Source organism: Pan paniscus, chromosome 12 (assembly GCF_029289425.2).
Source record: "Pan paniscus chromosome 12, NHGRI_mPanPan1-v2.0_pri, whole genome shotgun sequence".
Taxonomy (NCBI): domain Eukaryota; kingdom Metazoa; phylum Chordata; class Mammalia; order Primates; family Hominidae; genus Pan; species Pan paniscus.
The window spans coordinates 16,782,789-16,854,877 of NC_073261.2; the positions used below are offsets into that span (position 1 = coordinate 16,782,789).

Here is a 72,089-nt window from a genome sequence, read left to right on the forward strand (position 1 = left end):
GGAATACATTTCAGGGCTATCCCAATTCTTTTTAATTAGTATTGTACATTTCAACTTCTTTCATTTCCAGCTGCTTCTCCCTGCAAAATAAAGGTATCATGTCTTTAAAGCTCTCCGTCCATGACAACATTTTGTTCTTATACTAGAAAATGCCATTCCCTTCCCAAGGCACATCTCTTTTAATTGGGTTTAATTTGAGATGCCTCTTGCCTGCTAAAAACATTGGTGACTTGCCCCAGCAAGGAGGTGACAGGGCCACTTGTCCATGTTGGCCCCCTCCAGTGGGACTGAGTGGCCACCACCCCCAGTGGCTGCCTTTCACAGGAAGAGAACTGCCTTCTTCACCGCCGGGCATCGGCCTGTGGAAATCTGTGCCCAGACAGCTCAGGTGGCAGCTTATCCAAGTCCCCAGCACTCTGCTTTGTCTGCCCCAGGACAATTGCCCCATTGTCTTCAGGCTAATGAAGTTTCTGGTCAAAACACAATGATTTCAAACATCTCTTGAGCCTCTCTGCCCTCCATCTGGAACAGATGAGTACATCAATCCCTTCAAACCTGCCTCCTCCAAGTGCATTCTGCAGAGTTAGTGTGTGGGGGTGCATTTTAATCAACCACGTTGGCCAATGCTGCCTACCTGGAGTGACCCCAACCCCCAACTAAACTGTGAGCTGTGGAAATGAACAAAAGCCAGCCAAATGAGGAGCAAAGGCTATTTATTCAGAGCTTGTGCTAGCGAGGGAGTCAGCCACCATCCCTTGTGTTTTGGCAGAAACTCAGAGGCAGGTAGGGGAGTGGAAAAGCCTCAAAGAAGAAAGAAAGGAAGCTTTCGGGTTGCCCTGAGTGGAGGGTGTTGGCCTGGGGAAAATGAAGGTGGCTATAAGAAATGAGACTCCCATGTGATTGGTTAGGGAGCATGTTTGGCTTTCTTTCATTGGTCCTAAGTTGGAAGTGGGGACAAAAACCTAGGGAATCAGGCTGGGCATGGTGGCTCATGCTTGTAATCCCAGCACTTTAGGAGGCTGAAGTGGGCAGATCACTGGAGGTCAGGAGTTTGAGACCAGCCTGGCCAACATGTTGAAACCCCCTCTCTACTAAATATACAAAAAATTAGCTGGGCATGGTGGTGTGCACCTGTAATCCCAGCTACTCAGGATACTGAGGTGGCAGAATCGCTCGAACCCGGGAGGCGGAGGTTGCAGTGAGCTGAGATCATGCTGCTGCACTCCAGCCTGGGGGACAGAGCAAGACTCCATCTCAAAACAAAAACAAAACAAAACAAAAAAACCTAGGGAATCAGTCAGTTATTAATCGAGTCCTAGAATTTTGGGGCTGATTGCTATAGGAGCTGTTGTTTGGCTTCTGGGCTGATTGCTGCAGATTGTGGGTCACAGTCCTGTCTTTCTATATGGTCTTGACATTGTCTGTATATTGACTCTCTCAGTGTGTACAGGCTGTCTTCTCCCAGCCTGCTTAAAATTAATGAGAGTTTGAACAGACGAGTATGTGGAGGGCACATCATCATTAGTACAAATAGCCACAGATGGAAATTCTGCATGCCTTTGAGAGAACTGAGTTTGAGAGGCTCTACCTCAACAGCTTCCTCGGCCCAGCTGAAGTCTCTCTCCCTGAAGGCCCATGCACCTTTCTCAGCCATTGCTGGGAATTCAGGATTGTGTGTTGGAGGCCAACATTGGGTACCATGAGTGGAAACCATGAACTGGGGCAAGTCCTCCTGGTACACACACACACAGCTACTTTTTCCTTCCTCTTCTGCCCTATCCCAGGGAACCCTCTTTGCACCATCCCACCCACTGGCCAAACTTCAGGGTCTTGTCTTCGTACTTACTGCTTTTTACTAAGGGAAAAGTTATTGAGAAGGCAGTCAAGGTTCATTTATTTTTAACCTGGAGACAGTGCCCCCAAACAAGAACTGAGTCCCTAGTTATGGAATGTCAGACACCTCGCAGCAGGTGGTGGTTCTGAAACACCCAGATCCAGATGGCAGCCAACTCCACCCACATGTCAGGCGGGCGACAGCATTTCCAGACATATTCCTTGTTTAGATGAGGAGATTCTGCCCCCAGTAACATTCCTTCAAGCAGCAAAATGATGCTAGATCTTTCCAGAGGTCACAGACTGAAGGCTTGGGGGCTACGGTCTGGAATGTGTTTTGCTTGGCACACATGCATTTTAAGTTGTTTAATGACCTATCAAGATTTAAAGATGAGGAGCTGACCTTTCATGTTAAAAAGAAAATCTATATTTTCCAACTTGTCTTGGAAAATGGGATGCTCTGGCAACACTTGGCCATCTTCCCACCTGCAGATGCTCAGCAGAATGGCAGCTGCCCTGTGGAGAGGAAGCACCTGTTCCCTTCCTTGCCACTCTCCCTGGCTGGCCTGCAGTTTTCTCCTGTGTGTCACAGTTATGGACTGACTGCTTGTGTCCTGCCAAATTCATATGTTGAAATCCTAACCCCCAAGGTGATCATATTAGGAGATGAGGCCTTTGGGAAGTGATGAGGTCACGAGGGTGGAGCCCTCATGAATGGGATTAGCGCCCTTATGAAAGAGACCCCAGAGAGCTCTCTCACTCTCTTTCCACCATGCAAGAAAATGAGATGTTGAAGTCTTCAACCTGGAAGAGGGTCCCTGCCAGAATCCGGCCATGCTGGGACCTGATCTTGGACTTTTGAGAACTGTGAGAAGTAATTTTCAGTTGTTTACAAGTTATCCCATCAATGGTATTCCACTATGGCAGTCCAAACTGACTAGGCGACTCACCTTCTTGGCCCAGTGGGCATTTGATCCAGAATAACTCATTACTGTCTGAGGAAATTCCCACTGTCTCTTTTCCCAGAAGTTTTTGTTTCTGGTGGCTTCTTGGGGGATTCCAGGCACAGTAGGGCCAAGCAATGGGTATAGAGTGACCCTACACCTTTGACTTGGCCTCCCGTGGACTTAGATGGATGAGTGTGTTTCCTAGGAGCCCTCTTTCCTGTCCTCAACCCTTTTCCCATGAGAAATGCCTCTTCTTGCCTCAGAAACAAACGAAGGGGTCAGTGTCTGCCAATGTCTGCTCAGCCCAGAGTGAATGTCTGAGAGATTCAGTGTGAATGTGCTGGTTGCCTGCTACAGATCAGGCTTGGCAGGTGGTGGTAGGTGGTTAAGGTTCCAGTTTCAGCATCAAGTATGAGTTGTTACTGCTCAGAGTCTCAGTTTTCTCATCTGTAAAATGGGAAGATTCCTAGCTCTCAAATTTATAAGGCTCCACTGGCCGTGTGTAAAATGTGGCAATTAGGGAATACTGTTGGCTGTTAACTATATCCACCAGGACAGGCTGGTTATGCTCTGGTAAAAAATAAACCCAAACTCAATGTCTGCACCCAGCACACATTTATCTCTTGTGCATGCTATATGGCCATCTTGACTCAGCAGGGTTCTATTCTCTGTCACCTTTACTTAGGAGTGTTGGTTGGAAGAATCCCCCACAGTAGTGCCATCAGTCTCTATGGCAGGGGAAAGGGGACATGGTGTATCAAGCCTTGGGCTTGAAGGTCTATTCCCAGAAGAGACGTCATTACCGCAACTCACGTTTCATTGGCCAAAGTGAGTCACAAGCCAAGTTTAACTTCAAGGAGCATGCCCCCAAGCCTCTGATTCTAAGTGCTACCGTCTTAACACATTTGAGCTCCTGTAACAAAATGCCATAAGCTGGGTGACTTATAAACAAGAGAAATTATTTCTCCCAGTTCTGGAGGCTGGAAAGTCCAAGACCAAGGCACTGGCAGATTTGGTGTCTAATGAGAACCTATTTCCTGGTTTATAGATGGTGCCTTCTTGCTGTATCATTACACGGTGGAAGGGGCAGACAAACTCTCTGGGGCCTCTTTTATAAGGGCACTGATCCCATTAATGACAGCTCTGCCTTTATGACCTAATCACCTTCCAGAGCCCCCACCTCCTAATGCCCTCACTGGGGGTTAGGTTTCTCCATATGAATTCTGGGGGGACACAAACATTCAGACCATGGCAGCGCTCTCTTCCCTCACAGCGTGGCTGGCTCTCCAACTACAACACCATGCCCCATGGCTGACTTCCAAGGAGACTTTCTGGAGAGGTTTGTCCTAAGAGACAGAAGAATGCATCCTGCCTCAAGTTTTAGCTCCATAGGTTCACCCTACAGTGAGGTAATAGTTACACATTCTTAATGAAAAGACCCAAAAGCCCAGTACATCCTGTTCTGCAGCATATAAAGCATCTTCTTCAGACCTGGTCCAAGACTACTCTGGGATTTTTGAGTCAGAAGAGAGCCAGAGCCTATTCAGTATGCTGTTTGACTCTGATCACAGCAGCCACCGCCATGTTAACAGGATGAGCAGGGCTTCCTTCAACTCAGGGTTCCTGTGAAATTAAAAAGAATTCTCATCTTGACTCAGGATTGTTGAACACTATTGATACTTCTTCCAAGGTCTCACAAGAGTTTGCCTCCTCTCATTGCCATGTGAAGACCTCTCTGGGGGAACAATGCATGGGTTCTTGGGGTATTATAGGGGACTACAGAGAAGTGTCACCTCCACCCAACAGCCTGATTCAGTCTACTCCTCAGGAGGAACACAAAGTGGTCTCTCTAGTGCCATGAAACCCCAAAAGGTGTCAACCAGTATTAAAGGCCTGCCTGATATACAACCCTCGAATGCAACACAGTGTCCTTCTGAGGCCACTCTAAAGGCCAGGAAAGGTTTGCTAAGGGATCTGTGCTGTTAAAAACAGAAGAAAAAGACCCTTATCCCATTGCTCTGTGTCTGGTGGCTATAGGGACAGTATTTCATAAAAAAAGAAAGGCAAAAATAATTTTCAAAAATGATTCAAGAAATGCTGTCAAAGATAGCAAAGAACAGAGTCCTCAAAGAACAGGGCCCAGGACAGGATAAGCACTCAATAACATATAACACTGTGTAGTGCTGTTGAGTGCTGGCTGTTGTTGAGTGCTTGTTGTTGAGTGCTAGCTGCTGAGTGCTAGCTGTTGTTGAGTGCTTGTTGTTGAGTGCTAGCTGTTGTTGAGTGCTTGTTGTTGAGTGCTAGCTGTTGTTGAGTGCTTGTTGTTGAGTGCTAGCTGTTGTTGAGTGCTTGTTGTTGAGTGCTAGCTGTTGTTGAGTGCCTGTTGTTGAGTGCTAGCTATTGTTGAGTGATTGTTGTTGAGTGCTAGCTGTTGTTGAGTGCTAGCTGTTGTTGAGTGCTTGTTGTTGAGTGCTAGCTGTTGTTGAGTGCTTGTCCTGCCTGGGCCCTGTTTTTAGCCTTTGATGTACATTTCTCCATTTAACTTCCACAATAGCCCTATTAGGCAGCTAGTATTATTATTTCTGTTTTACAGATAAAGATTGGTTTTAGCTCAGAGTAGTTCTGAATCTTATAAAAAGAAAAAAATATCCCCAGGAACTGAATCGGCTCCAAAATAGCCCCATCTTGGGCTAAATATGGGATGTGACAAAGCCACCATGAAGCTAGGCCCCCCTGTCCTGACAGCTTTCCACCCCTTCCCTGCCCCTCTCACCCTGCTTTCCAGGGGCAATGCACCTCCCCACTTCTCCTGGGAGGGGTGGGCATCCTCTCAGTCCCATAATCTGTGCCAGGCCCACATATGAGGACTTGACAGGATTCAGCAGAGATGCAGGCCTCTGCTCTGCTCATCTCTTTGCATATAGTAATTTAATGAGGACAAAAACTGCATAGAGCTAGTAATGGCACGACCAAGCAGCAGCTTAAGCTTTGAGCCGCTAAACCATGCTGCCTCCTGTTGTAATACGATTGTATTATAACACAAGTTCAAGAGACCACCCACTGCTTTCTTTATTGGATCTTCCAATGAAGTGGCCATGCTAGTAGCACAATTCCCCACGGAAATAGAAAATGACTATTCTAAAATAAATCCGAGGACACACCCAGCCACAAAGTGGGAGGTGTATTACACAAATGCAACCAGGGCCTCTGGATCTGGCATTTAGACCCACAGCAACAGCTTGTGTTTGCTCAGGGCTAAGAATGCAGGACTCAGACACCGAGAGCCTCTGAGCTGCTGCAAACTCATCAACCCCTATTAAAGGCCATTCTGACTACCCTTGGTGTTGGGTTTTCCTCGAAGAGCAGCTGAGAGCTAAGGTAGGGTAGGGAGCCAAGAGGAGGCAGGGAGAGCCAGAGGTGGCAGCCGGCAACAGGACACAGAAAGAAAAGGGACTTCAAAGGCAGATCTAAGAACTCACAGGGCTTTTTGGTGCAGAGTCTGGAGATAATGCACAGAAATGACACCTTGAAAGGGGAAGGAAAAGAAGGAAGAACACATCATCAGCCCCGGACTTCAGGTGGCTGAAGGAGAGAATGTATTTGGCATCTACCATATCTTTGCATCCTTCAATGACACATTTGTCCATGTCACTGATCTTTCTGGCAAAAAAAAAAAAAAAAAAAAAATGTGCTGTGTGACTGGTGGGATGAAGGTAAAGGGTGGCCAGATGAATCCTCTCAACGTGCTGCCACGCTGGCCACCCAGGATGTGGCCTAGAGGTGCAAGGAGCCAGACACCACTGGCCTACATCAAACTCCAGGCCACAGATGGAAATAGGACTGAGATCCCTGGACCTGGGGCCTGCTCAGGTATGAAGATCAGGTGGATTGAGTATGTCACTGCCATCCCCTCCAAAAGCACCTGCAGGAAGGGGGTTGCCATGGTCACCATCTGTGAACAGGACTCCTCAAAATGTTTTCTGTTAATAAATTGCCTTCAAGTAAACTGAAAAAAAAAAAAAAAAAAGAGGGAGAGAATTCACACAAAATGATGCCCAGTCTTGGTCTGCATGGTGAAGGGCCCAGGACTGATGGGCGGGGGCTCATTTGCATACCACAACACCAGGGAGAGTCCTGTCACCTGCCCTCCTGAGTCCTGAAGAAAACCCTTCACTCCAATTCCCTGTACACTGCTTCTAAAGGCAGGAAATGTGTACAGTTCTAGAATTACAGTCACATAAAATGCTAGAAGAATAACGTGATTTATTTAAGTGCTTAGAGGTACCCCCTTGAAGTTTGTGTTACCTGGAAGTTGGCCTCGGGGAAACACCTCATTGACCTTCTCTCAAGGATAAATGAGATGCAGGGACAGGGAAGGGAGAAAGGTTATTTTAACATTTCATTCACAGTCCCTGGGATTCTTTGGAGAGCACCTTAGGAATGTTCTTAACCTGAGTCCTCTTACTAAGTATTATCACATAGTCTGCCAGGCTGGCATTATTAACCCTACTTTGCAGCTGAGGCAACTACAAGAGATGACCCTATCGGGCTAGTGAAGTGGAATTCGCCATGTACTGCATGCAGTCATGTACTGCAGTGACCAATCCGGGTCCAATTTCTTTGATGATATCATTGACGGGGTAGCAGGGGAGAGGCAAGTGCAGGAGAAGAAACGGGGTGAAACCCACTGCAGGGAAGCTTGGGCTGGGGCAGGATCGGGGAGCCAGGGTATGGGGCATGGTTGGGACTGAAACCCTTGTTAACACTGGCTTTAGCAAAAGAAATGGGCACCACAATCCCAGAGGACTTCCAGAAGCTTCCTCCCTCCCCCGCACCTGGGCACAGAGACTTACCTCCCCTGCACCCTGGCCCTGTCTCTCTATTTGGCAAGACTCCCATGTCATCTGCTCCTCTTTACTTCGGGTCCCTCTTGGCACTGGGAATACTAAGTGAACCCAGCAGTTGCACAGGATTCTAGGAATTTCTCCTTTCCAACTTCCTGAACTGGTTTTCTAATTCACCTCAGAGGTACCTTAACAAATCATGTTCCAAGGCCGGGCACAGTGGCTCACGCCTGTAATCCCAGCACTTTGGGAGGTCAAGGCAGGAGGACCTCCTGAGCCCAGGAGTTCAAGACCAGCCTGGGCAACATAGTGAGACCGTGTCTCTACAAAAAATAAAAGAATTATCCTGGTGTGGTGGTGTGTGCCACTGCACTCCAGCCTGGATGAAAGTGAGAGATCTCTTTCGAAAAACTCACGCTCCACACAATCAGGAGGTCTGCCATCCACAGACTCCAGACAGATGGTTCCATCAGCCAGCAGGAGCGGCATGGGCAACGTCAGTAGCATGCACATCAGATTAGCTTCTCTGAGGTCACAAAGTTGCCTGGAAGTGGGGAATCCATGAGGGCCAGGCCCTCCACAGGAGGGGGACTTCCCTCTCCAGTCACCGGCCTCCCTGATGTGGTTCCCTCCTCTCAGCCCACATGCTCCTGCCGAGGTAACATGTCCCCCCACTCCATGTTAGAAAACCATAAAGCCCCCAAGAGACATTTCTACCAATCATCTAAATATTGAGTTTCACCTTATAAAATTTATAAAACGTAAAGAACACTTGGAACAGCCCAGTTTTAATGCCTCCAACTTTTGTTTTCCAAAGAACAATTGGTAGACTTGGCCCCGAGGGGAGCAGAGCCCGGCTCTCAGACAACGAGCCTCACCAGCAATTCTGTATCTTCGAGGCGGCAGAGGTTTTTGTGATCTTGTGTCATTTCTAAACACGACGGTGTAGATGGGATCCTCTTCATTTTGCAAATGAGAAAATGGAAAAACCCGAGGGACAAAGGGCCTCTCTCAAGGTGCCATGGTGAGAAGGAGGCAGAAGGAAGAGGACCTCGCCCCTGCCTTGATTCCACTGACTGCTGTTTATCACACCATGGGTGTCTTCAGGGAGCAGTCGTTCTCCCGCTGGAATGTTTACATGAGGAGCAAATGTGATGCCATCACATAATTCCAGTGAGGGCCGGTCATCCCCTGCAAGGCTGAAATGACCCTCTCTGTTTTAATGCTAAGGAAGCAGCAGCTTTTCTCCCACTCCCACACAGGATGTGTGCAGCATCTTCAAGTCTCTGCCTCGCGTTTCTAGATCTGTAGTGAGCTCTCCATGGTCAGGGAGTGGATCTTCCAGTTAGGTATTTTTCTGAAGCAACTGTCATTCTTTGCTTTTTGTAGCAAGACATGTTTTTAAAATCCTCTGAGAGAGAAAGAGGGTTGGCCAGAAAAGGAATGAAGAGTGGGAGAAAGGTGCATTGTGGACCTGTCTGAGCGTTGGAGTATGTCCCAATAACGAAGACACTGCAGAGAAGCATCCCCTGTCCCCCTCCGTGTTCTAAATGTATGAAACCTAACAAGGTAATTGCATGGGAATAACACACTGTGAATGTTATGTGGGATTTGAAATTGTCATCCCAAGAGTGACCAGGTGGAGAGAGGAAGGGTGAACTCTTTCAGTCTAAAAGCTATGTTTTAAAAGGCAGGGTTAGACTATGTTTGTTTCTGCAGTGTATTTTCTCTGCATAAAGGGATTTTTTTTCCTACTTTTTCTGCTGGTGGACGTTTCCCTTGGGGACGCCTGGCCAATGAAAGGTCACACAGAGACCAGTCACTCTCAGGAACACCAGCAGAGCCGGGCAGACACATGTCCTAATTTTCCCGGGAGCAGACTGATTGAACCATAGGAGGGTCTGTCTGATGTTTATCTTGGCAGAATTCTCAAATGAGTTAGCAAATAGTGGCTGGAGATAAACTGAAACTTTGAGCAACCTCTGGACTGACTCTGATTACCCTCCACACCCTACCTGCGCAGGGAGGAGAGACCACAAAGCCAGCAGCAAACAGTAAACTTTTCCAAGAATCAGAGAGGAAGGAGTTCCTGACACCCTGCAGCAAAAACAACCTCAAAATTCCCCTGAAGACAGACCCATGGGAGCTGGGGTCAAGGTGGCCTTGCGCTTCACCGAGGAGGTGTCATTACCAAACGTGCTGGACATTGGCTACCTACGGAAGAAAGATTAAGGACTGAAAGAAAATAGTGGAGAACATGCTTATGACCTGGGGGTAGGACAGGGAAGGCCTTGAGCAAGACACAAATCACAAAAGCAAATAGAGAAAGAGTGATGTCTACCTTCAACGAAATGTGAAACTTCTGATTCAAAATCAGAAACCTCTATAAGCTGAGATAAAAGACAAGCAACAGAGTTGGAGAAGATATTTCTAACATATTTGTATGTGTGCAAATGTATGTGTGTAATGTGCTTATACATATACATATAGATAAATGCGTGCATATACACATGAATTCTGGATTGTTATCTAGGCTCTATGAAGCACTCCTATCTGTTAATAAGAAAAAAGACCGAGATCAACAACCTCATAGACAAGTGGATAAAGAAGATGACCAGCTAGTCCACAGAAAAGAAAATGCAAATGGAAGTGGGAGGGCCCAGAGGAACTCTTGCTTTATCTAAATTGTGTTGATTACGAGAGCATATGTTTATATTAATTTTATAAGTAAAAAAACAGAAAAAGTACCTGAAGATTAAACCCAAGCAATGCGATGTGTCAGTTTTGCCAACACACAGGAAGGGGCTCTCAGCCTGTAAAATAGGAGCCCTTTTGTGTGAAGCTGACCAGATGCGGAGAAGTTTCAACAGTCCTAGAGAAGAGGACCGCAGGGGACAGAGAGCCAGGGAACAGGGCAGGGAGGATCTAGGAGGGCACCCGGCCAAGCGGCTCACTGCAGCTGGTGCAGGGCTCAGCTATACCCTGGGGCTGGGCGCTTAGCACAGTGTGGTCAGATGAAGGCAAGCAAGCAGTGGCAGGGACTCTCCATTTGAGTCAAAGTAACAAGCAGTGCCCCCAGTCCCTGGGAAGGATGAAATCCAAATATAATTCCCTTATGAACAACATTCTACAATCTATGCTTCATTTAGGTATCTGTAAGCCTAAAAGAGCTGAAAAATCATTTTATTTCCCCTTCCAATGTACAATTTCTAAGACATTTGAATTATGGATGTTGAAGTTTCATTGAGAATGAGCTGAGTGTCCTGCTTTCAGCCTGAAAACAAAGCCTCAGCCACAGTCTTCGTCTCACCCTCTTTCTCTCTGTTTATTTTCTTTTAAAAAATTTCTCCCATTTCTTTGTTCTTTAACAAAGAGTTGTGTGCATCTTCTAAGCTCCAAGTGCTGCACTGGCTTCCAGGAGACAATGGCAACCCTGGCCCCGACCTCATGACGTGACTGAAGGGAGGGTCTCGGCCAGGAATGTGAGGGACACCAGAAAGAGGACATTGGTGGGCAATGGGGGGTCTTCCTTGCAGGGGGGTTGGGGGGTGTGCTGTGCTTCCCTAGCAGTCCACGGCCGCTGGCAGGGGACACCCCAGGCAGACCAGTGGTCCAAATTTATACCAGCGAAAAGCAAATGCTGATGCCTCCCAATCACGGTTCCTTCAAAGGCTTCAGGGTTTCTTGGGAAGGGAAAAGAACATTAGTTCAGCTTCTGCGATGTGCTGGGACTGTGCTAGGAAGTTTCACAGATGCTAGTTCATTTAGATTGGATATGCCTCCTGGACCAGTGTGCTGTCCGTTATGGAAAATCAAAACAGCCATTGCATTTCCATAGTGTTCACAAGGAGCCTCATTTCTGGGCTCAGGCAGGCTGAGGAGTTCCAGGGTTGAGAATCAGACTTGGTGACTGAGCAGGAACTGTTGTCCTTTTTCTCTTTTGAGATATGAAATTTGCTTCACATCTCAGAAGAGTGTGTGCCTCCATCCCATACTTGGGACAAGCGCTGTCATTCTTTTTTTAAAACATCTGTAGAACATATTAAATGCTCTGCTTTCTTCACGGGTTAAATCATGCTGGGGCGGGAGGCTCGTGGTGTAAGAATGGTGCACTGTGCATCCGCTAGGGCTCTCCTGTCATTCCAGTTGGTCTCCTTGCCACGCCCCAGCTCGCTGCCCCCAGGCTGTCTTGGACAGACACATTTGTGTTTTGTAATAGAGCACATCATGCACTATTATATGGGGATATTTTATAAAGGAGCCCACATGACACAAGGAAACTAGGAGAAAACAATCCTAGAAATCCCCAAAGCTTGGAAGCAGGGACATGCAAGCGAGGTACAGCATATGCTATCAAGTGGCAATGTCCTTCCAGTAGGAAAGCCGCTGTTGTCATCAGTTTAGGCAGGTGCTGGGATTAAGCGCATCTACCACTCAGAAAATAATACAAATAAGAACCACGGTCCACATCCAACATGGGTCTCCCAAATTCTCTAAAATGTGGAAGTGTGCAGATCTTAGCATCTCTGTCCTTTCTCTCGCTTCGAGGAGGTTGGGCTCCTGGGCACTGCCTCATCAATCATGCCCAGTACCTGTGTACAGGTGCCTCCCCTGCTCTCTGGAGCATCGGGACTGGAAGGATTGGGAACAGAACGGAGCTTTGATTGATCCTCTTGTCCGCACTTGTGCCTTTCAACTCCCTGTGGTGGAGGGTGACAGTTTAGTCTCCCTGTCTTCTCCTGGGGTCCCACTGGCTCCTGAATCAAATCCTGCTCTTCCCCTGTGTATTCTGAGTGGCCTGCACACTCTGGGCTCTCTCTCCTTGACCCCTGGAACACCACCTCTTTGGTTCTTAGTAATCCGGAGCCTTCCTACCTGGTAGTAGCACTGACATCCTCTTCATCCACTGGAAGCTTCCAGATCCTGGCCCCCCCAACCCATTCTCTCCCCATAGAGCTTCCGCAGAAACACAACGTGTACTGTGTGCCAAATGACTGGCCCAGAGGATGAGTGAGTGGGGGACCAACGTAGGCTAGGGGAGGGGTCAGAAGAGAAAAGTTCCAAGACAGTGGGAACCCAAGGAAGGCTTCTCAGAGGAGCTGGGACACACTGGGGCCTGAAGGAAGTGGGCATTTAGACGAGCATAAAGGCTGCAGGGATGTCCAACCTTTTGGTTTCACTGGGCCACATTGGAAGAAGAAGTGTCTTGAGCCACACATAAAATACACTAACACTAATGTTAGCTGATGAAGAACAACAAAAATAATAGCAAAAAGTCTCATAATGCTTTAAGAAAATTTATGAATTTATGTTGGCCCACATTCAAAGCTGTCCTGGGCCACATGCAGCCTGCGGGCTTGGGTTGGACAGGCTTGAGCTAAAGCAAGTGTGTTCTGAGCTGGAGAGAAGGCCAGCCCCATGGTTCATCGTTTGTGGTATCACCAACCAATGATACTAGGAACAGTTGGTGGGTGCAGGCCCTGGGCAGGGCAATAATAAGAAAAAGCTTAGAAAAGAAAAGGAGGAGGAGGGGAGTTGTGGGTCATGGAGGGCCTTGAAAGTGAGACTGAGGGTTTGGACCTTACCTTTTCGGCATACTACCGAGCAGGAACCCCTGTCACTGTAATTTCTGATGATTCTGTCTTCCATCTTTGGGAACAACAACGACATAGTCAACTACTCCTCTACAAAAAGAGTCGTCAGATTCTTTAACCATGTGGGGCATCTTGTTTTGGCATCCACACTAGTTCTGTTGCAGCCAAAGCTGGGGGTGTTGGGGAATGTCGCATGCTTCAGGGGTATCTGTGTAGTGTGCATTTTACCCAGCTGAGCTCACAACTTTAATGTGTGAAGGTGATCCTCCAGTTCAGGAGGACAGAGTTGGTGCCCCTGCCTGTACCATCCTAAGAGAGGTTTCTGCTTCCTGTGTCCTGCTCTGTGGGCTCCCCAGGTACCCCTGTAGTTTTTGCCTAATACTTTGGAACCAACAATAATAACTTATGAAATCTTTATTTCAAACACAGCTTGAATTTCATCCATTTTCATCTTACCCAAAGAGATAGATTCTCTAGTCCTCAATCTGGATGGTCAGAACGGAGAAATCCCCTTACCTGCAAACACAGGTCTTTTATTTTGTAACCACTGTCTGTCTGGTTTTCTGTTTTGGAGTCTCCCAGGGTGATGGTGCCGCCAGATAAAAGTTGTAATGAGAGAGGGAGGGTGGGAGGGAGGGTCCGGTGACTAGGCAGGGCGGAAGGTAAGCGGAGACCTTCTCCAATCAGAAGTCTAGAAGGCAGGGCACGCAGTAGGTCTGCAGAATGACTCAGAACCCGCGTATGAATGCTGTCTATTCATGGGTCCAGGCTTTTGTTAAAGTCTGGGCCTGCATTTTAAAGAGGGAGTCGGGGAACTGGCTGGACTGGTCTGACAACTAAGGAGTGGTGAACACTTCCCCCAGGCTAGTACTCAGGTGGATGAAGTCATCAATATTTTCTGGGCAGTCCTAATCTGTGATTAACTTTTATCTCTGCTGTGAAATAACAGCCTCCTTTTCAGCCTGCTAACAATAAGTTAACCTGGCTGCCCGGCTGGGGGATATTTTATGCTGGGCTCCAGCAGAGGCACAATTGAGAAGCCATGTGGGACTCCTGCCCTGGAGAGAGCCCAGAGTGGAGGGAGGGGTCTGTATGGTGGTGGGAGTCCTCTTAGCAATGGTCCTTGTGATTCCGGTATACGCTGATGTCCTGACTTCAAACTCAGCTTACCCAAAGCAAATGTCCACTTTCTTCCGTACTCCTTTCTTGTTTAAAGCCTCACCACTGACCAGGAAGTCTTGATAGAGCCATCTAGTAATTCTTAAGTCCTACCTCATCCAACCTTGTTTTGACTCCTGCAGTGAGCACAGCTGCCCTCACCCTCCCCTCTCTATGCCCTCACCTTTGCAGGAGACTCTTAATTTCTCAGTCCACATCAGCTCTCAGACCACCAAAGCAAGGGTTATTTTTCTAAAAGACATTTGTTCCCATTGCTCCTCTGACTAAAGTTCCTACTATGGGACATTTGCCCTTGGCACTCAAGGACCTTGCAATCAGGCTGAGAACCTCAGGTTCTCAAACTCAAGACCATGGGGAATGTAATAGGTGAATCAGGCAGGTGAAGTCCAGGACTCTTTTTGGTTTATATTTTGTTTACTCAGTTTTGATGGAGACAAGCATACCAGAAAATTCACATTCCTCTTAACTCTAGCAGTAGACAAACAACAGAGCAAGCAGGATGTGACCATTTATACATGGCCTCACTGTTGGGGAGGCAGTAGGGAGTGTTGGAGACCAGGGTCAGGACTACGGCTAGGGCAAGGCTAGGAAGGTGCCCAGGATGCATGTTTTAAGGAAGCACTCACTCTTGGGGCTTTGCAAGTACAAGGCTAGCACTGGGAGATGAGTGCCTCCTTAAAGTTGGCTTCTTGGGCCTTGTTTGCCTAACCTAGTCTGGCCTTGGTGAGGACAGTGGAGAAATGGAGCATGGACCTACCCAAAGGGATGGCTGCTGATCAGCTTCACCTAGCTGTTGCCAAAGGCAACAGTGTGGCCCCACTTTTGCCAAATCTTTTCAAACATTCTGTGGGTGCTTCCATCATAGCTATTATCACCTGCCAAGGGAGTTGTCCCCACAGGTAACCTTCTCACTAAGTGGGGGTGTCTGAGGCCAGGGAGAGCTCTACTCATTCCCCTGTGTGATCCCAGCAGTGAGCATAGAGCAGGTGCCCTGCAATGTTAAGCAAAAAAACAAAAAAAAAGACTTTGGAAATAGAGTTATGGAGCCAGGATGGGTCTTGAGTTAGCCTCATTCTTTATTTCTTTATTCAAGGAATGGTTGTTCAGGGCCAGCGGCTCAGCCCTGGGAGCACTGACTGCTTCAAGACACAGACTCCTCTGGGATGCCAGGCAGAGTCCGCTGCTGATGGCAGACTCCACTCTTCATGGGGCTCCCTCCATTACTCATTGGGTCACAGAATAATAGAAAAAGGCAGGAAAGATGAAAAACAGAGAATTTAAAAACAAAACACGTCCAGGTGTGCTGGCTCACACCCGTAATCCCAGCATTTTGGGAGGCTGAGGCAGGCAGGTCATCTGAGGTCAGGAGTTCGAGACCAGTCTGGCCAACATGAAGAAACCCTATCTCTACTAAAAATACAAAAATTAGCTGGGCGTGGTGGTGGGCACTTGTAATCCCAGCTACTAGGGAGGCTGAGGCTGGACAATCACTTAAACCCGGGAGGTGGAGGTTGCGGTGAGCTGAGATTGCACCACTGCATTCCAGCCTGGGTGACAGAGCAAGACTCTGTCTCAAAAAAACCCAAAAAAACCCCCTAAAAACCCAAAACACATGGTAGCGAAATAATAACAAATTGAAGTATGTCTGTAATGACAGCAAATGGGAACTTACCTACTCCAAGACAGAAAATGATTAGATTAGATTTCTAAAAAGTCCAGGTAGGTCTTGCTTCCAAGATACCATCTAAGATGAAATCACACAGGCTGAAAATAAAGGAATAGAAAAATATACACTATTTAAATGCTAGCAATAGCAGACAGATTATAATAGGAGAGAGACTATATAACAATCAAGGCACCAACCGACTCAGAAGCTGTCACAGGCCCAAATGTGTATGTGTCTAACATACACGCACCTCAAAATATAGTAAGCAAATTGACAGAACTACAAGTCTAAGATTAGAACCCATTTAACTTTATCAAAAGTTGATAAATCAAGCAATTTAAAAAGTACTAGGTTATAAAAGATTTGAAAAACAAAAGTAACAAGCATTATCTAATGGGTGTGTGTGTGTAAAACTTTGCGGCCAAACATAAATGGTCATCATAGATCATTTAAAAACAGTTGGTGATATACAGATTATTTAAAAATTTGACCACATACTAGGTCACAAAGAACTCAACAAATATCTAGAATCATCAAATAACACAGATCATATTCTCTAAACACAACCCAATTAAATTAGTAGTCAATACTAAAATACAGTCTCAAACTCATATATGTGGTAACTAAAAAATTCACTCCCTAGTAACTAATAGGCTAAAGAAGAAATTACAACAGAAATTTATTTGAAATACACTGAATAATAAAGTATTATGAATCAAATATGTGAATAGCAACTAAATGGATATCTAGAAGGGCCGAGTTCGTGGCTCATGCCTATAATCCCAGCACTTTGGGAGGCAGAGGCAGGCAGATCACTTGAGCCTAGGAGTTTGAGACCAGCCTGGGCAACATGCCAAAACCCTGTTTCTACAAAAAATTAGCCAGGTGTGGTGGTGAGTGCCTGTGGTCCCAGCTACTTGGGAGACTGAGTTGGGAGGATTGCTTGATCCCAGGAGGTGGAGGTTGCAGTGAGCCATTATCATGCCATTACACTCCAGCCTGGGCCACAGAGTGAGACCTTGTTGAAAAAAGAAAGAATATCTAGAGGTAAATTTATAGCCTGACATGAATTTATTTCAAAATCATGAGAGGTCTAAGCGAGCTGAGTGCTCAAAATAGCAATTGTAAGGAACTTCCTTAATGTGATAAAGGTTATCTATCAAAAGTGTATAGTAAACATTATAATTAATGGTGAAACTTTGGAAGCATGCCCATCAATATCAGTAACAAGACAAGGATGTCCATTGTCAATATGTCTATTCATCAGTATCCTGGAAGCCGTACTGAGGGCAATGAAACAAGCAAAAGAAATAGGAGAATAAGAATTTAGAATGAAGCAAGAATATTTTTATCTGCAGGAAATATGATAATCTATATAGAAAATTCAAGAGAATTTTCTAATAAACTATTCAAATGAAAATACAGTCCAACGAATATATATACACAAAATTAGGTACAATTTATATGTATTAATTATAACCAATTAGAAAATATAACAGGAGAATGAGTCTTATATTTCAACTAAAGCTATAAGATCTTTCTGCATACATTAAACAAAATATGTGCACGTTGCTTGGTTTTGATTTTTCTTGGTTCATTTGGCTGGTTTTAGAGGAAACTTGGAAATACAGCTGAGGGACATGAAAGAAAATATTAGTGGAGTGATTCACCACATTCTTAAATGGAAAAACTAGTGTTGATTTAAGAAAGATGTCAGGCCGGGCGCGGTGGCTCACGCCTGTAATCCCAGCACTTTGGGAGGCCGAGGCAGGCGGATCACAAGATCAGGAGTCCAAGACCAGCCTGGCCAACATATTGAAACCCCGTCTCTATTAAAAATAAAAAAATTAGCTTGGCTTGGTGGCGGGCACCTGTAATCCCAGCTACTCGGGAGGCTGAGGCAGGAGAATCGCTTGAACCTGGGAGGCGGAGTTTGCAGTGAGCCAAGATTGCGCCATTGCACTCCAGCCTGGGTGACAGTGTGAGACTCCATCTCAAAAAAAAAAAAAAAAAAAAAAAGGAAGGAAAGATGTCAATATCATCTCCTAATTATTCTTTAAATTCACTGCAATTCTATCCAAAATCTTGAAGGGGATTTTTTTGTGTGTGAAATTTGACAAGCTGATAATCATCAAGACTAATTATACATTTATAATACTTAACATAGTACAATATCAATATATAGAAAGTGAATAGATCAATAGAAAATTAGAGAACTCAGAAACTGACCTATGCATCTGTGGAAATTTCATATATAACGGAAGAGTCATTACAGATTAGTAAAAAGAAGGGGTGGGCTCGTTCAAGAAATAACTTAGGAAAAATAGGTTATCCATACAAGAATAATAAAATTAGATCCTTATATCAACACACATGTAAAAACAAATCCTTGGTTGATTACATACCTAAGTGTAAAAAGCAACAACTTCAAATAATTTAGAAGAAGATGTAGAAGACTATCTTTACGAACTCAGAGTAAGAAATTATTTTCTTAAACTATATACAAAAAGACCCTTAATGCAAAAATTAACAGACTATTTGGTTTAGTAAGCAGGATTGTATTTTAAAATTTTTAAATTATTCATAAAAAATGTTAAATGTCAAGCCAGAAACCAGTATTTGCAATGCAGCCATATAATTGACAAAGGCCAGAATCCAGAATACATGAACACTGGCAAGTCAATGGAAAAAATGACCAAAAGACATGAACAAGTTATGGATGAAGGCAGCTCAAAGGGCAAATGAGCATTTGACTAGATGATTACCTCTTAGTAATCAGAGAAATAAGCAAACAAAAAAGTATGCCACCTGTGTATTGGGGTTCTCCAGTGAAATAAAACAAATAGGATTTACATGTATATAGAAAGAGATTTATTTTAAGAAATTAACTTCCATGATTATGAAAGTTAATATCTCTTCCATGATTATGGAAGCTGGTAAGTCCAAAATCTGCATGCTGGGCTGGCAGGCTGGAGACCCGGAGAGAAGACAATGCTACAAGTCAAGTCAAAAGGCCATCAGGCTGAAGACCCCAGGAAGAGCTGATGTTGCAGGTGAAGTCCCAAGAACAGTTTGCTGGAGAATTTCCTCTTGTTCAGGGAGCTCAGCCTTTTACTCTATTCAGGCCTTCAACTGACTGGACGAAGCCTGCCCAGGCTCTGGAAGGCAATCTGCTTTACTGAAAGCCCACCAATTTCAATGTAAATCCCCATCAGAAACACCCTCACAGAAACATTCCGGCCAAGTTGACACTCAAAATCAACTACAGAACCTCCAACACATCAGACTGGCCAAAACATTTGTCTGCCACTACCAAGTGTTGACACAAAAGGCAAACATAAGAAACTCATACTGGGCTGGTGTGTAGAGCATGGATCCCGACTGGAGAACCTCTCACACATGTGCACAAATATTCACTGCATCATTATCTGTAGTGAAAAATTGAAAAGGAACTGAAAAACAATCAGCAGAAAATAGACAAATTAATTCTGATAAGGTTCATATGACCGAGTATTATACAGCAGTTAAAGGAGTTAGAGCAACAGGTATCTGCATGGATAAATCTAAAAACAATCATGAGTTTCAGGAAGATAGATACAACAGGACAGATTTCCATAAAATGGAAAACTTACAAACCAATACTTTATATTACTTAGGAATGAATACTGTAGGAAAATCTAAAAAACAGGCTTGAGATTAATACACAGTAAATTTAAGGTTGTGGCATCTCTGAGGACTAGGGAAAGGGAATGAGATCAAGGAGGCCTTCATCTGTGTCTGTAATGTTTTATGTGTTTTTTTCTAAAGGCTTGAAACAAATATGGCAAAATATTAAGATCTGATAAAGCCATGTGGGCGTATGACATTTGTTATATTTCTCTCTATCCTTATTCATGTGTTTAAATAATTCTCCGAAAGCAGTTTACTGAGAGTTCAGCATGTCTCCTGAGACATTCTAGGAAGTTATGTGCAGGAGTGGAGAATATGATTCATTGGAAGAGTTAAGTGCCCTAAATGCCAGCCAGGCTGTGACTCCAGGACAGAAGTAGGGTGGGGGGGCCTTCTTGCTTGCTAGTGACAATCTACACCAACCAGCACCACAGGAGCCCCAGGATGACAAGGAAGGACAAAACACAGGGGGTGACAGATGCAATGAACCCCTATGTGGTACATTGAGTGGTGGAGACCGGGTGTAAAACACACGATCGGTGCAGGGAGACCAGCTATGGAGGCTTTGGGGACCATGATAATGACCATCCAGTGTGGCTGTACTTTTCTCTAGAAGAGGGTTGGCCTACATCCACTCCAGTGGATCCACATTCTCTCCCAAGGGACTGATAAGAGAGTGAAAGATTTAAGTTACCTGTGTGGGTGGCCCTCAAGACCCCTGCAATGAAAACCCAAAGGGGTATCACAGTGTTTTCTGGCAAGAATTGGCCATTGCTTAATTTTCTTGTCTGATTTTTCCTAGCAACCTTGTATTTGACCTCGCCTGGCATCCTGTGTGGTCATGAGCCACAGAGGTGGAAAAGGCAACATGGTAGAGGCAGGAGGAGGCAGGAGGTGGAAAAGAAGGGTTATCAGGTGATGAGTTCAGCCATCTCTTGCCCTGAGTTTAGTTGTGCTTTGTTTATAAAAAGTGCTTTTCTACAAAAAGTATTTCACGGTACAAAATATTATCAATATGGCTTAGATGGGTTTGAGAAGTAAGAAAAGGATCGTGGTGGTAGCAGGAAATAAGACAGAAATTTTCAATGGGGGCTCCAGGTCTGAGGGCACTGGCAGGTACTGCAGGGTGCCTCAAGCAGGTGTCACTTGATAGGGTCAAAAATCAGTAATGTCTATGCTCATCTCCAACCTCTGCAGATAGAGGAGGAAATGTTGTGAAGTATTTAGATGCATTTTCTTAGGTGCATTGTTTTTGTTGAATTAGGACATGAAGCCAGCCACAGCCAGCTGTCTCTCCCCTTCGGTGAGAAGGGGACGACGTGAAGCACCCAAGATGTGAACCAGGACTCAATTCACATTTGGGGAACCTGATAGCCTCCTCAGATGCCCCCACAGAAATCCAGATTGACCCCTGAGGCTGAGCTTTACCCTCTGCAGGGATGACTTCCATCCAGCCTGGGATGGGCAGGGGAAACCGCTGCTCGCCCGAAGTGTATTTAAGGGGTCCCAACAGCAACTTATCAACATTTTTTGTTGTAAAGCACACAGAGAGCAGTGAATTCTGTCCATTTTGTGAGCAGCACATCTGGATAAGGCGGGTGCCCCACTGCATTCACAGCAGCTCTGGGAATGAGGAAGGAAGAGACAACAAAAGGAACAGGAGCCTTCCAGTAAGCCCAGACATTAGACCCGAGACTTGTCCCTGTCATAGGCTAGTCATTATTGATTAAAAGGTGGACATCAGATAAACCCAAGAGGGACAGCCCCGCCAACGTCCAGAGCAATGAGGCCCTCACTCTGCCCTCACCTCTACCAGTGTAAATTCTGGGGAATTCCTGAAACACCGTGAATACAGAGGTGTGACTCAGCGGGAATCACAGGAATGTCAGAGGACAAAGCAGTTGGTATTAATAAATTGCTTTGAGTCTGGAAACAAAGAAGTGGCCTTCTTTGTTTCCAGGCTGAAGTACAGTGCTGTGATCGTAGCTCACTGTAACCTCGAACTCCTGGCCTAAAATGATCCTCCTGCCTCAGCCTCCCAAAGCACTGGGAATACAGGCATGAGACACCATGCCTGGCCTGGCCTTCAGTTTCTCTGCTCTAACTCTGCGTTGCCCTAGAAATCCTTTTCTGAATTTCTCAGGTATTAGACATTCACCCATGACATCTGCATCTTTCTCATCTTCACCAGAATCACCCTGTCTTAATTCCTTAACTCTTCCTGCTTCTTGCCAGGCTAAGAAGCTGTATTAGTTATCTATTGCTGTGTAACATGTCACCCTAAAACGTGGCAGCTTAAAACAAATGTGTGTTATCTCACACTTTCTGTGAGTCAGGAATATGGACACGGCTTAGCTGAATGCTTGTAACTCAAGGCTGCTCATGAGGCTGCAGTCAAGCTGTCACCTGAGGCTTTGGTCTTATCTGAAGGTTGACTGGCATGGGGGCATCTGTTTCCAAGCTCACTCATGTGGTTCTGTCCCTCCCCACCTAGGCATCTCCACAGGCTGCCTTGTGACATGTGGCTGTTACCCTGGGGTCGTGTGACTCTAGAGAGAGTAAGACAGAGGACCCAAAATGGAAGCTACAGTGCTTTTTATAACCTATGAAGATGTGACATCTCATTACTTCTGCCCTATTCTAGTCATAGAAGCAAGTTACTTAGACTGGTCCACACCGACAGGGAAAGGATGACATGAGGGTGAGGATACAGGGAGAGTGGGGGTCATTGGGGCCCATCTTAGAGGCTGCCTACCACAGAATCCCTAATTATTTCTCTGAAAATAAAAGGAGGAGAAAGAAACACCATATTCTACATTTCTGCTCACCTCTGTGGTGGGGCTGATGTGCGTGGTTTTCATGGCTTAAAAGCACACTCCATCTCACTGGGGGTTTCCCAAATGGTCATATGAAGAGAGGAATTGCTCCCCAGAACCGCTGAGGCACCTCATTTCGTTGATGCTTTTTCTTCCTCTCCACGGAGATGCTCTGGGTAGAAGCAATGAAGCCTTCAAGGTGGACCCTGGAGGGCTCTCCCAGAGGCTTCTGTCTGAACCAGTGGGCTTAAAAATGAGCAAGGGAGAACCTTCATGAAAATCACTGTCAAGTACTGTCTCAGTTTGCTCCAGCTGCTGTAACAGAATACCATAGACTGGGTGGCTTGTGAGCAATAGAGATTAATTTCTTGCAGTTCTGGAGTCTGGGAAGTCCAAATTGAGGTGCTGGCAGATTCTGTGTCTGGTGAGGGCCCACTTCCTGGTTCATAGACAGCCTACTCCTCGCTGTGTCCTCACCTGAAGGAAGGGGCAAGGCAGCTCTTTAGTGTCTCTTTTATGATAGTACTAATCTTATTTGTGAGGGCTCCACTGTCATGACCCGAGCACCTCCCAAAGGTCCCACCTCCAGGTATCATCCCACTGGGGATCAGGCTTCAACACATGAACTTGAAGGGGAACATTTGGTCTATAGCAAACACCCACCATATACCAAGCCCCGTGCTTCTCTGGGCTTGGGGGTGCTGGGATACCAAGGTAAATTAAGCCTGGGCTCCATGGCAAGCTGGTGTGATGGTTGAGAGAAGGTCTAAGGGGTCAATAAGGGGTTCTTGCCTGGCGCGGTGGCTCATGCCTGTAATCCTAGCACTTTGGGAGGCTGAGGTGGGCCGATCACGAGGTCAGGAGTTCGAGACCAGCCTGGCCAGCATGGTGAAACCCCATCTCTACTAAAAATACAAAAAAGTAGCCGGGCATGGTGGCATGCACCTGTAATCCCAGCACTTTGGGAGGCCAAGGCAGGTGGATCACGAGGTCAGGAGTTCGAGACCAGCCTGGCCAACATAGTGAAACCCCGTCTCTACTAAAAATACAAAAAAGTAGCCCGGCATGGTGGCACGTGCCTGTAATCCCAGCTACTTGGGAGGCTGAGGCAGGAGAATTGCTTGAACTCGGGAGGTGGAGGTTGCAGTGAGCCGATCGCGCCACTGCACTCCAGCCTGGATGACAGAACGAGACTCCGTCTCAAAAACTAAAATAAAATAAGGGGTTCTCATCCTAGTGCTATTCTCAGCTGAGTGACTTTGGGAGAGTGACTTGACCTTCATGAGCCTCAGTGTTCAAAGGATCTTTATGATTATGTCTGTGAAGCCCTCCGAGTCACCTCTGAGTCTGAGCATCCATCTAGGTGCTCCATCAGCAGTAGGTATTCCCAGTGCTATCGCAGAGAAACTCTCTAAACCCACCTCTCAAACTGGGCCAGCCTGGAGACTGGACCCAGTGGGTCTGGATGCTGACTTGAGCACACATGTACCCCAGCTCCTCAGGAGACTCTCATGCACCCCAGTGGCTGGGAACCACTGGTCTAGAGAGTGAGCTGCATCAAGGAATGGTGGCACGTGGGAATGTGAGCAGGTGCAGGTGGACACTGGGCCAAGGTGGGGCGTGTCTGGACTCAGGGCCTCGTTGGCCAACTCTCCTAGGACTTAAGAACGGAGAGGAGCCCAGATAGAGGAGCCAGTTTTTTTTTTTATTTTCAACTTTTATTTTAGGTTCAAGGGGTAGGTGTGCAGGTTTGTTACATGAGTAAATTGCATATCATGGGGTTTTGGTATACAAATAATTTTGTCACCCAGGTAATCAGCGTAATACCCAATAGGTAGTTTTTCAGTCTTCACCCTCCTCCCATCCTCCCCCCACCAGGAGTCCCCAGTGTCCTCTGCTCCCATCTTTATGTCCATGTCTACTCAGTGTTGAGCCCCCACTTATAAGTGAGAACATGCAGTATTTAGTTTTCTGTTCCTGCGTTAATTTGTTTAGGATAATGGCCTCCAGCTGTATCCATGTTGCTGTAATGGACATGATTTCATTCGTTTCTGTGGCTGCACAGTATTCCATGGTGTATAAGCACCACATTTTCTTTATCCAATCCACCATCGATGGGCATCTAGGTCTTTGCTATTGTGAACAGTGTTGTGAGGAATATATGCGTGTATGTGTCTTTATGGTAGAATATTTTGGATTCCTTTGGGCATATACCCAGCAAATGGGATTGCTAGGTCAAATGGTAGTTCTAGTTTAAGTTATTTGAGAACTCTCCAGACAGCTTTCCACAGTGGCTGAACTAACTTACATTCTCACCAGCAGTGTAGAAGCATTGAGGGGCCAGTTTTAAATCCTAGTCCCTTCCTGATGCTTTATTCATGCTTTATTCCTGCCTCCTGTCACCCGTCTTAAGGATGATTCACCCAGTCCCTTGCTCCTGGCTGGAAAAACCTTTTAAGGAAAAGTCACTAATCTGGGTACATCTAGACTTAGCTTCGCCCGTGGAAAGCCTCTTGCTTTTCACAGCCATTTGCTACCCACCCTACACCTCCCCACACCCCTCAGACTTCATGCTTGAGTCCTGTTTACCAAATGATGGGATCCTGTTTTGTCACCTCAGTCCCCTCTGAGGGGCAGTCAGCTGGCTGGAGCAGGAGGCTGCTCAATCCCACGCTGCGGGCTCCTGCACAAGGTCAGATGTGCAGGCCATCATGAAGCGAGTGTCGAGGGTGGTGTCATCCTGAAGGTTAACGCTGTAGCAGGGAGAGCGTGGGGTTGCGTGTCCCTCTCCCTCCCTGTGCAATAACTATCGTGGGTAATTCTTTTATCGTCTTTTAGATAATTTTTACATCCACAAATCAGAAAAGGAATGAGAATCAAACAAAGTAATACATGTGGAAGAACTCAGAGAACAGTGTCATTCTATAGCAACAATCAACACAGAGCCTCTGCTAAGTGTCAGGCCACATTCTGAGCACAGCAGAGACACGACTGAGTAAAGCCACCACAGAGTTCACATTATAAAAATGAAACAAATGAATGACAAGTGTCACGCGGGGTAACAAGCACGATAGGGGAGACCGAATGAGGAGAGCATGTTTAATAGTAAGAGGTTCGGGAAGGAAGCCGGCCCAGACCTGAGTGAAATTAGCCATGCCTGTGCCCGGGGGAAGCAGGTGCCAGCAGGAGGAACACCGAGCCCAGCCTCCTGAGGTGGAGGGCATGGGGCATGGCAACAGGCTGCACAGGAGCTCTGCTCTGGAGCACGTGATCCGGGCACAACCAAGAGCACTGGTGGCACCGCTTGAACACTTGCAGCCAGCTCGTGACAGCATTTAAAGTGTCTTTGCTGATTTGTTGAAAACAAGATGTAAAAATCACTAGTGAGAAGGTGGTATAGACCATCAGCCTAACTCCAATCCTGCTCGGGCTTCACCTCCCACCTCCCAGCTCACGTGCCCTCGCAGCAAACTTCTCACTGCTCCTCAATTTATCTCCAGCCCCAGTTCCTCTGTTGAATATCTTCTGCCCCATCATTGCACCTGTTTTCTAAGAACCGGCTCAAACATCACCACCTCGGTGGAGATTCCCTCCTCCTGGGGTTCACCCAGGAAACTCCACCCAGGAAGCAGGAGGTGTGATTCCCTGGATGAAGAAGAGGTGAGTGAGTCCCCCTATGATGTGAGCTACTGAAGGGTTGTCATCAGCTCAGAGTCATTCCAAAATACTCTTAATACATTTCTGTTTTCATTGTATCTTTAGGAATTAGTGGTGATGTTTATGCCATTGCAGAAAAAAAAAGAATGATGCTCCATTTCACAGCTTACAGAGCTGGTTTCACATACACTTGAATGGTCCGGCTATTTCTGACAGCTACAAAACACAGGCGCACACACCACCTTGCCTTCTGGGAAGCTGTAGGAGACACGTTACCTCTTGACAGGATAAACAGCCACACACTAGAGGGTAAAGGCAGGGCAAGCTTCACCCCAGCACCTCCTAACCTGGCACAGGCTTGACCACATGCTACTTCAATGACTTCTTTTTGAGATCAAACACCTGCCCAGCACCCCAGTCTCCTGACTTCTTGCTTGGAGCCTGCATCTCAGCTTCCTCAGCAGCAATGAAAAAGGAAGCCAACCCCGACCTGTAGAAATAGTGTATTTCCTCAATTCCAAGGCACACAATTGTTCAAATTTTAATTATTCTGAAATCAGGATGTGTCTTACAATTAGTCGGTACACTACATGTGGTGTTTCTTTTTTCTTTCGTTTTTGTTCGCCCCCTACAAGCTGTTCTTAAAACAATGGTGTGTCGTACAATTGATGACATCTTAGAATCAAAGAAAATAATAGTTAAAATCATGGGGTGGCAATTTAAGGTCCACCCATGTCAGACTTCTCGAAGTCATTGTGAAACTGTGTTTTGTTCTGCTTTGAATGTCTGGTGGTGTGAACCCAGAGAGACTGGATTCCTAGATCCCTGAGGCCTCCTGGCTGAGCCAGGAGCATGGGGCAGACAAAGGGCAAAGCATGGTCCCTACCGACTTGTCAGGCCTGCCAGCCCTGCCACTGGCTTTGTGATTTTCATTCCTGAATTCATAGAGATGGCTGCCAGCAACGAGAGGTAATCTCAGGACACACGGGCCTGGGCTAGGCCTTGGAATATTCCGGAAGTCGGTGGCCAGAGTTGTATCAAGCCAGACGGGACACATATGGGAATACAATTACAGCAAAGCCGGCAAGGCTCAGTGAGGGGCAGAGGGCCTGGCCACATGAGGAGCCAGCGCTGTGAGCAGGCCCGGGTCTGAGTGCCGGCTGTGTGTCCTGCACAACCACATCTCCCAGAGTGCATTCATCACCATCCACTCCAGATGCCCCTTGAACAAATGAATTTCACAGTCGCAAAAGGCTGAAAAATGCTCTGTGACCTGGCACCCCCTTGGGGAACCACAGTGCATTAAAGGCTCTAAGAAGTCCTGCAGTAAAGAAACCTGATGAACTTTTGTTTAAGTTAATGTTTTCCAAACTTCTTTGATCACAGAATCCTTTTATTCCAGTAACACCTTTTACAATCTTAAGATGTGAATTTTCTGCAGAACAGCCACTTGGGAACAGGCCTGTCTTGTGCAGAAGCATGAGGGACTGGGAGCCAATTTCATCACTCCCTCACTTGATTATGGAAAGATGAAAACAGAGAGTGGAGAAATGAAGGGTAATACCATGGAAGAGATTCTCTCTGGGGTCCCAAAACATGGCCCTGGCTGTGGACATACTTGGGGGTGGGGGGATCCACTTCCCTGCTGGCCTCTTTTGGGCAGTTGGTATTGGTTGCCCGGGTATCCCCAGGGCAGTAGCTGCAGCAGTGGCCTGATGGGTGTGCAAGCTAGCTGGTGTGTCCAGCATGGTCTTGGCACACCTGGTTGTTTTGGAAAGGTCTTTTCTTGAACAGGAACTTGCATACTCAAAAACAACAGCAAAACACAAGGCCACACTCACCCCCGAGGGTAAGTCCGTGGCACCTCCTGCACACCCAGGAAAGATCCCGTGGAAACACAGCACCGGAGGATATGGGATAAGAGACAAAAGAGAGGAGTGGTGCTTCCTGAATTTAGGAAACACAGCTGCTACTTTGGGCCCTCTAGATACTTGAAAGAAAAAATGATGGAAATCACTAGCTGAGAATTAAGTTCTTGGTGACCACTGGCTGTATGCAGGACAAATAGTACTACAAAGTACTACAAAGAATGAAAATCTGTCTGCTGCACCCAGCAACTTCCAGTTGGTAAAAGGCTATGTCCCTGGAGAGGTAATAACTGCCACTGTAAGAAATTCCTAGGGTCCAATCCTGAATCCTTCTCTCAACAGCAGGATTCTGGGAAAGGGAAGCCAGGTTGTTCATGGACATTCAGTGGAAGAATTAAGGCAATTAAATGTTAAGTTTTGCAGGGCTGGTCGACAAGAGAAGAAGGGAATCATAGGTAATGAGCACAACTAAAATGAAGGCACAGAAGCAGGACGGTCAGGCTTTGCTCAGAGAATAACTTCAATGAGAGCAGTGAGCAGGTGCTCCAGGGTCCTGGGAGACAGTGGGAGGTGGATCACAGAGAGCAGGCTGAGGAGTTTGGATTTGCTCATAGAGAAATATCTTAAACTAACAGATTCCACGTCAGGCAAGGTCTCTTGGCTTCAAGGAGCTGGCAGTCAGGAGGGAGCGATCGAATGCTGGGTGGGGGTTGAGAGCATCCGGCGGAAAGAGGGAGGATGTGGGCAAAGAGTTTTTCGATAGGTGGTGTGGTTGTCCGAGGGGAGGCCATGAACAGAGAGAACTGAGGCAGGGAGAGGGAAGCCCACAGGCCTTGGGGTTGGGTCAGAAGAGGTGGTCAAGGAGGGAAAGGAAGGAGAGAAGACAAGGAGAAAGGAGGGGAAGAGGGAGGCACCTCCCCTCTCGCTGGTGTCAGGATTCAGATTGTGACTGGGCTTTGCATAGAGCAGGTGGGCAGCTGTGACCCACACATGATATTCCACCCGAAGATGTGTTTTTCTGACGTGCACAGTAATTTTCAAAAGCAGGAAAACTTTATATAGCTATCTAGATTTCTCTAGATAAACGGAAAGGCCTGGCCTTCCTGGACCTGCACCTGGCAGTGCCACCTGGAGCTGGTCACAGCTGCTCCCACAACTCCTGGACTGGGCGCTTCAGTTGGCTGTAGTAGTCCCCACCCTTCCTACTGCCTCACACCCAGGTGACTTCACTCACGTCCACTGACACCGTCTGCCTGTCCCCAAGGACACTGAAGTTTGCAACCTAGATGCAGATTATGTGCACACAGGGCTGCCATTCACAGGAGGGAGATGGTCAGTGGGGTAGGAGGGCGCTGAAATCCAGCTTGCATGCATGCCCATGTTCTCTGTATGTCCCAGGGAAGGAGGTCCCTTCTGTATTTGCACAAAGACATTGTACTGGCTGAAAATGGCCCTGCCCGCAAATTCTCCCAAAGGTGTGTATTCTCCATTGGTCACAATGCACTATGTAGCCCATGAGAAGGAGACCAACTCGGCGGAGCTGAGAGTGAGAGGAGACTGCATTCTCAGACACAATTGTCCAGACACTTCCTTTAAAAACTACACGCCAATGCCCAATAATGCTCAGCCTTGGAAAACAGTGAGTGTCTAATCAAGCCATTTAAAGCAGGGAGAAGATTTTAATTGGTTGCAAGGGCTGGTGTAATTATTTACAGCATACAGAGGTTTTCCTTTTGAACCTCACAGCAATCAAGTGCAGCAGCAATTTTTCTTTCCCTATTTTGCAGATGAGGAAATGGAAGCTTATGGAGGTTAAGTGATTGGCCTCAGGCCATTGCATTTAATACTACTAATAATATTAACAGCCATAGTCCATCCTGGGCAGGCCTGAGCATCTCACACACATTCGCTCATTTCCTCCTCACCCCATGAGAGCACTGATGCTACTTTTTCCTCTCTCCCAGAAGAAGACAGAGGCCTAGAAGAGTCTGAGCAGACTCCAAAGCCCACCCTTCTAGTCCCAATGTGAGACACCCCCATTAATAACACCAAAGGGCCCACACCTAAAGGCAAATCAGTCAACTAAAATCCAGGTCTTTGGTCTAGAATCTGTCACTCTTATTCCTGCATAATTTTTAACACTGGACTCATGGTGCCTTGAGCTGAAATGGTTCATGCAGGATATATCAAAAATCTGAGCATTAACCAGAGTGTTTGTAATGACAAGGAATCTGTGCCTTTTCTATGAGACATACCAGCTCTGTGTTTGACTCTGGTCAGTGTAGGCGTTAACTTCTGATCTGAATCAGCAAGACCTGGGTTCCAGCCCCGCCTTGCAACCCACCAGTGGTGTGGCCTTGGACCCATCGCCTGCCTCTCAAGGCCTCATCTTCTTCCTCTGGGACAAGGGCACAGCCACAGCCCCCGTGTCATGGCAACACATGGGTCAGGCTCAGGTCCGGCGCTTGGCAATCAGCTGATGATGGCAGGGAGGCTCTGCTTCCTGTCCCAGGCAGAGGGGATGGCACGGCCTGTGAGTAATGCAGGTTTGAGTGGTGAGCCAGTTCAGAGCAAGGCCGGGAGGACCTTTGGGCACAGTCAGGCTCCAGGGATGCAAGGCGTGGCTCCTTCAACTTGTCTCCAGCACAGCCACACACGCCACCAGTGTGGGGAGGGAGCCCCTGGTCATTTTCTGCTGGGGAGCAGAATCGCTGATGAAGGGCCCAGCGCCAATGGGGAAGAGGCCTCCCCCACAACCCTGGGCCTCCTGCCCACTCAAGCCACTTAAAAATCCATACCGTGCCCACAAGGCTTTCCAGTCTCCATGTCTCAGGAAGGTCCAAGACAGTAGGTGGAGGTGGGCACATGACAGGGCTTTCTCATTGCCTCCAAACAATGCCATGTGCTGGGCCATATTTTCTGCTCTTCTAGAAGCTTCTGTGCCCCGGGCCAGGTGGGTGCTCATTGTGTTCCCTCTGTCTCTGGGATCCCCTCCTGCTCAGGATTTAGGGGGATTGGGAGCCCTGTGCCCACCTGCCAGCTCCCATTTAGTCACACCACCCTGCAGGCTGGAGGCTTAGCCACTTCTCAGGAGGAGCCTAGAAAGGATATTGGTCGCCCAGCTGCTGAACCTGCCCCAGCATCCTTGAGGGTCTTGAAAATCTATTTTAGGCTGGGCACCTGTAATCCCAGAAATTTGGGAGGCCGAGACAGGTGGATCACCTGAGATCAGGAGTTCGAGACTAGCCTGGCCAAAATGGTGAAACCCCATCTCTACTAAAAATACAAAACTAGCCAGGCATGTTGGAGCATGCCTATAATCCCAGCTACTCAAGAGGCTGAGGCAGGAGAATTGCTTGAACCCGGGAGGCAGAGGTTGCAGTGAGCGTGAGCCGAGATTGCGCCGTTGCACTCCAGCCCTGGCAACAGAGCACGACTCCATCTCAAGAAAAAGAAAATCTTAAAAAAAGAATGCCACTGTCATGTGGAAACACCTCTAACAAACATGAGGCCAGCTAAGCTGGGGTGGGGGCCAGGTGGCAGCCTCTGAGGAGGCCTCTGCAGTCCTGGGTGGATGGTTCGGGTACAGCCTGTGAATATGAGAAGCTCTTGGCCGCTGCACATGGCTCAGTTCCCATCATCGTGCATCAGACACTGGAAGACAGTAGTTGGAGCTGCTGGACAGGGCTGTTTTTTCTCAACCAGACAGTATCCAGGTGCCTGTCCCTCAGCAGAGGGAGAGGTGCCACCACCGGCTACCATGATAAGGAGTCAGCTCAAAGCACCTTTGTTGGGGGGCCTGAGGAGATGAGGTGGTGTGGGGATAGGATTCTGGAGGACCCTGCTGGAACAGGTAGAAGGACAAGAATAACTCCCCACTGGACTGGAGGAGAGGAAGGCACATGGGGGCCCTTGGCAGGGTGGAGTAGGGCCATAGGTAAAAGGAAAGAGGAGAAAAGGACAGATACTGGGGAGAGTGAGAGGGAAGGGAGGGGAGGAGAAGGGAGGCGGACACCTCCAGATCTGGCATGGCAGAAGTCTCCTCGGAAAAGATGAGTGCAAGATGTGGGAAGAAGAGAAGGACGTGAGGGTCTCCAAAGTCTGCTCGAATTTTCAGGTACAAATGACCTTCCATCAGAACAGCCCCAATCTGAGTTCTGCAGAGGCTGAGAGCCAACTCTAGGGCATGGAGTTTCGGAAGCCAGAAGGGACCTTGATAAACAAGAAAGCCTGAGGCCCAAGGAAGTTAAAGTGATGTGCTGAAGATAACCCAGCCAAAAGGGGGCGCAGCCTGGATCCACACACTTCATGGTGCTCTACCCACTACACCATAAAAGGAGAGTCCAAACATGGTAAAGATGGATGGCAGACTGGCAGCCATTTACATTGACATTGACATTGACATTGACATTGTCATGGAGATTTACACTGTCATTTACAACCTGGCATGCTTTAGATGGTAAAGTAATAAAGCAGAATTTATGCATCTAAACAAAGACCTCCAGTACCTTGGAAAATTGCACACCTTTGTTTAGCAATTGCGTTCACATTTAGTAATTGTTTTCTGAGTAATCCATTCATCATTCATTTATTCCTATGTCTGGTATTGGCAATTTAAAAATAAACACAACAGAACTCCCACTGTATAATTGCTAAACACAATGACAGCTATAATTGAGGCACTGAAGGAAGGTCAGGGGAGCCCAGGAGGGCGGGGCTGCTGCCGCCTGCTGAGCTGGGAGGGTTGGTGGCACCCCTTGCCCTGGGTTGCCATAGCAGATATCATAATCAATTACGGCCGTCTTTCATGAGGAACCTGGATCTTTCCCAAGGAATCAGTGAGAAGTTTCAGCTCACATACCATCTCTGATTTGCCATCCCTGGGATGTTAGCTGAATCCTCTCGTTTTACATGGAGGAGACTGAGGGCCACAGAGTTCAATGCAGGGCCTAGTTTGGACTCCAGACCAGCTGCCAGGAGAGATGAGGGGCTGGGGGAGACTGGCCAGCAAGTGGTCATGCTGCCTGCTGCAGACCCCACTTCACACTCTCATGCCACCCCCTTGGGTTCACTGACAAAATTATGCTCACAAAAGCAGTGCTCTGATTTCTACGAGATACTGTAGAAAATAACTTGTTTTTTCTTTTTGTATTACTTTTTATTGTATGACACATATTCATTTCAGAAAAACTAGAAAATACAGCTAAATTGGAAGGGAAAATTAAAGTCACTCATAATCTAACCACTGCTATTTACATTTATACCTTATTGGATATATTTTCAATACCTTTCTAGGCATTTTTCTCTCTGCTTATGTGCCTGTGGTGTTATGATACATATGCATAGGTTTTCATTCATGGTTCCTGGCTCATCACTCTCATAGTCCTTGTTATAATGTTGGGAGCGTTAGGCCTCAGGAGACAACGTCCCTGTCTCTGACTTTTTCCTGTTCTCCTTTCTCCTGCCCAAGGCGGGACTCTAATCCGATTGTGGGTCAAAAGACCTTCATTTCAGAGCAGGTCCTGCTCCAGCCCCTAAAGGAAGAAATGCTGCACAGAGAGGCTAGGAAAAGTCTGAACGGGCAGGTCTTGCTGGGTTTAGATTGTGTTCTTTTTGCCCAATCACATTTCTACATGGTTGTCAGTCATGCCATGTAATGAAGGCTCCATAAAAACCCAAGATGGGCCAGGTATGTTGGCTCACACCAGTAATCCCGGCACTTTGGGAGGCCAAGGTGGGTGGATCACTTTAGCCCAGGAGTTCAACACCAACCTGGGCAACATAGCAAAACCCCATCTCCACCAAAAGAAATACAAAAATTAGCTGGGCATGATGGCTTGTGCCTGTGGTCCCTGCTGCTCAGGAGGATCGCTTGAACCTGGGAGGTGGGGGTTGCAGTGAGCTGAGATTGTGCCACTGCACTCCAGCCTGAGTGACAGAGCAAGAGAGAGAGAGAAATAAAGAAAGAAAGAGAGAAAGAGAAAGAGAAAGAAAAGGAAAGGAAAATAAAAGGAAAGAAAGGACAGGAAAAGAAAGGAGGAAGGAAGGAAAGAAAAGAAAAAGAAAGAGAAAGGAAAAGAAAAAAGAAAAGGAAACGAAAGGAAGGGAAAAGGAAAGAAGAAGGAAAGAGGAAGGAAGGAAGGCAGGAAGGAAGGCAGGAAGGAAGGGAGAGAAAACCCAAGAGGACAGTGTTCAGAGAGCTGAGCACGTGGAGACAGACAGGAAGGTGGAGTAGTCATCCATGTGCCGAGTGGGTGGCTGCCCCAGCTCCACGAGGACCGGACTCTTCCAGACCTTGCCCTGTGTATCTCTTCATCTGGCTGTTTATTTGTATCCTTTAAAATATCTTTCTAACAAACCTATAATTGTTAAGTGTTTACCCAAGTTCTGTGAGCTACTCTAGCAAATGGAACCCAAAGAGGGGGTCTTGGGAGCCCCAGCTTGAAGTGGGTCAGTCAGAAGTTCCAAAGACCTGGACTTGAGACTGGTGGAAAGTGGGAGGCAGTCTTGTGAGACTGAGCTCTGAAGTTGTGGGATCTGATGCTGTCTCCTGGTAGGCAGTGATGGAAGGGAATTGGAGGACACCCAGCTGGTGTCCACTGCTTGGTGTGTGGGGAAAATCCCCACACATTTGGTCACAGAAGCCTTCTTCTGTTGATGATTGCTGTTGCGGTGTGAGAGCAGAGGAAAAACATGATTTGAGAGGTTTTTCCAAAACGGTTCCTGAGTGGTAATCAGAGTAATCCATCCACCTTGTGAGTGTGCATGCATGCTTATGTATGTGTATATGGGATTACATAAATATGGCTCACATGTGTATGATCGTATTTGCACACTCCCTTGTCCACTTACTTATATATCAAAGTTTCCCTCATAATGTCTGCTCTGTGTCACTATGTACCCTCCCCTGTCCTCCATTCCCCACACCAAGAGTATTATGAGTATTAAATGCCACGTGGGCAGGTTCCCCAGGCAATGAGGGGGTGGGCCTGTCAAATGCAGGCCATGCAGAATGCCGCAGGGCGGGAGACGGGTGAGCCAAGGGAGCCGAGAGTTCCAGATAACAGAGTGCACAGCAAATGCCATGGCCCGCGTCCAGCAACCAGGAGAAACAGAACTGCTGAGCTCAGAATAGGCCAAGGCCGCGTCTGCTAGCAGGGAGCAAGGGCACAGCCTGCTGTCTGGCCTCTTCTGCCCCATCCCTCCACCGGGACATGGCCCAGATGAGAAAGGGCTGCCAGACGGCAAGTCAAGCGTGGGGCGGGAGAGGACAACGTTTTATGCAAGAGTGGATTCTCGGAGCCTCTGCACTCTCCATCAGGGCTGCTGGCATGGAAAACACAGAGAAACCATCACCTAGGACTTGATTGAACTACTGGACTTCCCAGAAGAGCCCAATTTAAAGCAAAGAGGTCCAGAGAAAAAAGCATTCTAGTGACATTTTTATATATTTAAAAACTGGAAAAAAGAAAAAATAATTAGAACACTGAGTTCCCACTGTCTATGAAAAATGGGCCCAGCCCCAGTGACAACCAACACGCCTCAACTCACACCTTCCCCTCCGCCTTCGTTCTGGCCGTGAGCCCTGAGCCGACCATGCACATCTTACCACCTGGAGAACCTCAAACTCTCCTCTTGCCCACCCCCACCAAGCCCCACATTCAAAAGGCTTGCCTGAGAGGCCTGCCCACCTCATTGGCAGTTCTGGCCTCCAGTGCCCTGGCAGGTGAGTGACTTCTCTGTCCTGTGTAGCATTTGGTACAGGTATGTACTGCATTTATAACACTTAACCATACTGGCTTGGGGTTGTGACACATCTTCAAGGGAGTCCCTGGAGAGCAGAAAGCTTGTCCTATTCATGTTTTGCCCATCTTGTTCCTGAATAATACCTGCACATTGCAAGGGATCAACAATATTTCCAACCAAACCATAAACTTCTCCATCTCCCCTTGAAGTCTTCTCGATAACTTTCCCAGAAACTCCCAGAAACAACAACGGCTGCCACTCACTGAGACCCTCCTATGCGTTAGGGCCTGTGCCAAGCCTTGGCATTCACGTGTCACTTAAACTTCAGGTAGATTGTCAGATTTAGCAAAAATAATAATAAATAATAATTTAGGATATCCAGTTAGATTCGAATCTCAGATAAGCAACAAATAATATTTTAGTATAAGTATGTCCCATACAACTTTTATACCAGGCATCCTATATTTTATCTGGCAATCCTGGCCCCAGGGCAACCCTACGTGAGAAACTTGTAGGTCCATTTTACATGTGAAGGAACTGAGGCTCGGAGAGGTTAAACAACTTTCCCACGGTAACACCTGAGATGGAATGGCAGGCACCTGACTTCAGAGCCCCCCAACACGGCCTTTGCTTGTCTGGGAGAGGGAGCTCCAGGTGGAACTGGTAAAGGGGGTGAATCCATTGGCTGGGAGATGTCATGAGTTTGAGACTATATTGGGAGCACCCGGCACATGGTGGCCATCAAGCAATTTTTAGTCTCTCTCTCCCTTCCTTCGCCTGCGTCAAATTGGAAATTCCCTTGAGACCCTCACACAGAGTCCTCTACAAACACATTGAATTTCAGCCCTCATAGGAAAGCAGAAGGAAGAAGGATGATGTTGGAGAAGATCCCTGCCATTTGATTTATTACAACAGTCTGAGGCCTCAGAGAGCTCAGAGCAAAGAGACCCTGGAATGCAGCCCCAGATCCCTGGAAGAGACTTTACAGGTGTCACGTTGGAGTGTGGAGAGTGAGGGGGATGGTCTCAAAGAACAGGAGCAGAGATTATCAGAGACACCACAAACTTGAAAAGTCAGGATGGGTAGGACTTGAGGAGAAAAAAAAATCTTACCTTTACAATATCTTCAAGGACCACAAATGTAAGGGCTCTCCAGAGGCTTTAGGACAGAGTCAAGGAAGTGCTTCCTGGTCGACCCTTTCAACAAAAACTGTGCCCCTGGTCTCACTGCTGCAGGCAGTGATGGTGGTGTCAACATCTGCTCTTCTCGGGCTCCCTCCACGCCTCTGAAAACATGGAAGTGCTTTTACCCATCCAGAAAGAGGGGCAGCTGAAGGAAGGAGGAAAGAGGGTGCTCCAGCGCAGGCGCAGCCTGTTGGGAACCTTCTGCTCTGTCTGCGCATTTGTGATGGTTGAATGGGCTGGCACGGGTGTCTAAGGCAAGGAACTGCAAGGGAGGCTGCAGCCTGCCCTCGTGACCCAGCACACGTCAGATGGCCGGAGTGGGAATGCGTCAGAGATTTGCCTTTGGACAGAACTGAAAGGATATGAAGCAGGGATGAGAGAAGTTCTTTCCATAAAAATCTGAAAACCAAAGGGCCAAACTGATCAACTTGCAGAACGGGAAGGACTGACAAAAATCTCAGGAAATCACCAAGGTCATAGGGGAAGATCATGAGGAAAATGTATGTGAGGCTCCCACCCTAGCCCTGCCACCACACAGTGTTGGCCCTGACTGCCACTCACCTGGGTGCCCCCTGGACTGCAAGCACCTGGCAGGGGCTGGGCTTTATTCCTGAAACAGTAGGGGGTCCTATAGCACAGCACCAGGAGAATATATAGCAATGGATGTCCATCCCATCCTGCAAAGTCCTGCTCAAGGGCCAGCCCCCATATCCCCAGCTAGAAGCCTCCTCTCCTTCTGCAACGTTCTACTGCGGCTCTCCACCTCTCTTGGGACTGGAAGTGAGAAGCATTTTTAACAGTGGCTTACAAGGTCTCAGTGCAGATGGAAAATAGAGAGTAGGTGAGTTGGAGAGGGTGGCACAGACTGAACCCCAGACAAGAAGGCTGTCTGGGGACTCAGCCCTGGTCTGTTAGCAGTTACGGGTACCCAGAGCAGGAAAGCAATGCAGAAGGGTCACTTTACCCCAGGCCCCACCTGGAGCCCAGATGGGGCTGTCCACCTGCTTCTTCATTTGTCTTTCCTCCTAGATCCACATCCTCGCCTCACATCAGGAAGGCCCAGTGCTCACTTTTACCCACCATCCGCCTCCTCCCAGTTGGGCGAGTAGCCCTGGCTGCTGCACAGGGTGCCTCCCGTATGCCAGGCACTCTGCTGGCTGCAGGGCAGCTTAACCTGCAGGGCGGTCAGGACAGACAGAATCTTTGCTTTTTCTTTTCATCTGATCAGGGACTTCTGTCTGATCAGAATTAGGTGTCTGGGCTGTCCCAGGCAATGCACGACAGCCACTGGGCTCTCCTCTCGAAGATTAACCCTTTCCAGATGGCCACAATGGTGGCGGCAGCCAGGCGCCCACCTCCACATAAGTCTTCCCTCTTCTGTCCAAGCCAAATCCACTCACAGGAAAGGATCTGGAACTACATGGAGCTAAGGAGTAATAACTAGAGACAGTTCACTAGGATCTTGTGTGGAGCAGGAAATCAAAGTTGGGGACTGCATCACACTGCTGCAATCCCTATTAAACATTTGTTGTTCAAAGTTCTTTCTCAATGGCCTGCTGGAATTTTTTTTCATTCTTCCTCTTTGGCCTGTCTTCCAGCAGTAGCACCAGCCTCCCCAGCTTCTCCCGACTCCTCCTGGACTTCCTCATAGCTGTAGGCTTCCATGTTCTCAACTCTATTATTCAGAGGAGTTCAGCTCAGTCACGTCTGCGCCAGAGCTCTGATGACCCACCTGTCAGCCACACTAAGGGCCCTGCCATGAATAAGGCCTCCGTCACTGAGGATCCTGTACCCCTCTGCCATAAACTCAGTGACCTGGCTGCCAGCCACCAGGCAGAACCTACTAGACTTCTCTAAAATAGATACCAGGGCCTCCTTCCTCAATCATAGTCAAGGCCTAAGCTTCCTTATCAAAGGCAGGCAGTCCTGGGTTTTATGGCAAGAAGTGTGCTTCCTATGTGCAAGGTGCTGTGGGGAAGGGCTGAGTGTGGAGGCCATGTGTGCAGGTCTTTAGGATTTTAGCTGAGCTGCCTTTTCTTACAGTTTAAGAAAAAAACAGCCAGCCGTTCCCTCCTTGTAATAAATGCCTCTGCATATTTGAAGACAGTAGTTAGGTCATTCTTGAGCTTTCTCATCTTCAAACTAAATAACGGTGGCCCCTGTAACCTTTTCTTGGCAAATTGTAAGGCCCATATGCAGAGGAAAAGCCAAACAAAACCATCTGATGGGGAAGGCCTCCTATCTCTAACCAAGTGTCTGTTTTGAAATGCGGTCTGCACTCGAGTCTTTAATTACATGTAAATTCAGTAGCTTCAAGTGTCTGAGCCAGTGGGAGACCAGGTGCTGCTCATCAGGCCCCTTGGATATGTTCATGCTGCAAAGCTGGGTGATAGCACTTGGCAGACGCTAGGATTTCTTCTCTTCAGATTCATTTTGGGGCAGGAAAAGGGGCTTCCGTGAGTGACCCAGGAGCACAGTCAGCTGACACTTCCTCCCCAGGTTCCCTGAGGGTAGGATGGGCCCCAAGAGCCTCCAGAGAGCCAGTGGTCTGCTGGAAAGGCTGCCCTCTGCCTCCACAGAAGCCAGCAAGAGTGGCTTCCAGATGTCCCTGGTGGAGGCTGGCAGCCTCACCCTGCAGCCAGCATCTCCCAGGGGAGGCTTCCTGCTGCTGCTAACTCAGAGACAGGGGATCTGCTAAGCGCCTGCCCTCGGTGGGGGTGTTCTGATCACATCAACTTCTTTCCCATGGTTCTTTCCAGGCTCCTTTCCCACATTTGCAGTGTGTTATCTTGGGAGACCCCATGTGTTAGTCTGTTTGTGTTGCTGGGAATACCTGAATCTGGGTAATTCTTTTTTTTTTTTTTTTTTTTTTAGACGGAGTCTCGCTCTGTCACCCAGGCTGGAGTGCAGTGGTGCCATCTTGGCTCACTGCAAGCTCCAACTCCCGGGTTCACACCATTCTCCTGCCTCAGCCTCCTGAGTAGCTGGGACTACAGGTGCCCGCCACCACGCCAGGCTAATTTGAGTCTGTGTAATTCTTAAAGAAAAGAAGTTTATTTGGCTCGTAGTTCTGTAGGCTATAGAAGAAGCATGGTGCTGGGCACAGTGGCTCATGCTTGTAATCCCAGCACTTTGGGAAGCTAAGGTGGGTGGATAACAAGGTCAGTAGTTCAAGACCAACCTGGCCAAGATGACGAAACGCCATCTCTACTAAAAATAAAAAAAATTAGCCGGGCTTGGTGGCAGGCACCTGTAATCCCAGCTACTCAGGAGGCTGAGGCAGAGAATTGCTTGAACCCGGAAGGTGGAGCTTTCAGTGAGCCAGGATCGTGCCACTGCACTCCAGCCTGGGCAACAGAGCGAGACTCCATAAAAAAAAAAAGAAGAAGAAGAAGAAGAAGAAGAAGCATGGCCACCAGCATCTGCTTCTGGTGAGGACTCAGGAAGATTCCAGTCATGACCAGTCATGGTCAAAGGGGAGCAGGCATGTTACATGTGAGAGAGAGAGAGCAACAGAGAGAAAGATGGAGGTGCCAGATTAAAAAAATCCAATCTTGCAGAAATAAGTAGAGCAAGACTCCGTACCATGGGGACGGCACCAGGCCCCTCATGAGGGATCCTCCTCCATGACCCAAACACCTCCCACTAGGGCCCACCTCCAGGGCCCACTGGAGATCCCATTTCAATATGAGATTTGGGGGGAATGAACATCAAAACTGTATCATCCAAGGTCAGTGCGTTTCTCTGTCCTCCAGTTTTGCCTGCCATGAGCAGCTTTCCTGTGAGCCAGCTGTCCTTTTGGTCTCCAGGGTCATTTTCTTCCTTCAGTGCCCAGTGTTTGGACTTTAGGCTGACCTTCAGGATTGTGGAGTCACAGAACAAGCTCATATAAGTGTGTAAGCAAGGCAGCAAATTTTTTAAAATAAAGAAAAAGTTATTTAGACAGTACCAGTCAGTCAGTGTGCCATCCTAGCTACAACCCAGGGTGGATGTGGAGTGGAGGGTAGAGGAGTGCATCCCTCACTCTTACCTGTGCTTGTCCTTCCTGCATACTGCTGAGGCCAGGAGCACCTAGATTTGCCCCAGTGGGACTCACCTTTTTATTTATTTTTATTTTTATTTTTATTTGAGATGGAGTCTCACTCTGTCACCCAGGCTGGAGTGCAGTGGTGCGATCTTGGCTCACTGCAACCTCCACCTCCTGGATTCAAGCAATTCTCCTGGCTCAGCCCCCTGAGTAGCTGAGATTACAGGCGTGCATCACCACGCCCAGCTAATTTTTGTATTTTTAGTAGAGACGGGGTTTCACCATGTTGGTCAGGCTGGTCTCGAACTCCTGACCTCGTGATCCACCCACCTCGGCCTCCCAAAGCGCTGGGATTACAGGCATGAGCCGCCATGCCTGACCTGGACTCACCTTTGAGGAGACACAGTTTTGGCCAAAATAGCTGTTAAGTACAAGTGTTCAACTGGTGCCCAACCAAAGGGAAAGCAATCTTTTCCAACAGTGAAGAAGAAATTGGTTGTGTCTGCTTTTCAACAGCAAGGGGGTGAGTCTCAAATATGGTGCCTCCATTAAGGTGTTCAATAATTTCAACTACATGAAAAATGTGCCTTGGGAATGACTTCAGAACTTAACTCTCCAGGGAGAGATGCCTCTACTGTATGGCCCCTGGCCTGGTCTCAGATTGGATCATAAGCTCCCTCATTCTTGTATCCCCATGCCCAAAACTGTGCCTGGCACTTAAGGGCCCATAATACATATTTTTGGCTTTGTTGAATAGTTTAACTCATTAGGGATGCAAAGTCCCAACTGCATATTTAGAGATATTTATGTGGGCACTACATTATGGATCGTATGGGTGAGAAGTAGGAACTCAAAGAGAATAAATCATACTTTCCCCCCCCAAAATGTTTATAAAGCCACCAAGAAGACAGGACATAGACACATCAAATATAAATAAAATACAAAAGGATGTACCCTGACATGCCAAATATGTGTTCACAGAAACAAAGTTCCTCTTGCCAAATTCCTGTTGTCTAAAGCAGTTTTTCCTAAAACATATTCTTCAGAATACCAGTTTCTCAGAGTGCCAATGTGAGGAAAAGCTTTGGTGGTCAGATGAGTGCAGGGCTGGGTTAGGCTGATTTCTTTACCAGAGGGCTTCTTGAAGACTTAAAGAAATCTGTATTGAGATATAATTTGTATAGCATAAAGTTCACCCACTTTAAGTAAACAACTCATTGGCTTTTAGTATAGAGTTGTGTATCCATCACCACAATGTCACTGCAGAATGTTTCCATCACCACCCGAAACACCTCACGCTGTTTGCAGCCATTTCCCATCCACTTCCTTCCTAGCCCCTGACAACCACTAATTTACCTTCTGCCTCTATAGATTTGCCTATTCTGGACATTTCATACAGATGGACTCATTTACTGTGTGATCTTTTGCAACCAGCTTCTTTCATTTAACTTAATGTTTTCAAGGTTCATCCACATTGTTGCATGTATGCACTGATGGACATTTGGGTTGTTTCCACTTTTTGGCTATCATAAATAACGTCGTTATAAACATTCATGAGCAAGTTGTATTTGACCATATGTTTTCAGTTCTCTTGGGTCTATACAGAGGAGTGGAATTGCTGGGTCATATGGTAATTCTACATTGAGCTTTTAGAGGAACTCCCAGACTCTTTTCCAAAGCAGGTGCACTATTTTGCATTCCCACCAGCAGTGTACACGAGTTCCAGTTTCCCTACATTCTCACCAACCCTTATTATTGTCTGTCCTTTTTTATTATAGCCATCCCAGTGGGTATGAAGTAGTACCTAATTGTGATTGTGATTTTGATTTTTGTTTCCCTAATGACTAATTGTTCTGAGCATTTTTCATGGCTTCAGGGCCTTTGATATGTTGATTTTTTCACAAATCTTCAAAAGGGGACACAGTCGGCAGCAGTTCCTAAATGCATTGGACCATGGAGCCAAACTTGCAAAAGCAGCTCCTGGAATGCAAGCCCGTACCCGAAAGCTGGGAAACATTGGCTGGAAACCAGCCTGTGCTGGAAATGTGAGTTTGGTGAATGTCCTTAGGTCATTACTTCTGCAAATTTTGCTCAAAGAAAGGGAATCTGAACTCTCCACTTTTGTAGATTAAGATAATAATAATAATTTTACCCCAAGATATGGCATCCTGGCATGATGAATATTTTGAATTAAAGGCCCTTGGAGACAAGCAGATGCTGGAAAAGGCTTTTGGTTATCTGTATAAAGATTGGACCCACCAAGGACAGCAATTGCTTTCCATCTGTTCCCTGAAATCTCGTACCTGGATGGACCTTTTCACAAGATAATGTCTGTCTCTCAGGCTCATTAAAATTCAAAAGAGAATAATTTACAGGTTAGTTTCTGTCCCCCCTCCCCCACCATCTATTCATTCTCACTAATACTCATTTATTGCCCCTAACAAGAATTACCTACATTCCCCACCTCCTCTCTCTCCTATGAGGCCTTGCTGAAGGTCACCACTGTGCCTTTACACTCACCCCCCTTCCTTTCCCTACTGCTTACCTGCCCCACAAGCCAGTCATGGCCTCTCCTCTGAGCCCTGTGAGAATTCTTAGAAGTTTTATCCTCAGTATAATTCAAATGTGTTCCTTTCTCCAATACCCAAAAACATGGTATGGGATTATTTTTTCAGTAGGGAGACATATAGAAAGGAGGCCATTCAGGTCTTCTATATTTTAAGACCACAATCTTGACTGAACCTATAGGTGACCCAGTGTGCATATGCTGCTATTTCCTGTCCTCCTAGTCATCTTTGTGTAGAATCAAAGACACCCACCTCCTTGGTACCTCTCATTTGTCACTTTTCAACACTTCCTGGCAGGCAGTTAGCATAACTGGTCCTGCTGGGTGATCCAGACCACACTCTGCAACTCTTTCTTCTGAGCCAGGCTCCCCTACTGTCTTTCCATTTATGTCAAGGCAGGGGAAGACCTCAAAGGGCTCTTGCATCCCAGTCTCACTTCCCAGAGAGGCACGAGGCCCTCCAGGATGTGGGGACAGGAACTTTGGGGCAAGCCGGTGTTGTCCAGAAGATCACCAGGAGGGCTAAATAGTAGAAAGGAGAGTCTTATTGGTGATATGTTTGCAAACTGGGAAAAGGTAGCCTCCAGTGTGGAGCAAAGATGCTCCCTCTTCAAAGAGGGCAAGGGCAGCTTGGATTTTGTGCCTTACAGGGTCGGTATTATATAATAGAGTCATGCATATTCAGTAGGTTTGAGGGGAAAGCTATATATGTTTATAAGGGGAGCCAACTACATGAGCAATGGATAAACATACATGTAACACATCCCATGTTCACTTAGGGGCAGGATTTTAGCATTAAAATGAGGTGGAATTTGGCTCTTTACATCAAAAGGTGAGCTATCAGACACAAAGGCAGTTTGTGCACAAGCTCTCCAAAGGGACTTGAGGGCTACAGCTGCTCATCTGGAAAGAAGCCTTGTAAGACCAGTCCTCTGTCCAACCGGAGTTAGGGGGCGTCTGACAATTTGCCTGATTAGCTCTACTGTTGGGAGTTTAACAAGGGTGTGGTTTTTCTTGTAACCATAGGAATTTAGGGAGTTGCCACGCCAGCCAAGCCCTAAACCCTGGGCTTATAGGTAACTTTTTCCCTAACCTTAAGATCTGTCTTAGTTGGTAAAGGGGTGTCTATTTTGGTCTCTCAGATCACACTAGAAACCTCTGAAGTCCTGTATTCTTATTATGAAGCTGATTATAAAGCTTTACAATTTACTTTGTGATTACTGTAGCTTATCGTAAAGCAACTGTAATCAGTAGGATTGGTGTCAAGATGGGTACACAGGTGGGTAGAAAAGAATTGAGAATCCAGAAATAGACTCATATTTACATGGTCAATTTATTTTTGACAAAGGCACCAAAGAAATTTAGTATAGAAAGTATAATCTTCATCAAATGATGCTGGAAAAATTGAGTAACTATATGCAAAAAAGAAAGAAAAGAAAGAAAAAAGTGAAAACCTCCACCTCCATCATTACTTCATACCATATAAAAAATTAACTCAGAATACATCCTAGACATAAATGTAATAGCTAAAACTATAAAACTCCTAAAAGAAAACAGGAGAAAATAGAGAAAACCTTGGTGATCTTGGTTTCGGCAGTGATCTGTTAAATTCAATAGATAAAACACAAATTAGAAATAAGGTATTGACTGAACCTCATAAAAATAAAACATAAACTTTTGTTCTTCAAAAGACATTTAGGAAAATGAAAAGGAAAGCCCCAGACTGAGGTAAAATATTTGCGAAACATATATATAATAAAGGTTTTGTATCCAGAATGTATAAAGAAGTTAAGAAGAAAAGCAACATACTTTTTTTTTAGTTGACAAAATATCTGAAAAAGACATCTCACCAAGTAGTTTGTAGGACTGGCAAATAAGTAAACAAGAAGAGGCCCAACACCTTTAGTCATTAGAGAAATGAAAACTACAACCACAGTGAGATAATAACACCCGCTAGAATGGATGAAATTGAAAAGTCTGACCATATCAAGTGTTTGCAAGGATGTGGAACCAACAGGGACTCTCATTCACAGCTAGTGGGAGTGGAAAATGGTTTGACCATGCTGAAGAGCATTTTGTTGTTTTTTTAAAAGTTAAAAATATATCTACCATATGACTCAGTCATTCCACACTTGGTTATTTACACCCCACAAAAAATGAAAGCATATATTCACACAAAGGCTTTTAAACAAGTGTTCATAATAGCTTTATTTGTAATTGCCAAAAACTGAAAATCACCCAGTTGTACCCCAGCAGGTGAATGGATAAACCAATTGTGACGTAGTCATATAATGGAATGCTAACCAATAATTTAAAAAAGGAACAATTGATACCTATAACAGCATTATTGAATCCAATAGAATGATGCTGAATAAAAGAACATGGACAAAGAAAGAGCACATACTATATGATTTTAGTTACATAAAACTCTAGGAAGTGTACTAATCTATAGTAACAGCAAGCAGATCAGTATTTGCCTATTGGGGGAAGGAGTTGGACAGCAGCAGGGGAAGGGTTAAAGTCACATTTTAGTTTTAAAATATTCAGCATGTATTTTGGGCCACAAAATAGCACAAGGAAACTCTTGGGTGTGATGGACATGTTCATTATTTAATTGTTATGATAGTTTCAGAGACATAAACATAAAAATCTTCTCAAATACACACTTCCATTATGTACAATTTATTATGTGGCCATTATACTTCAATAAAACTGTCACGGAAGAACGACCCTTATCTTCTGGAGATACATGCTGAATGTCTTACAAATAAAATTATCTAAGAACTGAAATTGGCTTCAAGGTAAAGCAGGAATGGGGTGAGAAGTGTGTGTGACGTGGACACAAGGGTGATATAGAAGATTGGCATCAAGTAACAGAAGTAGACGGTAGATTCATTTTTATATATGTTTGAAATACTACATTACAAAATACCAGTAGAAAATCTGAGTCTAACCCTAAGAATGCAGTACATCCTACTGCCATGTTTCTTTCTTTAGAGCTGAGGAGAGGCCTCTTTACTTTGGTCAGAAACCTCATTAGGTTTTATTTAGTTCAATAAAAATGTGTATAGGTGAAATAGTCCATATGAATTCATTACAATTGATGTGAAACAAAATTAATTAATAATTAATCCATGCAAGTCTTTTGGTAGCCTGCATTTTATCAAAGAAGGGACCCGTGGCAAAGGCTGGGAAGGGACCTTTAACAGGGGAGCATGAGTTCCATGGCAGAGTTGCCCTCAAGTAACGCTTTGTAGATTGGTACAGCACATGTGCATCAAAGTAGTGAAAGGATTATGAAATGTGAATAAGGAGTTAGAAGGTGGACCTTGAAGTCCTCCTGGGTACCCATTTCCCCAAGAGTGAGCATCATTATTCTTCATTCCCATACTTCTACAGGATCAATGTTGCAGCCACAGTAGGTAGAAAATTCCAACTCTGCTAACAATTGGGAGCGTGTCCCTCTAATGAAAGGGCCTGTTCATGCAATTTTCTTGATGTCTGGTGAACGCTCCCACATTATATCTTCAAAAGACTTTACTACCTGAGAGGGTTTGATGCTAACTGCTGAGTAAAAGCATCCAGTGCTGAGCACGCAGAGAAGGGAGTGGGGATATAGGTCCACTACAGCCCAGACTTTGGAGTCTGCCAAAGCAGTCAAACAATGGTGGTCAGAAAAGGTGTATAAGTCACTCGACTGACTACTTAAATCCAAAGGAATTTGTTTATATGGACCAATCGTTTTAGTAAGATGGTTTGTTATGTGCCTTTATAATTTAACATATTAATTTTATTTAGACAATATTGGAAAAGATAATGCAATCTGGTGATCTCAGCAAAATTCTCTCCTCTATAAAAATAATGAGAAAAGTGACAAAAATAATCAGAATCAACTTTTTAGAACTCTGGAAATTTACCAAAGTGTTGCAGCCATCCAAGGATTGTTTGCTCAAGCAAAACAACTGAATTTCACTAAGAATAGTGAGGTTTGTGACATTTTAACTTGCCCCATTCGCATCACCCTCTCTCCAGCTTCATGGTAGCCTTGAAAACCAGCAGCCCCCAGTCACAGAGAAAACCCGTCTAGTGGTTCTCTGAAAGACCCCACTTGCAAGGCTGTCTTTATTTAATCTGACTTGGAGTTTGCCCAGTGTGAAAAGCCATTTCTTCAGGGGCATTTGTTAAAAACATTTAGAGGCAATTGTTTAACTTCACAGATGCTTGAGATAGTGGATAATAGTTGCAACAAACAATAGGCTAATTAAAAAGCTTAAAGTGAAAACTGGAGAATGGATGTTCATAGGGGCTTTGAAAAGCTCTGACATATTCTGGGAAATCTGGAAGGCCATGAGCAGGAGTAAGAAAGGCTTTGCACATGCACAGAGCTGTGTGCAGGCTCAGAAAAGATCTTAGAAGGTCCTAAACCCTCATCTATGGCTCCCTTAAAGTTCTGGACAAGAAGATATCGTCAAAATCTAAGTTTAAGGTGGAATTGTCAACTGCTTGGATGAGTGTGGAAGACATTCCCCAACATGCATGTAGAGCACCTCAGCAAAAACTTGGAGATGTAAACCAAAAAGAAAAATCTAAGGTCATCCTACCCCAACCATCTGAATGGATCCCTCCTCTCTATCAAGGGCATTCCAAAGTTTACCTGAAAAAGAAGTTCAGGCCATGATGGGAAGGCAGAGCTGGACAAACCTGGTAATACCCTCCTCCTTTTTGGAGTTACTAACAGAACAGACTCTAAATCTGATAAGAAACATTTACAATCTAGTCTGTCTGAAGCCTGCTACCTGGAGGCTTCATTTGCATGACAAAATCTTGGTTTCCACAACCTCTTATCGTAACCCAGATATTCCTTTCTATTGATAGTAACTCTTTCAACCAATTACCAATCAGAAAACCTTTGAATCCACCTATGATATGGAAACCCCCACTTCCACTTGTCCCACCTTCCTGGACTGAACCAATGTACATCTTCCATGTATTGATTGATGCCTTATGTCTCCCTAAAATATGTCACACCAAGTTGTTACCCAACCACTTTGGGCCCATGTTCTCAGGATCTCCTAAATGCTGTGTCATGGGCCATTGGCCACTCATATTTGGCTCAGAATGAATCTCTTCAAATATTTTACATAGTATAACTCTTTTTCATTGACAGAGACTTACTAGTTCCTGATCCTTAAAGAAATTTCTCTCCAATCATTACATGACCATTAAGCTACCAAAGCAGAGACGTCAGTGGCTACACAAGACAAAGAACACAGACTTATAACACAATTACATCAGAAAAGTTACTAAAAAACAAAAACACCAACAAACTGTAAAAACAACATAACCTGAGGAGTAGAGAAAGAATCTGATTTTTTAAAGTTGCCACATTGCATTTTTAATGTCCAGTTTTAACAGAAAATTACAAGACATGTAAGGAAACAAGAAAATATGTCTCATACACAGGACAAAATCGATTAATAGAAACTGTTCCAGAGGAAGCCCAGACATAAAACTTATTAGAAAAAGTCTTTAAATTTAGTTCAAAGGGTTAAAGAAAACCATGCCTAAATAACTAAAGGAAAGGATGAAAATGGTGTTTATCTAACACAGAATATCAGTAAAGAGATAGAAATGATTAAAAAAAAAAGAATCAAATAGGAATGCTAGAGTTAAAAAGATAACTAAAAGGAAAATTTTAAGAGGAGCTCAACAGCAGATTTGATCAGGTGGAAGATATAATCAGCAATCTTGAACATTGTTCATTTGAGATTTTCCAGACTGAGAAACAGAAAGAAAAAAAATTATGAAGAAAAATGAACAGAACCTCAGAAACCTGTAGATCTCTATGAAACATACTAACATATGCATAATGGGGAGTCTCAGAAGGAGCAGAAAAAGAGAAAGGTGATAAAAATATGTGAAGAATTAATGTCTGTAAACTTAACAAATTGTATGTGAAACATTAAACTGCACTTCCAAAAAAAAATTTTAAAAAGCCAATAGACTCCAAGTAAGATACATTCAAAAATATCCACACCTGGACACATCATTATTAAAATACCAGAAGTAAAAGACAAAGAGAATCTTGAAAGCAGTAGGAGAGAAGTGACTCATCCCACAGAAGCAATCCTCAATAAGAACAACAGCTGACTTCTCACCAGAAACCAAGTTAGCAGGATGGCATGCTGGTGTTGGTTACAATGTGGCATTTGCTAATATTGTGCTTGTCTCCTGAAACTCTTATAGAATTGAGATCTTGAGCTTGTTTTGTTTGTGTGTTCATTTGTTTGTTGGTATGGTAGAGATTCTCATACAAAAAGCCACTTACAAGGAGGTTCCTTAGGTCCATCTCTCTTCTCTGCAGCCTTGCTGCTGTTGTTCCTGTTGGTGCTTCTACATGAAGGGTCTTCAACTGTCTCATTCTCTGGTTATGAAGTTAGTAGGACATTAACCTAAGCAGTTTTCTCAGTGGGCTTTCCAGGCATTTCACAGTGATGGTCCTTCTAAGCCCTGACACCACTGGTGCCAGTAGCATGCAGGCATGGCAGGTCACTCTTCCCAGTAGAACAGACCAGGCTCCACAGGAGAGAAATCCAGGAGCTCCTCACTTGGATAGGGTTCGTGTAAAGTGACAGAGTCAAAGATGCTGTGGGGTTTTAAGTCTGGAAAAGCAGAATCAACTGGGGAGGTTCTGGATGTTATCAGAACCAACTTCACAGCTTTCAGCACTTTGTAGAGAGGATTAAATGAAATAATGCAGTCATGCACCAAACATGCTTAGAACAGGTGCTGTCCAAGAAATGTTGGCCTTAGCAATGAGAGGATGGAGCAGAACAGCTGTTTATAAAAGAGAAGACCCATCGAGGAAACTATTTTACAGAAACCACAGAAGTCGTCTGGCCTGGGATTAAGAACTTGATGATTTTCTAGGGCAACTATTGAGAATGCAGCAAGGAGTCCACTGGGAAGAAACCAACAGCATGGCAGCTGCAATAAGGGCCCAGTTGAGGCCAGAGAATCGCAATGAACTCTGCCTATTGACAAGTGGTTCTCCAAACTCTGGTGTTCTCGCCCTTTAAATGGAAATAATTATACTACCTATCTCATAAGATCATTGTAATACCATTTTTAAATGCTGAGTACTTTGCCTGACACAAGATGTTAACTCAATAATTGATGGTGGTGGTGGTAATGGTGATGGTGGTGGTGGTGATGGTGATGGTGGTGGCGGTGATGGTGGTGGTGATGGTGATGATGGTGGTGGTGATGGTGGTGATGGTGGTGGTGGTGATGGTGGTGATGGTGGTGGTGGTGATGGTGGTGGTGGTGGTGATGGTGATGGTGGTGGCGGTGATGGTGGTGATGGTGGTGATGGTGGTGGTGGTGATGGTGCTGGTTGTGGTGGCGGTGGTGGTGGTGGTGGTGGTGGTGATGGCGGTGGTGGTGGTGATGGTGGTGATGGTGGTGGTGGTGGTGATAGTGGTGGTGATGGTGGTGGTGGTGGTGATGGTGGTGGTGATGGTGGTGGTGGCAGTCATCGTGATGGTGGTGGTGATGGTGGTGGTGGCAGTGATGGTGATGGTGGTGGTGATGGTGGTGATGAGGTGACGATGATCGCAGTGGTGGTGGTGATGATAATAGTGAAGGTGATGTCTCAAGGGAGATTGTATGAGACTCCTGTAGGGTAGAACCTACTCTGAAAGAACTCACCTCAATTAAGCTTGATTGGAGTAAAAGCCAAGGCTAGACACCTAAGCTTCAGAGGGACAGAGAAGCTACTCTAAGTAAGAGAGGATAGGGAGTTGATTTTCCTGGGTGAGGATGGAGATTCTAGTGGGAAGAGGATCAGAAATGAGGCCTCAAAAGACAAATAACTTTGGGAACAAAGAAAAATTATTCATTGGGGAATTAATTTTTTGTCTTTGGAATGTGCAATGTTAACCCCTTTCATGGTCTCTTTACATTATCTTCTGTAAAGTCTGTGCTTCTCGCTAATGGTTTTGGAAAAGTGTACCTTTTTGGTTATCTTCAAGAGGCATTGAGTTCTGTGTTGAGTTTGGCATGTGATAAAAACAGACTGACCCCATGCATGCAGGATGCAGAAGAAAAGGCGCAGCTGATACCCAGGATGTATTATTATTACTGTGACACAGTGAATCTAAAAGAGGGGTCAGTGGATGAGGGACAGGAGATGCAGCTAAGAGCTAAGAGTGTGGTTAGTGAGACAGTGAAAGAGCTGAGTGACTCAACCCTAAAGGGAATTGTATCAGGGAGAAGAAAGATGGTTTAAACCTCCAAGGAAGCCAGAGGATTACAGACGAGTTAAGCCAGTGTTGAGTGATGGTGTTGAGGGTCTTGAGCAAAACAGCAGGAGACAGTGCACTGCACCCCCATGGTGGAGGCTGGTGTTTGTGCCTGAGAACCTTGCTCTTGAGTCAGGAGTGTATGACCTTGGACTTGGGTTAGGACTTGGACTTGGGTTAGGACATGGGTTAGTGTGCAGTTTGTACTTCTTTTGTGTGTGTGAGTCTGGGAGAGAGACCAAATTTCTTAGGCTCTAGCAGCAGGAATATTCCTTGTGCTGTAATGACATAAGGTAACTTGATTCTCATGTCTGAGGTATCAATTAGAGAAAAATAGATTAGGAAAGGGAGTTCAGAGGTAGCAAAAGCTGGCAAGGCTTGTTCAGTCAAGCTTGCAGTTCAGTACAAAAAGGATTTATTTGAATGCCTACTGTGTGCTTAGCACTATACCTTTGTCTCCAAATTAGAAACATAAGACTGCTTTCATCTAATTAGCAAACATGTTATAAGTGCCTATTGCATGTTAGGTTCCACACACCAAAAATTGTCCTGGATGCCTGGAATGTGACTTTTCTTCTTCCCTTTACCTCCTTGCAACTGCCGTCAATATTAAAGCCTATTTATAATTCATTCAACATTAATTTTACTGAAAAAGCATTTGGTTTAGCCAAAACAAACATCAAACTCCATATACTTTTTTCAGTCTGAGAGTGGAAAATCAAAACTGACCTTGTGTTATGATTTACTGTATCTCCCCATCCTGGCCCCACAGGTCCATAAAGAAGAGAATCTGGTGGCTGTTTTTTCTCAACAGTACCATGACTTCATAATCTGAACTATATCCAATAATACTGATAGGATGGTTTTAAATTATATTGCCTTTCATTTTGTTTTATCAAGGAGGCTATGAAGTCCCTGCTAGTGTTGTCTTTCCACTTTGGGAAGTGAAGCCTGTATTCTTTGTAATAGGCTTTCAATTGTTGCTAGTGCCATGGATGCAATTTTCACCTTTTAAGCTCATTTAAATGTCAACAATTCTCTACCTGCCTCTTCCTGAACAGAGTATTTTTGCACTTTTCAAGAGTTAAATTGAGGGGTGCAGTGGCTTACACCTGTAATCCCAGCACTTTGGGAGGCCAATGTGGGTGGATCACATGAGCCCAGGAGTTCAAGATCCGCCTGGCCAACATGGCAAAACCAGTCTCTACTAAAATATATATGTATACAAAAATTAGCCAAGCGCAGTGGTGCACGCCTATGGTCCTGGCTGCTTGGGAGGCTGAGGCTGGAAGGTCAGTTGAGCACAGGAGGCAGAGGTTGCCGTGAGCCGGGATCACACCACTGCACTCCAGCCTGGGTAACAGAGCTAGACCCTGTCTCAAAACAAAACAATAATAACAACAAAAAAAACTTTAAAAAATAGTTAAATTAGGACTAAAATTTCAGATGCTTTTAGTGCTGCACAGTCATCTATGAACAGGGCCTCTTTTAGATCAACATTGTATCCGCATGTATTAATGTGCTGTATTAGGCAGGCCCACTTAAATCTGTTTTGTCCCCCAGTTGGTGTTTTCTGCTTCCACTGATACAAAATGGCTCTCCCAGGAAAGGGACACCCTCAAAGCTCAGCTTCTCACAGGGTCCTCTGCTTTTCTCAGGGGAGCTTGGAGAATGGGGGAATTGGCCCTCATGGGGCAGAGTGGAAAAAGGGTCTATCTTGTGCTGAAAACAGACACTTATATGACTATATGGGGAATGGGTGCTATACAACATGCCTAACTCTTGGATTGATTTTTCTAGAACCAAGGAGTAGAGGTGGGGCACCAACACTATTCCAGCTGGGGCTCCAAGTTCCTGTCTGTAGGATGGCCTCTGCCTGAGGTCAGAAAGCAGGAGCACCGTGAGGTTCAGGACCGTCTTCTGCACACTGGCTACCAGGACCAGGAGGCTATTCTATGCTCTGTCCATCCTCACTGTTTAACCAGAAAGGGCATGCCCAAGCCTACAGCAGGGGCTGACAGCACCTACAGGGTTAGAAAGGGATGCGGTCCATGAGGGTTCCAAGTCCAGGGACTGAAAACAATCCCATGGCCCCAGAGACAAAATTACAGCTCAAGTCACCATGTTCACAACTCTAATGTCAACACAAGGCTCCCTCAATTGCCTTGCTGTAAAATAGGTGAATAGGTGTAGTGGGAGATTCAGTGGCCAAGCCTGGGTCCCAGGTAAGGTGACTAACCATCCCAGTTTTCCTGAACAGAGAAATTTCCCAGGAAACTTTGGGTTTTAAAGCCAGGAAAGTCCCAGGTAAGCAAGGGTGAGTTGATCACCCTGGCAGGGAACTGATTCATTCAATTCCGGATAATTGAATAAAGTCCACATCCTCACCGGGAACATTCTACTGAATGATAAAAAGTTCCTTCTAGTTTTGCCTGTTTCTTTTCCAGGATCTGGGTCCATGGGACCCCTACCTTATCAACTGTCCCCATACCCAGGCCCTGGCTCTCATCCCTACATTGACCTCCACCCCTTCCTCCACAGGCAGGCCAGAAAGCAGACCCAGGGAGGATAGCCCATGTCTTCGGCTACACTGGTGAAGGCATCGTGCCTGCTCCACACCACATTTTTATTCAAGGTATTGTATTTGCAAACAAAAATGAAGTCCCACAAATGCGGGACTCCACCTGACTCTCAAAAAGAAAATAAATCACAAGTGTATTTTAAAAGCTACATTTGAGATTAGCAAACTGGAATCAAATGACAGATACTTTATCCAGAAAGCAACAGACATTCTTTTTTCAGTTGCGCTTCTTTGTTAAAGCATCTTGCCTCCCAGAGGTATAATGCGTTCCCCAGGAGCAAACACTGAAGCGCACTAGAGTCATATCTTTCAAGAGCGGTGGGTGTGGTTCCAGCAGGATCCTAATTATGGCAGAAAAACAGCAACTATGACCACCAAACCAACAAAAATGATGTGAAATGCAATTTCTTAATTTCAGTCTCAAACTGTGCCTGGGCCAATGTATGTGAAAGCCCGATGTCCATGTGGATTCAAATCCTGATTCACTCAGGCATGGTACTTAACATTCTAAGCCTCAGTTTCCTCATCTGTAAAATGGCGTTCCTATCTCACACAGGCAGTTAGCCGAGGCCTGATATGCAGAAAGTGCTCAGCTGCTGTGACTCTTCACCCTTCCTGTGAGATGCCTTCTTTAACCCCACAGATGTGTACCATGTGATGGCCAAGGGAGCTTCATCAATCATGGCATCTCAAGGGAGCTGGAGCAGATGAGGAGGAGATGGAGGTCCCAGGAAGGGCTGTGATCTGCCTGGGGTCCCACAATGGGAAACAGGCATGAGCTCTCCAGACTCCCCGTCCAATGCTCTTTCCACTACAACTGGCTGTCAGTCTCCCTAGGACAAGAAAAAACAGTCAAAAAGGAAATCGAAGGGATTTTTGTTTTTATCCCTGTTCTTTTGTTGGTTCTATCTGTTCTGTTTTGGGTATTTTGTTTGTTTTTATTTGTGTACTTTTTTTTTTTAAATGGAGCTTCCATCATGTAGGAGTAGGGTGTAGAAATCTGAGTTGGTGGCTCCCTGGTATAAGACCATAGCCTTCATTTTGGTGAGTAACAACATAATTTCTGCTTTGAGTCCCATTTTCTTGCAGTGGAAGCTTAATCTCAGAGTATCAAAATCATTGCATCTGAGCTTGGGCCTCCCCACATCATGGGAGGAGAAGGATGAGTAGATGATGTCTCATGGAGAGGACCTGCCAGGATCCCTCATCGCTGGCCTTCAGCTTTCTCATCTGCCCTCAACCACAGAACCCTGGGAGGAGGCTCCCTCAGTGGCTCGTGCACTCTCGCAGGCCCTGTGAACATATATACTTCCTGGTGGGAAGAGCAAGGGAGCCTCTGGTGGAAAGCAGCCCCAGGGTCCAAGAACCACACAGCCCTGCATTAGGGCCCCCAGGGAGGGAGAAGACCAAGGTCATGCTTTTGAACCTGGATGCCAGAAGAGAACAGCTGTGGGGAAAAGCATGCCTGGAACCAAGAAAAACATGTTTACCAGGGGCCATTCCTCACACCAGCTGCAGGCAGGGTCAGGAAAGCCACAGGCTGCACTGTAGTTGCGATCTTGCATGCGTACGCAAGGCTCAGAATGTTCCTCAAAGATCCTAAAATGTTCCCAGAGTCAGGCTGAGTCCATTCAAATGTTCACTCACCCTGGCCACACTCACTACACCTGACTTCCCTGTATCATGAGTTAGAGAAATAGTATAGAGTCTGGGTGATGCTGGCAGGTGGGAGGGAATGGGATAGGGAAGGAGAGAGAGAGAGAGCAAGAAAGAAGGCTGTTTGGGTTTTTGTCTATAACATATGTATATACACTCATCAAGTCCATTATTTAAAACCTCTTTCATGGTTTCAATTTCCTGTGGACCACTTTTCATGCCCATTTTAAGTTCCTTGAAGGCGAGGAGATACATGTGTATCTGCCAGCTTCACTGTGCCTTATATCTTAGGTAATCAATAAATATTAGTAAATCAAAGGATGCCTGATACTCTAAAAATGTCTTATTATTTTTAGGTGATTTGGGCAAAGCACACGCATTGTATTTGCATCTGGGAACCACATTTTTAATTTAAAAAAGTTATTTGTAGGCCGGACACGGTGGCTCACGCCTGTGATTCCAGCACTTTGGGAAGCCGAGGTGGGCGGACCACTGCAGGCCAGGAGTTTGAGACCAGCCTGGCCAACATGGCAAAACCCTGTCTCTACTAAAAATACAAAAATTAGCCAGGAGTGGTGATGCATCCCTGTACTCCCAGCTACTCGGGAGGCTGAGGCATGAGAATATCTTGAACTGCTCCTTTTTATTGCTGAGTGATATTCCATTCTATGAAGCTCAGTTTGCTTATCCATTCTCCTGTTGATGAACATCTGATGTTTCCAGTTCTCCTCTCCGTGAGCCTTCTTGTAAACATAATTTTCATTTCTCTTGGGAAAAACCCTAGGAGTGGTACTGCTGGGTCAAGGGGGTAGGTGTTTGTATAGCTTTATAAGAAGTTACCACATCCTTACTAATATTTGGTGATAGCTATTCTTTAAGTTAAAAGTGTAGAGGTATCTCGTTGTGGTTTTAATTTTTATCTCCCTAATGAGTAATGATAAGTGTCTCTTCATATCCTGAATGGCTATTTGTGTATCTTTTTTGTGAACTGTCTCTTCAACTGTTTCATCCATTTCTGATTGATTATCTTTTTATTATTGAGTTGAAAGAGTTCTTCATAAACCCAGGATTTCAATCTTTTTTCAGATGTTTTGCAAATATTTTCTCCTAATCTATGGCTTGCCTATTTTCTTAATGGTATCACTTATCAGCAGAAGCTTTTAATTTTGACAGGGACACATTTATTCATTTTCTGTTACGTTTATTGCTTTCTGTGGCCTGTTTGTCTATAAACATTTGCCTGTCTCCAGGTTATGAAGATGCTCTCTTATATTTTCTCTAAAAGTTTTATGATTTTATATTTAGCCCTACAATAATTTAGAATTAATTTTTGTTTGTGATGTGAGAAATAAGTTAAAGTTTTCTTTGTTTGTGTGTTTACGTCTGAACATCCAGTTAATACAGCACCATTTTTGAAAAGACTTTTCTTTCCCCATGGATTGATTGCTTTGGTACCTTTGGCAAACAAATGACCGTGTAATCATGGGCCTGTTTCCAGCTCTCTTCTCAGATCCACTGATCTATTTGTCAGTCCCTATGCCAGTAACATACTGTCTTAATTATAAAACCAACAATGTCGGTATTATAATGTTTTAAAGTCATGTAGTTTGAGCACTCCAGATTTATTTTCCTAATTCAAGATTGTTATAGATACGCTAGATTCTTTGCATGTCTATATAAATTTTAGAATCAATTTGTAAATTTCTACAACAGATTCCTGCTAGCATTATTACTGGGATTGCAATAACTCTACAGATCAATTTGTGGAGAACTGACATCTCAACAACATTGAGTCTTCCAATCTGCAAACATGATACTGTGTGTGTGTGTGTGTGTGTGTGGGTGTGTGTGTGTGTGTCTTCTTTAATTTCTTTCAATAATGGTTTAGTTTTCAACATAGAGATCTTGTCCATCTTTTGTTGTTTATTCATGAGTATTTTATGCTTTTTGAAGATACTGTAAATAAAATTGTTTTTCTAATTTCATTTCCCAAATTCTTGCTGCTGATATATAAAAGTATAATTGATATTTTAATATTAACCTTGTATCCTGTGACCTTGTTCAATCGATGTATTAGTTGTAATAGTTGTTTCTTGCATTTCTTAAGATTTTCCACGTAAACAATCACATCGTGTGTGGAGTGAGTTGCAATTCTTCCTTTTAAAATCTTTATGCCTTTTTTTTTTACTTACATTATTGCAATAGTTAAGACTACCTAAAATAAATTGGTAAGTGTTCTTGCCTCCTCTGTTTTTGAAAGAGTTTGTGAAATAATGATACTATTATATTTCTTCCTTAAATGTTTTACAGGATTAATGAGACAATCTTGACCAAACTTTTCTTTGTGGAAGATTTTTTAAAATAATACATTTTGGCTGGACACAGTGGCTCATGCCTGTATTCCCAGCACTTTGGGAGGCTGAGGTGGGCAGATCTCTTGAGCTCAGGAGTTCGAGATCAGCCTGGCGCAACATGATAAAAACCCCGTCTCTACAAAAAACGCAAAAATTAGCCGGGCATGGTGGCATGCACCTCCCAGCTACTTGGGAGGCTGAGGTGGGAGAATCACTTGAGCCCAGGAGGTTGAGGCTGCAGTGACTGGAATAACACCTTAGCACTTACACTTGGACAACAGAGCAAGATCCTGTCTCAAAAACTAAATAAATAAATTCAATTCAATTCAATTTCCTCTCCTACATGAGTTGTGGTACATTGTGTTTTTCAAGGAATTTGTCTATTTCATCTAAGTTGTCTATTTTGTTAGCATAATGCTTTTATACTTTTTTAAAATGCTTGTAGCATTTTCAGTGATAACCCCTCTTTCATTCTGATATTGACCATTCGTATTCTCTCTCCTTTTCTTGATTAGTATAGCTAGAGTTGATCTTTTCAGAGAACAGACTTTTGGCTTTGTTAATTTTCTCTATTCTTTGTTGTTATCTCATTTATTTCTGTTATTATATATAGAATTTCTTTCCTTTCTACTTACTTTGGGTTTTCTTTTTTTTCTTTCCTTTTCTTGTATTTTCCCCCTCCCTTCCATTCTCCCTCCTTTCCTCCTTTCTCCTTTCCTTCCTTTCTTACTTTTTTTCTTCTTTCTTTCTTCTCTCATTTTAGACTCTTAAGGTGCAAACTTAGGTTATGGATTTTAGAACTTTGCTCTTTCCAATGTAAGTATGTAAAACTCTAGATTTCCTTCTAAACATTGCTTTAATTAGAGCTCATAAATTTTCATATGTAACATTTTCATTTTCATCTGTTCAAAAGCTTTTCTAATTGTCTTTGTGATTTCTTCTTTAATTCATGGGTTTTTTAAAAATAAGTGAGTTGTTTGACTCTAAACATGTGGAGTCTTCCTAGATAACTTATTGTTACCGATTTCTAACTTAACTCCATTGTGGTCGGAGAAAATGCTCTGTAGATTTCAATTATTTCCAACTCATCAAGACTTATTTTATGGATTAACGTATGCTTTACCTTGACAAAAGCTCCATGTGCACCTGAGAAGAAGATATATTTTGCAATGGTTGGGTGTAGTGTTCTATAAATATTAATCAAGTCAAGGTGATGGTGGTATTACATAGATCATCTATATCTGAACTGATTTTGGGCCTAGTTTTTCTATCAACAGTCATTGAGAGATGTTAAAATTTCCAACTATGACTGTGGGATTGTCTACTTCTTTTAATTCTGTCATTTTTGCTTCTTATATTTTGAAGCTCTGTTACTAGGCCTATATACCTTTATGAGTATAATGTCTTCTGATGAATTAATTGTTAATTCTTATCATTATAACATATCCCACTCTATGTCTGGCAGTAGTCTTATTTTGAATTTAATGTCATCTGATAAGAATATAGCCACTTCAACAGTCCTATATTCTTATACTCTTTTCATGGTATTTCTTTTTCTATTTATTTCTTCTTAATATATCTGTTTCTTTCTGTTTAAAATGCATCTCTTATAGAAAGCTTTTTTATCCATTTTGACAGTCTTTGTTTTTAATTGGAGTTTTTAGTCCATGAGCATTTAAAGTAATTATTGACACATTTGGATATGTGTCTTTCATTTTACCATTTGTTTTCTGACTACATCCCCTCTGATTTCTGTTCCTTTATTCTTTTTCTGCTTTCTTTTAAACTTATTGTAACATATTTTAGAATTCTTTCTTGATTTACCTATTGGCTTTCTAGCTATACTTATTTAACTTTTTTTTTTTTTTTTTTTTTTTTTTTTTTTTTTTTTGAGACAGATTCTCCCTCTGTCACCCAGGCTGGAATGCAATGGCATGATCTCAGCTCACTGCAACCTCCACCTCCTGGGTTCAAGCAATTCTCCTGTCTCAGCCTCCCAAGTAGCTGGGATTGCAGGTGCCCACCACCATGCCCGGCTAATTTTTTGTACTTCAGTAGAGGCAGAGTTTCACCGTGTTGCCCAGGCTGGTCTCAAACTCCTGAGCTCAGGCAGTCTACCCGCCTCGGCCTCCCAAAGTGCTAGGATTACAGGCGTGGGCCACCGTGCCCAGCCACTTCTTTGCTTTTTTTATTGATTGTGTAGAGATTACAATGCATTTCCCTTGCTTTTCACAATCTATTAAAGATTGTGCCACTTGGCTGGGGGTGGTGGCTCACACCTGTAATCCCAGTACTTTGGGAGGCTGAGGTGGGCAGATCGCAAGGTCAGGAGATAAAGACCAGCCTAAACACAGGGAAACCCTGTTTCTACTAAAAAAAAAATACAAAAAATTAGCCGGGCATGGTAGTGGGCGCCTGTAGTCCCAGCTACTGGGGAGGCTGAGGCAGGAGAATGGCGTGAACCCGGAAGGCGGAGCTTGCAGTGAGCTGAGATTGCGCCACTGCACCCCAGCCTGGGCGACAAAGCGAGACCCCATCTCAGAAAAAAAAAAAAAAAAAGAAAAAAGATTGTGCCACTTATGTAAGTAGAAACCTTGCAGTTATATAAAACCACCCATCCCTAATCACTCTTTATACTGTAATTTTCATATGCATCACATCTAAGTGACAAACCCCATAAGACATAAATTTTGCTTTAAAGAATCATATGTATTTTAAATAAATAAAGAGAAAAAGCACCAGTCTTTTCTATTTATCTAGAAATTCACTATTTCCAACAGGATCATTTCCCTTCAGGAAATACTAAAGGAATTTCCTTTAGTATTTCTTATAATACAGATCTACTCGCGATGAATTCTCTTAGCCTTCTGAAATGTCTTTATTTTGCCTTCATTCTTGAAGGATAATTTTGCTACATATAGAATTCTGGGTTGACAATTTTTTTGGCACATTAAAGATGTTGTTTCACTATCTTTTGGCCTCCATTGTTTATCAGAAATCAGCAAATATTGCTTCTTTGTTTCATGTGATGTGCCATTTTTATTTAGCTGATTTCAATCGTTTTTCCCTTATTTATGAATTCAGCATATAACTATGATGTCTCTAGGTATTACTCTGCTTGGAGTATCATGAGCTTCTTGAATCAAAAGTTTTATACCTTTCATCATATTTGGGAATTTATTTCTGCTCCATTTACTCTCTTCCCTCCTAGAAGTAAGAGTACCAATTACTAGAGTAACTAGAACTCCAATTACTCCTATGTTAGACATTTTAATATTTTTGAACCAGTCCTTGAGACTGTTCAATTTTTTCTCTGCCATTTTTCTCTCTTTTCTTTAGATTGGATCATTTTCATTTGATCCCTTTTCAAGTTCAGGGACTCTTCCCTATGTTGTCTCTATTCTGCTAGAGGATGAATTTTTATTTCAGATATGTTATGTTTTAGTCTAGAATTTTTATTTGGTTGCTTTTTATAGTTTGTATTTTTCCGATGAAATTTTACAACTTTTTATTCATTAGGAGCATCTTTTCCTTTACATGACTGAACATAGTTAAAATCCTTACCTGCTAATTCCAACATTTGGGTCATCTGCCATTCTCTTTTTGTAAGTGTTGACTCTTCTCCAGAATCTGCCTGCTTTATTTGCCTCCAAATAGTTGTCCTGTGTGCAAGTGTGTGTGTGTGTGTGTGTGTGTGTGTGTTTTCAAACTCTTAAATGTCTCAGCAGTCAAAGGGTGGCTAATCTGATGGTGAGATCCTGAAAAAAGAGAATAAATGTTTTCATCCTGCTTTCTTTAACCCATGAAGGTGCAGGAAGAGATTGAGTTCATTCTCCATAGAAGGCCTAGCTGGCTCTGTGGCACAATGGAAAGTGCGTTGTCTATAGGAGGCCTTGTGTACATACACATGTGCACTCACACATGGGGGAGAGCCTATAATCTTTGCTGACAACAGCATGCAGTATATGAATCTCTGTAGCTCAGACCCAGAACCTGAAAAATTTAGACCTAACATTACTTTGGCCCAGTAAGAATGTTAGCTGGAAATTAGTTTATAGCCCAGGAGCTATTTTTTAAAGATCTGTAGGCTTACTAGCCATGACAATGATGACAATAATGATCATGAAAATGACATCATCATTACCAATAGCTACTGCCATCTATTGATCCCATAACATGTGATCATATCTCTGTCCTCAGAACAATCCATTTCACAGATGAAGAAACAGACTCAGTGAGCACGTGATCACTTCTCACAACTAATGGAGCCAAGATTCTGTCCTTATGGCTCCAGAGACCTCTTTTTTTTCCCACTGTACCACAACACTCACCAGGACTGGAGTGCCACCTATGACCTCATTGCATAATGGATGGCTTGTCCTCAAATGGGCCCGGGTACGTGTACATGTATACTTATGTCTATAGGGGAGAGGGGAAATTGATCCACTTTCCTCCACTCTAACTCCAGATCTCAGCTGCCGAGTGGAAACTCCATTCTCACACCATAGCTACGGGATGGGGGGAAAGGGGAGGAAATAACTAAAGAGTAAGGAATTGGGCGAGGCTTTGAGGTTTGGATGTGACAGGTAGTTTGCATGTAGTTGGAATGCAGTAACATTGGTCCACAAGGTTTGTCAGAAACCCTGGTTATTTTGGAAGGTTCCAAAGTTGTGTCCTCTTCAGATATCATGAAAACAGGAAATTCTGTAAACATGGCCACTGAAGGGCTAGCTCATTTCTTGGAAAAGGAGTTTCTGGAGAGTTCTCAGAGCATATAAATAGCAGGGCCATAAAGACAAAGGTAACCATTCAAGGAATAGAGAAGTATATTCTCAAAAATTACACGCCAAGCCAGAGCTGTGGTTCAGAAAGGGGGTTTTATGTTGTTTCTGTTGTTGTTTCAGTTTTGGCCTCAGAAAGGATGCGCGGCCCTGCTGTAAACAGCCTCTCAGCACTGGGAAGGAGTGTGCTTACAAGGCTGGTGTAGACATCCAGAGCCTAGCCTAGATAGAAGGCCCAGGGACCCACAGGGAGGCCTGCTTTGACAGAGAAGCATTTCTGTTTAGAAGAGGGAACCTGGGAGATATTTCCAGAGAGCTTCTTAAGACTTGTCATGTAGCTCTTCCCCCATGTTTTCTGCAGCTGGAGGTACCATACACCTTTGAGGGACCAAGGACCCAAGACTTGAGGTAGACACTATTCCCAGCTGGACACTCTCAATGTTGAGGATATAGATGCACAAACCAATGCAGGGAGGCCTCCAGGAGCCACTGGAGAAGAAATCTTCAGATCCTACCAGGCCCATAGCTGTTGCCTTTGTGGGCTCCTGGGTTAATTTCCACACATCAGTGGCCCACCTTATGATATCCTTCCTGCATGCCACACTCCCGGCCATGCTCTGTGGACAGCCATTATTTCCAGTAATTGCTAATGGGAGCCAGTCTCCAAAGAGTAATGAATCAGAGGTGTTCCTTGGAATGTGTTACACTAGGACTTCGCCGATCTCACAGGCTCCTTTCCAGATGAGCTGACTGTAATCTCTGGGAAGCTGGATCTGGAGGAACAATGGGATGGGATTTGCGGTGACCCTTCCTGCCCTTCTTGAGCAGCTTGTGAACCAGAAGATGTGCCTGGAGAGAAAGCCTCATTTGGGGAAGTGCAGTAGTCGAAGTTCTTTATTTTGAAAATGGAGAACAACCCTTCTCACAATCCTGTCTCCCCTTCCCCCTTTCCAACTAGAATATCAGCTCCCCTGAACATGAGTCAGTCACATTTCAGGGAAAACTGGCTGATGTTGAAGAAATCACTAGAGGGCAAACTTTGTCCTTCAAGCTGTGGGTCTCTGAACTGTAGAGCCAGCAGATCCCCCAGTGTAGGGACTGGGCCTTCCTTGCCCATTGAATGCTTTCTATACATGAAGACTTGGAGCTCTTTACAGATGACAGTAGCCAGTGAGGAAGATAAAAGAAGAGGAAAGACCCAAAATGCGGGTTTGCCACTCTTTTTTGCCAGCACCGTGGGGACAGTCACTCTGCCTTCTTTCCACCACCTCCAACTTCACACTCACACCCACAGTCTGGTCCCACAGAGCCTGTTTGGTACTTGCCTGACAGCCCACCTTGAAACCAGATGGTCATGAACCTGTCACCAAGTCATCTGAAGATCCTCCACTGCAACCTGTATGGCATCTGCCACAGGGACCATGGGACATGATTGAAGAACCACTCCAGTGCAGTTGATGAAGGGGTGGGTCTGCACTGAAGTTAGGTGCACCAGGGCCTGGGCCAAGGGTGGGCTGGGTCCATCTTGTGTGTGGTGGTCTTCTTCAGAGTAGCAGCTGATTCAGAGGGATTCCATAGAACTGCACAGGCTAGGTCTAGTCAGATATCTTGGACATTTTCTACTTCTAGATTAGAGAATATAGCATACGCTGATTTTAATATAACTGTGTATGTGACTTTTTCAATGAGAAAAATTTTAAGTGATGTTCTAAACAATTTTTGGCATGTAGACAGAATAGTCAAATATCTGTTTAACTAGCAACATAGTTACTCGTGCATATTTAAAATACTACATGAGTATGGCCTGGCACAGTGGCTCATGCCTGTAATCCTAGCACTCTGGAAGGCCGAGGTGAGCATATTGCCTGAGCTCAGTTTGAGACCACTTTGGACAACATGGTGAAACCCTGACTCTATAAAAATACAAAAATGTAGCCAGGTGTGGTGGTGCGTGCCTGTAGTCCCAGCTACTTGGGAAGCTGAGGTGTAAGAATTGCCTGAACCTGAGAGGCAGAGGTTGCAGTGACCTGAGATTGTGTCACTGCACTGCAGCCTAGGTGAAAGAGCAAGACTACATCTCAAAAAATAAAACAAAATAAAATAGGCCCTGTGCCGTGGCTCACACCTGTAATTCCAGCATTTTGGGCAGCTGAGGCGGGCAGACCACCTGAGGTCAGGAGTTCAAGACCAGCCTGACCGACATGGTGAAACCCCATCTATACTAAATACAAAAAATTAGCCAGGTATGGTGATACATGCCTGTAGTCCAAGCTACTTGGGAGGCTGAGGCAGGAGAGAATGGCTTCAACCTGGGAGGCAGAGGTTGCAGTGAGCCGAGATTGTGCCACTGCACTCCAGCCTGGGTGATAGAGCAAGACTTCGTCTCAAACAATAAAATAATAAAATAAATAAAATAAAATAAAATAAAATAAAATAAAATAAAATGCTACATGAGTTTGGAAACATTGCTTTTTCCCACATTACTCACCTCCTTTACAGCACCAGCATCTTGGTCGACACAAGATCTCTCTTTAATTATGTCACAGTTTGTTGATGAATACATTGCCTTTGCTTCAGTTAAATCAAGTAGGATGCAGTGACTCCAAGTCTGAGGGGTGCTTCCCAGGAAGAGCCACCCCCCACAGCCATTTGCAGAGCATTGGAGTAAGTTTTACCTTCATCCCTTAGATGTGAATTTGTTATCCTCACTGTGACAATCCCTTATCACATGGCTTTTAGAAGGATTCTCAAAAAGCTAGACTCTCACATTCAACTTTGCAATTGCCTGGCTGGGTGTTACGTTTCTTTGCCTCCTATTAGAGACCCTATCAGCATCTAAAACTAGCGTTGTTTGAGGATGTTGGAGCCAACGGTTCTTTCCCAGATAGAACTTTGTGTGTCCAAATAAACGGTTCAAAATTATCAAGCAAATAAATACCCTGGAATAAGAGAAGCCTCATGAGGATTTGACTCCAAATTGGCTTCCTCTGTTCTGCAGTAAGAAGTTAGGAATTAAACCAAACCTTGCCTGAGGTTCAGGTATACTCAAAAGCAACGAGGTGTGGCTCAGGTGTGCGCTGGCAAGGTCACTATGAAGTTCAGCCAGAGGCTTTGCAAGCCTGGGCCTGAGAAGCCAGACCTCTTAGATCCAGAAGGGCCAGTGGAGCTGGGCTGGCCTGCTGCCACTCACAGGCAGAGACTCTGCCAGCAGAAGGGACTCTGCTGTCAGAGCTGGAGGGCAGCGGACCACATGGCTGAGGCCCAACCACAGGTCTCCTGACTCAAAACCTCTTCCCAGGGCTTGTCCTCCTCCCTAAATATATGTGCCCCAAATTGTCACCAGATCTCGGGAAAGCACTGGCTTTGTCTGGGATAAACACCAACTCCACAGCACACCCAGTCATTACCAGATTGGCAGTTGTTGTCTAGGTCTTGTGGCTTCTTGGGGTTTTCTCGGGTGTCTCTCTCCCAAATCTTTCCCCTTTCCTTTGATTATATTCACATAAACATTGAGCTTTGTAGCCCTCAAGCTCTCTCAAGCATAACTCACTTTGTCCCTCTCTGTTTCCCTATGCAGTCGCCTCTCCCTCTGCTGTCAGAGGCCCATCCAACTGCTCCAGCCCTGTGGCTCCAGCATCCCCTCCTCTCTCTTTCCCCTACTCTGTTTCTGGGAAGATCTATCTGAGGGTCCTGAAGGAGGAGACTCGAGGTTGTTCTCTTGGACAAAGAGGTCTGGGTGGATGACATAATTCACTTTACGTCTTAGAAAAATAACCTTGTGGCTCTTGGCTCTCCTGGGCTGTCATTTTGGTTGCCTAAGGGCTCTAGGCAGAAGGCCAGGGAGCCCAGCCCCAGCCTAGAAACTTGCAGGGCTCAGAGAGCTGCAGTGACGGGGTGTCCGCTGTGCCTGCCGCCCCCCTTGCCATGGACTCTACTTGCAGAACTTCACAGCTGAGAGGCTGGCCCTGAGATTCCCCTTTATGCCTCCCAAAGCTTGCGATTGCTTAATTATACGCTGCTGCGTACCAATTTCCACTTTCTCTCCCGGTGTGTTTTGACTGATAACTTTGACTTAACCTCCTGATGCCAGAAACTATGTTGGCTACTGCTCTGGCGGCAGGAAAAGGCCGGTTCCAGGGAAGGCTGAATGCCTATTGTTCTGGATCATTTTGAGAAAAAAAAAGAGATACCTTGAAGAAAGATGAAGACAAAATATGGAAGGGTGCTGAATTTACAAAAAGCCTAAGGGGAAAAAACTCAAATGTCCCTCAGGAGTGGAATGAGTAAACAAATCATGGCGTGTTCACACAATGGAATGCTACCTACCAATAAAAAGGAATGAACTGCGGATGCACACAGAAACATGGGTGAATCCACTAAGCATCATGTTGTGTAAAAGAAAGCCAACTTGGCCGGGCGCAGTGGCTCACGCCTGTAATCTCAGCACGCTGGGGAGGCTGAGGCAGGTGGATCACTTGAGGTCAGGAGTTCAAGACTAGCCTGGCCAAGATGATGAAACCCCATCTCTACTAAAAATACACAAATTAGCTGGGCATGGTGGCGCGTGCCTGTAATCCCAGCTGCTTGGGAGGCTGAGGCAGAGAATTGCTTGAACCCAGGAGGTGGAGGTTGCAGTGAGCCAAGATTGCACCACTGCACTCCAGCCTGGGTGACAGAGTGAGACTCTGTCTCAAAAAAAAAAAAAAAAAAAAAAGCAGACTCAAAAGAAGACATACTACATGGTTCCATTTATATGAAGTTTTAGAACAGGCAGAAATAATCCGTGTGGATAGGATAGTGGTTATTGAAGAGCAAGAGCAAGGGAGAATGTGGATTGCCTGGGAGGGCAAGAGAGGCACTTCTGGGAGTGGCCTGTATCTCATTCACAGTGGTAGTCACACCTATGTATGTGTGCAAAAATTCACCCAGCTCTTAAGATTTATGCACTTTACTGTATGCATGTGATGTGGTTTGGATGTTGCCCCCTCCAAATCTCATTCTGAAATGTCACCCCCAGTGTTGGAGGTGGGGCCTAGTGGGAGGTGTTTGGGTCATAGAGGCGGACCCCTCAGGAATGGCTTGGTGCCCTCTCCTCGGTGATGAGTGAGTCCTCACTCTATTAGTTCGTGCTGGAGCTGGTTGTTTAAGGGAGTGGCACTCCTCCCACCACTCTTCCTCCTCCTCCTCCTCTCTCACCTCGTGACATGCCTGCTCTCCCTTTGCCTTCTGCCATAAGTGGAAGCTTCCTGAGGCTTTACCAGATGCAGATGCTGGTGCCTTGCTTTTTGTACAGCCTGCAGAACCATGAGCCAAATATACATATTTCCTTTATAAATTGCCCACTCTCAGGTATTCCTGTGTAGAAAACAAAACAGACTAATATGGCACGTTACACCTCAATAAAAACCTTATAAAAATAGATAAAGGCAATGAGGAGTCAGTGGAGGAGGATCCAAGGCTCAGAAAGAGAAGGAGGTATATGAGAAGTTGAGGGAAGCAGGGGAGAGCATCTCAGTAACAGAGAGACACAGTGGACCAATGTGGAGAGACTCTTGGATTGGGTGACTGAGAAATTCTGTCCTGACAGAAAAATTTCAACAAGATAGCTCCAACTTGAAGAAAGAGCAAGGTTAAGGAAGATTCTGGAGGCTGATGTTCTTGTTCTTGTTGTTTAAGTCTTGGACGAGCCTGAGGATGTCTACAAGTGGAAGAAAAGAAGCCACTGGAGCAGAAGGTGGGGAGGATAAAATTTGGAGCAAGATTCTCAAGGAAGCAACAAGATCCTAAGGCGAGTAACCCAGAGTTTAGTTGGGAAAAGGAGGATCATTAGGAGACCAGGAGGGAAAGAAAAGGTGGCAAGGTGTCTAGCCACTCCGTGTGGAGCGTTTCTGAGGGTGCTACCAGCACAGGGGAGCACATTGCTCCGTGAGAGGGATGTGAGACCTTGAGTAGAGGAGTCACTGTTGGGAATGTGAAATTTTTTCAACAAGAGATCAATACTGGAAGTGATAGAGGCCCAGAACTATAACTGGCTACACACCCAGGAAATCCCATTTTGACCAGCTACTAGCCATGTTTGGGAACCCAACAATTAATGCAGAGAAGGTGAGTGTGTACAGGTGTTCCTCCGGGTTGGGGATTAACAATGCAGATTTGACAAAAAGTTGACAATTCTTGGAAAGTAAACATGTCGCTCAGAAGGACCCATAATGACAGAAAATGATGGCTTAATATTTGTAACATTAAAGTCCCAAGAGGAGAGGATAATGAGTGAGGAGCTGAAAAATATTTGAAAAAATTATGGCTAAAAATATTTCTGAATTTGGCAAAACACATAAACTTGTAGATTTGAGAAGCTCAGAGAATCCCAAACAGAATAAGCTCAAAGAGATTCTCACTTAGAGACATCATAAGGAAACTACTGAAAACTAGGAACAAAGGAATTATCTTCAAAGCAGCAATGAAAAATGACATTATTTATAAAATTACAATTATTTAAAGGGTTGTAGATTTCTCATCAGAAACCATAGAGGCCAGACCGGGCGCTGTGGCTCACGCTGTAATCCCAGCACTTTGGGAGGCCGAGGCGGGCAGATCACCTGAGGTCAGGAGTTCAGGACCAGCCTGGGCAAAACCTGGGCAAAACCCTGTCTCAACCAAAAAATAAGAAACTTAGCCAGACGCAGTGGTATGTGCCTGTAGTCCCAGCTACTCAGGAGGCTGAGGCAGGAGAATCGCTTGAACCTGGGAGGCAGAGGTTGCAGTGAGCCGAGATCACGCCACTGCACTCCAGCCCGGGCGACAGAGCATACAGGCCAGAATGCAATTGAACAACATTTCAAAAAACCTTGTTTTGAAAAAAGTAAAGATTCATGTCTCGTGTTCACTTTCTCTGATTTTCCCTAGTGATTAACATCTTACCTAACTATAGTATAATGTCAAAACCAGGAATCCATATTGGTACAATGTGTGTGTGTGTGTATGTGTATGACGTTCTATGCCATTTTTATCACAGATGTAGACTGATGCACGTTCAGCCACAATCAAGATACAGAACTGTGCCATCACAACAAAGTTCTCCCTCATGCTGTCCCTTTAAAGTCACACCCACTGCTGCCCCATGACCCCACCCGTAACTAACCCCTGGCAACCAGTACTCTGGTCTCCAGTTCTACAATTTTGTAATAGTGAGCATTTTACATAAATGGAATTATACAATATGTGACCTATTGAGAATGGCTTTTTTTTCCCTTCAATGTAGTGCCCTTGAGATCCATCCAAGTTGTATGTATCAATAATTTGTTTCTCTTTATTATTGAGTAGTATTCCATGGTATGGATATACCACAGTTTGTTTCACCATTCTTCTATTGTAGGACATTTTGGTTGTTTCTAGGTTTGAGTTATTACATATAAAGCTGCCGTGAAGAATCATATACAAGTTTTTATGTGCACATATTTCCATTTCTCTGAAATAAATGCCCAAGAATATAATTGCTAGATCATATGAAAAGTGTATCCTAGTGCTACAGTGTGGATTTTGTGTCGCCCCCAAAAATTTGTATGTTGAAACCTAATCGCCAATGTGATGGTGTTAGGAGATTGGGCCCTTGAGAGTTAATTAGGTCTTAGGGGTAGGGCCTTTATAAATGGGATTAGTGCCCTGAAGAAAGAGGCGCTAGAGAGCTGCCTTTCTTCTTCCACCATGTGAGGATACAGTGAGAAGGTGCCATCTGTGAACCAGGAAACCAGCCCTCATCAGATACTAAACCTGCCAGTGCCTTAATCTTAGACTCCCTATCCCCCAGAACTGTGAGAAATAATTGTTTCTGGTTTAAGCCACCCAGTTTATGGTATTTTGTCATAGCAGCTCAAATGGAGTAAGATACTCTTAAGAAACTGCCCAACTACTTCCCAAAGTGGTTGTGCCGTTTTACATTCTCACCAGTAATGTAGACCTAATTTCTTAGCATCTGGGTCAACATTTGACACAGATTCTATTTTAAATTTTATTTTTGCTGCTCTGATAGGTGTGTGGTGATATAAAACGAGAGTCTTAATTTACATTTTGTTAGTGGGCAGTGGTGTTGAGCATCTTTTCATATGCTTATTTTCCATCTTTGGTAAAACGGCTCTTCATGCCTTTTGCCCAATATCTAATTAGACTGTTTATTTGTTATTGATAAGATTTAACAGTTCTTTAAATAAATTCTAGATATGAGTCCTTTATTGACGATCAGATATCAGAATTATTTAGAAATACTTTCTCCTAATCTGTACCTTGTCTTTGCATTCTCTTATGATATTTTACTGGCAAATGTCTTTAATTTTTATGAAGTCCAATTTATCAATTTTCAGTTTATACAACATGTTTTGGTGCCAAGTCTGGCCAACTAGGAGCTCCTGAAAATTTTGTCCTGTTTTTTCCTGAAAATAGTTTTGCATTTTACATTTAAGTCTGTGATCTATTTTGAGTTTTGTTTTGCTCTTTTTTTTTTTTTATAATGTGTTAGGTATAAAGTACCTTTTTCTGTAAGCCCACACTTCCCTAGTTACTCAAGCACTATTTGTTGAAAAGCCCATTCTTTATCCATTTTGGATCTTCATCAAAAATCATTTGGCCATATTTTTCTGGGTCTCTTTTTGGATTCTTTGTCTGTTCCACTGATCTGTGTGTCTAATCCTCTGCCAATATCACACTGTCTTGATCACTGTTGCTAAGTAGAAAGCCTTAGCCTTGAGTAGACTGGTTTTTGTCCCTTTATTCTTCTTTTTTAGAATTGCTTAGGCTAGTTTAGTTTTTGTGACCTTTCTTATAA

General features: G+C 44.9%; 1 pseudogene; it reads left to right on the plus strand.

The window, feature by feature from the left end:
- The first annotated feature begins 6,154 nt into the window (after positions 1-6,154).
- Positions 6,155-49,272, plus strand: LOC129397111 (small ribosomal subunit protein uS11-like; annotated as a pseudogene).
- Positions 49,273-72,089: the final 22,817 nt, after the last annotated feature.